Below are 70,703 nucleotides of genomic sequence, written 5' to 3' on the forward strand. Positions count from 1 at the left end.
CATGCGATGCAGCACTCAGTCTCATCAAGGTCGAGGGAAACCCTGATGTGTTCATTAACACCTGCTGTGAGTTGCTTACAACCTTTACGCCTGCACAGACCACATATTGCCTTTGCACCTTAGCAAAGTCAATTTATAGTCAGGTCAACATCCCGGGAGACATTAACCTGTTGCTCAAGACCTGCAGCCAGCAGATTCAAGTCCTTGGATGCTAAAGGAGCCGCCCATGATGTTCTCCACAGTGATTTCATGCCCGGATGTTCTGCAACTTTGTACCTGCCGTCGCCTGTCGCAGCCCACCTCCTCTTTCCTAGACATCAGCCATCTGTTGGTGTCGCTCTCCCTGGAACAGCCTCTGTCTCAAGCCCTTTCCACCCCGCCCGGGTACGACATCTTGTTTGAGGCCTGAGCCACTGTGATGCGTCCCCTAATAATAAAACGAGGGCTGTTTTCTTCTCTTCCCTCTGTTTTGTCCTCCGAGGGCCATGCAGGACGTCTTTGGTTGACACCCTTTCATCTTCGGGATAATCAACGTTTAAAAAACTTGCGGTGATACACCTTTCTCATTCTTTCATAGTAGGGCAGAGACTAATATCATCCGCTCCCCCTTTTCAATATCTTTTCTCAAGCCTCGAGAACTCTCAAGGGGAGCCCCAGGAGTATCATGAACGTCCAGAAGAACTAGTGCGAAATGAAACTACCGAATTATTCTAGGACGCTCTATGTGGGACACAGTATTTCATTTTTGTAAGCAAGACGAAGATGCGTCCGAATTGACCAATGTGTTCTAAACGCTAGCCTAAGAGAGGAAAGATGATCACCTGCCACGGAGCTTTCCCGACTTAAAGCACTGATCTCTTCGCATGACCCGGCTCTTCTTTGCTGACCTAGTAAATGGAAACCCATTAGCCAGCTCGATCTTAAATGTCGTAAAGTCATTTTAATAACAAAATCATACATCTCCAAGCACAGTTTTTTATCATGAAAGCTTGAAAAGATCATGTGTTTTCAAGCACAATATTTGGGCATGAAAGGTTGAAATAGATGATCCATTCTAAAGCCCAAATATTTGGGCATGAAAGGACTTCATTCGAACTCATTATTCCAATCTTATAAACTAAGGGACATCCGTCCATATAAATACTCATGTCTTCCTTTGATTCAACTATGGAAAATTTTCCTTTCCTAATACTTGCGCTCTTCGTTCTTCATCTTCTCTCTACGTTTCCATCTCTGTTTCTAACACACACACACACACACTCTCTCGCATTCTCTCGTTTTCTCTCTCTCGCTAGCTCACTCTCTCGGTTTTTTTTCCGCCTCTCAGTTTTCTTCGAGTTCATTTCACTTGCGTTCACCCTCCCGCACGCAATTTCACATTTCTCACTCTCTTTGTTTCGTTCTCTCTATATTTGTCCCTTAGTTTTTCTTATCCATTTTGGTCACACACACTCTCTCCTTTTCTCCTCTTTCTTTCGCTTTCTCGGCCGCGTAGTCTCTCTTCCGCTCTCTCTCAACTCTCTCTCTCTCTCTCACCGTGTCTCTTTCTATCTCACTCTTTCTCATGTAGGGAAGGACACGGTCTGACCGAACTTCGGTCAGACCGGACCGAACCGGACCGGCGGTCAGCCATTTTGGGGCTGACCGAACCGTTCGGTCCGGGTAAGGTTCGCAAGTAGAACCGGACCGAAGACCGTTCCTAAATAATAATAATATTATAATTACAAATAAGCAACGTGGAGGAAGAGGAACGGGTCAACCTCCACCCCCCGTTCCTCTCCCCTCCACTAATACATTCCTCCGTCAACACGTTCCTCCATGAGAGGGAGCGGATCCAGCCTCGCAGTCGTCACCGCCACCCTCTCACAGTCCCCTCTCGCTGTCGCCGTCGAGACTTTCTTGCCACCATCACCCTCTCACCGTTGCCACATTTGAGACTTGGTAAGCCTCATTTCCTTCTCCCTATCTCTCTCCCTCTCGCAGTCCCTCCCTCGCATGCTCTCCCTCTCTCAATCTCCCAGCCTCGCTCCACCCCTCTCCCTCTCTCTCTCAGCCTCTCCCGCGCTCATTCCTACCGACACATTCCCTCCCTCTCACACTCCTCTTCCCCACTCCCTCTTGCCCCTTCCTACACTCTTCTTCTCCCTCTCCCACGATCGTCCTCTCCCCCTCCCACACTCTTCCTCTCCCCATCTCATGCTCTTCCTCTCCCCCAACCCTCTTTCTCTCTCTCTCCCCCATGTACTTCCTCTCTGCCGCTCCGTCTCTCTCCCTCTATGCACTTCTCTCCGCCGCACTCTATCTCTCCCTCCATGCACTTCATATCCGCCGCACCCTTGCTCTCCCTCCATGCACGTCATCTACTCCGCGCCCTCTCTCTCCCTCCTTGCACTTCTTCTACCCCTCCATCCTCTTCCTCTCCCCGTACCCTCTCTCCCTCACCATCCTCTTCCTCTAACCCGCGCCCTCTCTCACCCTCCTTCATCTTCCTCTCTTCCCACCATCCTCTTCCTCTACCCGCACCCTTTCTCGCCCTCCATCCTCTTCCTCTAACCCGCACCCTCTCTCCCCCTCCATTCTCTTACTCTCCCCTGCACACTCTCCCCCTCCATGCTCTTCCTTCCCATTAGCTCCCTCTCTCGTTCTCTCCCTCTCCCCCTCTCTACGTCTCTCACCATCTCGCTCTTCCTCTCCCGATTCCCTTATTTCCTCTTCTTCTGCCCGGCAACCTCTCTCCCCCTTCATGCTTTTACTCTCCCCAGTACACTCTCTCCCTCCATGCTCTTCCTTCCCATTAGCTCCCTCTCTCGTTCTCCCCCTCTCTACGTCTCTCACCATCTCACTCTTCCTTTCCCTTTAGCGCCATCTCTCCCTCTCTCGCCCTCTCCCTATTCCTCTATTTCACTCTCTCTCTGTCTCTCTCTCTCTCTCTCTCACTAAGTCACTATCTCATGCCCCCCCCCCCACACTATTTCACTCTATCCCTCTCTCACTGTCTCCTTATTCCTCTCTCCCTCTCTCCCCCTCTCATTCTCTCCCTCTCTCCCTCTCTCGCTCTGTCCCTCTCCCCTGATTTCACTCTCTCCCTCTCTCCCTCCCTATCTTCCTCTTCCTTTCTCATAGCTCCCTTTATGACTCTCTTACTCTCTCCATCTTCCCCTATTTCACTCTATCCCTCTCTCATTGTCTCCTTATTCCTCTCTCCCTCTCTCCCCCTCTCATTATCTCCCTCTCTCGCTCTGTCCCTCTCCCCTGATTTCACTCTCTCCCGCTCTCCCTCCCTATCTTCCTCTTCCTTTCTCATTAGCTCCCTTTATGACTTTCTTACTCTCTCCCTTCTCCCCTATTTCACTCTCTCCCTCTCATTATCTACATTTCTCACACTCTTAATCTCATTCTCACTCTCATTCTAATTATCAGTTTGCGAAACAGAACCTGCTTAGAGTCAATGGAGTTAGGTAAAGATGAGGTATTCTTCTGTTTATTTATGATAATTTGAATTGTTGTTTACACTTTTGTCATGAATAAATTATTTACATAATATGGTGATTTGACTATGAAGGGAACAGAGGTTTGTCAAGGTAGAAAACCATCGCCTGTGATGGAGTACTTTACCAAAAGTGCTAATGGAGACTACAAATGCAGAATATCAAGCACTCAGATGCAGTCTAGTAAGATGCGACGAAACAACCAAGTGCAGGAAAGGCGAGCTAAGTAGGAGAAATGGGATTACTTTCAGTGAAACTCAAAAAAATATTAACTTAGTTTCTATATTTGATTAAAAAATACTTTTTAATTTTTGCTTAAATTATTTTCTTCATATTGGCATTCACTTTCACATAGACTACTCAATGTGACCGGACCGAAAACCGGATCGGACCGAGACCGAACCGAGACCGAGACCGAACCGGTCATTAGGTCTAGGTTTAGGTTTTTGCTAAAACCGGACCTTGACCGGACCGTGTCCGTCCCTATTCTCATGTTGAGAATTTTCATAAAATAAGGCATAGAGGGCAAATTTAAAATAGAATAAAGATAATGCATATACTTAACTCAAAAATGTGTAGATGTTTACTACTAAAAATCCCATTATCACTAGGGCACAATGATTTTGTGATGCAAGAAAGCTTATCTAATTCTCTTTTGTCCCTTCTCAAACACCAAAACACCACGAGTCACTAGATGGATCGTCAACCTCACTCTCTTTCAATTAGCTTGACAATTTAGGAAGTGACTTCAAAGACAGCTTGTACGGTGACCAGCACCTCATCTTATAGCTCTGACTGTACCGATGGAAAGAGAAGAAAAAAAATCTGCCCTCAAAATTTCATCTTTATTGATTTTCTGGATCTGTAAATATCAAGCCTTAAAGTTTTATAATATTAGCCATTGATTTACTTCAATCGACAGCTTCACATTCACTGCATGTCCCTAGGACAATAAGACAATAAAATATTGACATATTAAATAAAAAAATACACGTGCACTATGTCTTATGTTATGCCTTTTGATCAGAGAGCCACAAATACTAACAAATAACATGTTATTTTTACTAGGATTTACATGAATTTTATGTGATTATATTGGTTTAAATGAACATATATGAATGTTATTTTAGCATAAAATGACTCAATATAATTTTAGAATAAGGTTCTGATTTTTCTTGATTTTAGTTACATAATTTTCTAAAGGTAACTTCATGAATAAAATTCTTTACAGGTCAGACAAAATCCATTTCGATTTATTTAAATATTTTAAAGGGTTTAAGGGTTTCTTACATACTTATAATAAGATTCTGACTTTTGTAGTATTTGTATGGAAATAGTTTTATATTTTTAATATTTTATAACATTTAATTCATAAACAAAAAATTTTTATAAGTCAAATATTTATTCTTAATTCATTTAATTATTTTTTATAACTTTTTTAGTTTTTCACTCCTAGAATTTTGTGCCATGTTGGCAATCCGCCACACTAATTTGAGGGGTGAGAAAAATCAGATGGCTCAGATTTCTCCAAGTTCAAACAATGATATCTAATGATCTAGAAGGTTTTTTGGGCTGAAATTTTGAGAGTAGTTATTTCTTTACCCCCCCCCCCCCTATCCATTGATAATATCAATTTTAGGTTTTTAATTTTTCACTGGTATTTTGAGATTAATTAATAAAATTATAAATCTGTACTCACTTAGTAATCTTATCTGGTGATGATTATGGATAGACTCCATAGGGAACTATGATTAATGATTTGATATACTTAATATGGTGATTTTGAGATGTGAAGAGATACATACTAAATATGAATTCATGTGACGAGAAAATACGAGGCGAGATAGTGGTATTAAGTTGAGGAGAGAAGGTAGTAGATACAGATGATCTGGGTGTGAAGAGAGTGAGTGAATGCAAGAATGAAATAATGATGACTTGAGGCATGATGGGAATAGTGTAGGCATGTGTCAAATCCAATAACTGATGAATAAGTTAATGATAAGATGATGATGTGGAGGCGGTAAGATGTGCTTCGTAGAATGTAAGCCAAAGATGCTTACCATATGTCCTTATGTTCTGCCAGGATTACGGCAATTTGAGAATGTAAGAGCACACTTGAAGGATCTAAAAAACTCACTACCTTTCAGTCAGACCACATGAGTAGGAACCAAGTTTAAGGATGATTTGACAGTGATCCACACCTCTATTTATATATCAGAGGATAAATATAGGAGAATATAGGTGAACCAAGTTAAAGGATGGTAAGAGGGTAAGACAAAGCATCCATGAAAATTTCCGATCAATCTGACCTCTGGATCATGAGATATTGTGCTTTGAAGTTGGATCAGTCCTAGCCATCTATTTTTTCTCTCTCCTCATCATCAGCACTAATGCTTCCTCTTTTCCATTTTCAGTTAACTGTCTAATCACAAGAAATCAATCATAGGCATGTTCGTCTCTTCCTCCGCACTCACGTGTTCCGAGACTGCCACGTGTATGTGCTGCAGAAAAGACAAAAGATATAATTTTTTCTTTACTCTTATTTAACCGTGATGTGGCGACTCATTATCGTACACCATGTCACTTTATTTTTGTCTTTCTCCCTTCTTAATGAATGACACTAATGTGTGTCATTCACGTCCAAAAAAGGGAAATATTCCCCCATGATGGCCTCACCTGGCACGTGTTTCCATGCACCAATTCAGTATTTAAATATCTTTTTAATAACTCACGGCAGTACACATGCGCACCATCTTTAATTTTTATTGTAATATCTTCTTCACTTTGCTTGTACAATTTTTTTATTGTAAACATTCACTTTGCTTATACAATTTTTTATTGCAAATCGCATTTATTGCAATTTGAATTTTTTATTTTCCTTCGTAGTCCACGTCGCCTCCTGTAGAAAAAAATGCAACATGTCGGATAAGGATTGGTGCATAACTGCAACGTGATTCACAATGATATAAATGTGCCTTTTTGCAATGATTAGTTTCGCTAAAGATTGCAGATACCCATCATTGGTCGCCATTTGATTAATCGAATGGCAAGACATGGTGAGCGCTAAAATATCAAAACATTAGATTAATAAATCATTATAAAATAAATACTAAGTTATAAAAAAGTAATAAATATATATATATATATGTGTATATATATATCTAAACTTAGAAATTTCATATCTCAGTAAATATAAGTCCAAAAAATCATAAAAAATGTATTCTGAATCAGAAAATTCATTTCCTTAAAGATATGGTGTCATAAAAATCATTTAAAACTCGATTAAGTCGAAAAAAATCATAATATCAATCTAAAATTAGGTTTAATCATTTAAAGGTTGATAACACACATTTATATTCATGTTAATGCAGAAACAAGTATAATTTTCCGATTATTAACCCCATAATTTACATGTTATCATCCCTCCACCATTCAGAACTATAATAGAACCCCCATTCTTGTAAAAATGGTGCCCTTGGATTTTGTTTCCAATTATGATTACTAGAGTGATTTGTTCATTGATAATCTTGTTTGGGTTTGTTTCATTCCAAGAGTGAATAGTTAAAGGAGTCAGGTTTTGATTCGGACATGTGAATGAAAAACATCACTTGGCCTGTTGGGTACATGACTATGATGTTAGTGTAATCTTCATCATTTTCATGCTCACATCTTTGTATGTTTTCACCAATCATTCCACGCATTGGTTGTATCCATCTCATCTTTGTTGCCACTAGGGACGATAAATCCTCATCACTTGCCCCTGCTTTGTTCACCCGCATGCATCTCCCACCATCTCAATTGTAATCAGTAGTGGTATTTTGTTTCTTCACTTGACCCTTGATCAACAATCACCTGATCCGGTGATATGATATTATAATTACAATTAATTAGTATTTCAAATTATTTAAAAAAATCTCAAAATATTTTAAAAAGTCTAAATAAATTATATTAAATAAGATTAATATTCTATGACCTTCCTCATATCATTTTGAATTAATTTTCACAAGTTTTTGTAAAAATTAGATTAATTGCTAAAATAAATATAATTCACATATACAATACTAGCTCTATGCTCATAAACTAGAAGCCTTAAACGACATTATATAATATAATTTATTCATCAGCTCATAAACTAGAAACCCAATATATGATTCATCAGCTTCCGCACGTCCTTGAAAAATAAAACAGTGAAAGAAATGATTTACAATGATTTGGTGACGCATCATAGCATACCACATCAGTGCACTTTTTCATTTTATAAATCGGAGTGTTAGACTAGCGAGCCACATGTAACAGCTTCAGCTTTTAACTTTTCAAATGTCGAGTAAACCTTTAGAATAATAATCGATTACACATGGTGCTTTTTTATTGTTGCCCAGACTGGGATCAATTTTTATTTTAACATGTTTTTTCTATTTTTCCACCTCGCCCTTGGGAATAAAAAAATAAAGATCTGGTTGGTTAATGATGGGCCATTATGGCATCCCAAAAATTGGAGTATTTTGGATATTTAAGAAAATAAGATCTTAAACACAACCAATTCATAATAAAATATAAATAACTTGGAAAAAACAGTAAAATATATATTCCAACTTATAAAATAATTTATTATTAAATTTAATGTCAGAAATTTCCCAGAAAACTATATCCAAACTGAACATTATTTTCTTTAAAAATACTAAAGCAGAAACTTCAAAAAAATACCAAAATATGATGAAATTCCATAAATTCTACATATAAATTTGATTATTTTAGGCTTAATAGCACATGTATTTAATCATTTTAATGCAAGTAGATTAATCCAGTACTTAGTGTATTATATGTTAGTAACTGATTAATATTTTTTATCCCCCATCTCATAGTTTGAAACATGTTAAGAAGGGTGTGCTTCATTTTCTGCCAGTTATATATGTCATTCCGTTTTAAAAAAAATGTAAGAATGAAATACAAACAATTAACCTGAACCCACTCTTCCCTCTTGGCCCATTAGTATCTCACTGGATGTCAGTGTGTAAAGAAAGGGGCTGATCTAGGATACCATGTAGTCCCCAAGTCTCAATTTGTATACTCAGTGGTTCAGATTGCTAAGCCCCCTTGTCAACCTGGAAGTCCTGGAAGTCCTAACCAAACTTCCCCCCTTCAATGAGAAACCAAAAGGCCCCTTTGATCTTGTCTAAGTGTCAGAATATATTCCTTTTTATTTTCATTGATGACCAAAGTAAACCTTTAAACTCACAAAAATCCATTTAAATGATTTTTAATATTATACAAAATCTTGAAAATTGATTCAAATTCTTTCATCAATGCGTTTAATTTTCATTTCAAAAGTCTAAGGGCTGAGAGGAGAATTGAATGATATAGGCTAAATGCTCAAAAATATTTAGTGTAAATTCGGTTCGTATTGAAATTCCCATTTTTTCGAATGATACTAGATAGCATGTGAGTATCTATTTTTTAATAATTATTTAGACGGAAAATTCGTCATATTATGATGTATAAGTGAATGTCATAAGTAATATATATCTCTGTTATCCCCAATATGCATGATTTGTCAAGATTTTTGCAGTATGTAAACTCTTCTCACTTATCTCTCACTCTCTTATATGACCTGAATAAGGACACTCAATTTATGTAGGATAATAATAATTTTTCTTTCGAGATACAACCATTTTATGGGTAAAATTTGTTGCCGTAAAATAGCCTTAGTAACATGATTTTTTATTTGTTCCCTTAAACACTGTTATTATTTCTGTTGCATAACAATTTTGTGCTTCCTAGTTTTGTGGTTTTGTGAATCTTATTTCTGGTCTTAATTTTAATTTTAATTTATCCTACCAAGAGTTATCATGTTGATTTTCTTTATTTCTCACTTTCTTACTATGTAAATTATACTTCATACATACTTCATAGCAATATACCTTATGAGTAAAAGGTCTTCAAACAAACGACTTCGGCCCTTTGAATCAACTAGCATTAGATTGAAATCCACAATCTCTAGAGGACTCCCTTATAAAATAAAACTTTATTAAAATGCACTTTTGGGGTACATTACTTAATATATAGGCTACAAAACAGATACCAAATAAACAATCCGGAACAAAAAAGGATGAAGCAAGTCTATTGTACTCAACAAGTAAAAAGGATGAAATTTAATAGAGTTAATGAGCCTAACATAAAATAACTCTAAAAAATTACATTACACACTGATCTGACATGTCTGACAGATCTCAAGCGAAAACTGGTAGTTAATAAAACATGGGCCAAACCGGTTACTTCTTGATAACCCCAACAAGTACAAACATAACTTAACTACCCTCACATTACACCATGCAAAGCACATCAAAAAGATTAATGTAACAGAAATAGTAATATTAATAAAAGTCAAACATAACTAAATTATATTACCATACCACCCTTTGTAAATATATAGCCACAATAATTTATGTTTCTATTCAAACTGAGTTGATAAAATATTAAACAAACCAAATAAAGATTACCAAAGATGAACAATATACATTATTGGAAGAACTAAATTTACTGATGTTACTGCATACACTTTCTCAAACATGAACAAGGTCAGCATACAAAGCATGAACCAAACCTCATCATTACCATTATCATAACATCAATTCATCATAAATTATGATGGTTTCTTATTGAGTACAAGAATCTGAAGAGGCGTGATGAATGAACATGAATACACAGCAATCTTTGGAGGAGCATAACTCTGAATATTTCACTGTCCCCCTTAAAACAACAATCTGGGAGTCCTCAAACTAATCTTCTTCATCCAGAGTTGAGAATGAGAAAGGGGCAAACTTATAGCCATCACCTTCATAAAACTTGTTCTGGAACTCCACCCAGTGGAGCCTCAAAGCATGCAGGAAGGCACTTAGGGTTTCCATCACAAGAAGCACTCCAATTGTTGCACAGATGAAGACAATGCCACCAATAAAGAGTATAATGATATTGTTATATCTGGTTTTTTATGACAAAAAGTTAATGAGCTATGCCAAATAGATGTTGAAAAACAATAGAGAAAGTGATTAGTGGAGAACTCACCCCCAGGCTAGGAGAAGTACTTTTTCGTAGAAGACGCTTGACAGTTCTGAATGAGCCAGACTGGGAAATACCAAACAAAAATAGTGATTCAATTGTGATGCATAAAAATTTAAAAGTTACTGAAGTAGATACTGAGTTAGGATGCATACTAAGTAGATATCATTTCTTAAAAGGTCAAAAAATTCCTCACAATATTTACCAAAATTGAAGGCGGGAAAATTCTTTTTTTAATTTAAATATATTGAATTAGATAATGAGTCTTTATTGAAAGAAATTAGATAATTAGTTACGACGCATACAACAAAAAATAGGAGCAAAAGACATTTTGATAAAAAGGCAAAGGAAATATATTTACAGGTTTACCGATATAGAAAGTGAATTAAGATGCTTACAATCAAACAATAGCCGAAGCTAAAAACCTTCTTAGAGAAAGCAAAAAATCCTTTCTCAAAAATAACAACTGAAGTAGATAATCCGTGAAGATGCATACAGCCGAACAAAAATAGAAGCAAAAAACTTTCTACGTTTAAAAGGCAGAGAAATAGATACTCAATCTAGCCAATGAAGTAGTTATTGAGTTATGATGCATACAATCAAAAAAACTGAAGCAAAAATATCAAATCTCAATATAGTTATTGAAGCAGGAAATGAGACATTATTCTATTATAAGTTATCACTTTACACAAATAAAAGAGAACCTTAATGCCCACAACCGCAGATACGAGGCAGTGTTTGATACAGCTCCAAGGACAAACTCTATAGTGTGTATGAGCTGGTGGACGAAGACCTCACTGAACTCAAACTCTTCATGACCATGACCATGGCCTCCGTGATCGGCCTCTATTTCTGCAGAGTCTGTCTCGGAACTGTGAAGCAGTGCATAAGACTGTCCCTGATGCCTCTGAAAGTGGAAGTTGTATAAATGTTCATTAATGTGAAACTACAAGCAAAGCTAGAGTTTTGCAAAAAATGATGACGATGACGAATTATCAGTTTCATCTTCTTCGCCATCTATCGGTTGATCACAAATACGGATGACGAATTATCAGTTTCATAGGCGTTATCATCTCTTGTTCTGGCCCAAATATGGATGACGATGACAATGATGAGTTTTGGGGATGATGATGATGAACTTGCCATCATCTGTGAACCCTAGTTTGGGGCCAAGAAAAACGATGGCAAATGGAAGGTAATGATGACAGATCGTCATCTTCATCATCATCTAGTTCCCGTGAGCGGTGATCATCGTTTGAATTGTCATAATCATTCTTACATCAATGACTGAACCAAATGCTTGGACATACTTAGTTTGATATTGATAAAGATGACAAGTGGACAATGACGGATTTTCTTTATCAGTTGGTTTCCGAGATCTGTCATCATCATTGTCATCCCACCGTTGATGATAAATGGCCATCGTTATCATAGTGATGTCGAAGCCTAAGCATACATGACAATGACAATGAAAATTTTTTCATCATCTGTCAACCCAAGATCAAGCAATCAACAGAAAGGAAAAAAGAACGAGAAAATTTTGGGGCCAGAACTCACCGCCTCATGTTCCCTCTTCATGAGAAAGGGCTTTGGAAATAACATCCATGGTACGGAGACAAGAGCCAGTAGGAGCAAAACAAGCTGTTAACATGTAGACACGGGTGTCATGGTAAAATTTCACATATTTACGAGAATAAGGAAAATAAGCAGGACACGTAGTTAGGAAAATAACCTGAAGAGTTTTCTGTCCAGGGAAAAGTTGATTTTCCCCGAGATCGTCCGTAGGGCTCAGAAACATGTATATCATTACGTGATAGAGATCAGACTTCGAACCAGTGCACCACTTGACAATTATGAGGAGTGACAGATATCCAAACAGGCTGTTCAGAAATATCAACTGCGGAATGAACTGGTACCTGTAAAATGTAACCCATGGGAAATGTTACTCATAGACAAAACAGTATAATGATATATCAACGAAAATCCTTCAAATGAAAAATAGAAAAAACATAAGAATAAATTTAAAGATATTTATGTTATTTTTAAAGAATTTCTCATTGAAGTAGCTCAACAGGTTGGCGAGATATATCTGCATCTTCATCTTATGCGAGTTGATAAAAGATAATTCACTTCGAAAAAAATTAATATATGTTGATATGATTATTACGTTTCTTTATTTTTCTCTCTCCTGTTAGCCCATTAAGGGCCCTATCTCTAATCAGCCCATTTGGGCTCCCTATAAAACCCTGTAATCTCTTTCATTTCATTATGAAGAAGTATTGTTTTCTTGTTCACATGGTATCAGAGCCCTAACCCTAACCCTAATCTGGGTTTCCTGGGCTTGACCTTGCGCTCCGATCTCTGGCGGTTCTCACGACCGCCTGATCTCGCACTCCGGTCCATCGCCGTCCGCTGTATCCTGCACCGGGGGTCGCGTGCAGCAGTTCGCCACGCCCAGCAGCCAGCCGCCCGCCGCGAGCAACCGCCTGCCGTACGCAGCTGCCAGCCGCGCACGGTCGCCCGCCGCGCGCAGCCTCCCGGCGCGCGCAGCGCAGCCGCCGCGCGACGCTGCCGCGCACAGCTGCCCGGCGTGAGCAGCCGCCCGCCGTGCGCAGCTGCCAGCCGCGCACGGTCGCCCGCCGCGCGAAGCCTCCCGGCGCGCGCAGCAGCCAGCCGCGCACAGCCGCGTGCTTCGGTCCGCATCGACCTGCCTCGGTCCGTGCCGCGAGCCGCATCCGCCGCGCCGTGTATCTGCCTCAGTCGAGCCATCAGCTCTTGCAGATCCCACCGCTCGGTGCGGTTGTTTCTTGTGGCTGGTTCAGCACCTTCTGACTGTGATCTACTCTGATTGAGCCACCGGATTCTACAATGACGAATCCGGTTGCTGCTGATTCGCCAGAAGCCCAGACCTCTACTGTTACGCCAGACTCGACGCCGGTATCTACGCCACATGCAGCTGCAGTGCCTCTTGAGCCCGGGAATTGGTCGTCCTCTCCTGGGCCATTCTCTCTGCCTAGGATGCCTCCGGATGGTATGTTTACTGGATTTAATCTTCTGCAATGGCGCCAGTACGTCCAGATCACTTTAAAGGGGCGTCTCATGCTCTTGCGCCATCTTCTAGAAGACGGACCTCCCCGGACCGATCCCAAGTATTATGACTGGCTGGACGTTGAGGGGGTAGTTCATCGCTGGCTCTTGGACAGTATTTCACCCAGTGTTAAAGGTGAATTCCTGTCTCTAGAGTCGGCTCGGGCGGTCTGGGAAGCGGCACTCGAGAGCCACTCCAAGAAGCACAACATTGCGACTCTGTACGAATTGGTGCATCGGGCCGCCAACCTGCGTCAAGGAGACCGGTCTATCATGGAGTACAGTACGGAGCTCATTTCGTTGTGGAATGAGATTGACCACTACATGCCGCCCGACCCTCATTCGGTGGACCGCAAATATACTCTTCAACTTCGGGTTTTCCAGTTTCTTATGGGACTGAACCCGGAATATGAAGCGGTACGGGCTCAGCTTATACATCGGGAGACTGGTCCTACCTTCAAGGATGCGCTCCGCAGTGTGAGGGTTGAAGAATCTCGCTTTCAGCAGGCCCAGAACTCGGCTTCGGCACTTGTAGCTCAGTCCTCTTCGTCTGCGCGCCCATCGACGACTACACCACCCAGTTCTTTGCCGCGTGGTCAGACTGCTCGGACGGAGGATTCTCCGAAGGGTGATCCTTCGCTGTTTTGCAATTACTGCAAGAAGCGAGGTCACTCTAAGGAGACGTGCTACAAGCTTCAACGGAAACGCATGCAGCAGAGTAACCTTGCTACTGTCGCACCTGCTGCCGGTCCCGTGCCTACTCCGGGTCAAGTACCTATGCCATATGGTCTTCTCCCGCCCTCGCCCGCCAGCTTTACTCCGGAAGAAATGGAACGTCTACGCCAATTGCTGGATCCTCCAGTCGTGGGATCATGCTCCTTGGCCCACGCAGGTATGTCCACCGGTCTTCCTACACCTCCATCCCCTTCTGGCCATTCTCCTTTCTCTTCTACTTGGCTCCTTGATTCCGGTGCCACCGCCCACATGACTCCTAATCCAAGAGCCTTTGTGACTTATGAACCCGTCCCTGGATCCTCCAAAGTCAAAACAGCCTCCGGCGATCTTCTCACCGCAAGCGGTATTGGACGTGTGGCTATTTCCTCTTCTATGCATCTACCTAAAGTTCTTCATGTTCCACGCCTTACTCATCATCTTCTCCTTATCTAGCCTTGTTCGCGACTTGAACCAAGACCTTACATTCTCTCCTACTTCATGTTTTTATCGTGATAAGGTGTCGGGAGGACGATTTCCATTGCTGAGGAGCATGAGGGGCTCTATCTTGTTCGACCTCGTTACTTCTTTTGCTGTTGCTGCTGCGGCAGTTTCCCTTCGACTTCCCACGAGCTGCCAGGCTTCTTCATCGACGCCTCGGCCATCCTTCTTTTGCTACTCTTTATCGTCTTTTCCCAAACTTTTTCAAGGCCATTCTGTGGACCGTTTTGTTTGTAATGCTTGTCGAATTGCGAAACATCATCGCACTACGTATCCTATCTCTTCTTCTCATTCTTTGACCCCATTCTCCCTTATTCACACCGATGTGTGGGGACCATCCCCTATTCACAGCACTTCCGGCTCTCGATGGCTATGCATCTTCATTGACGATGCAACTCGTTTCACGTGGGCATATTTCTTAAAGAACAAATCGGAGATATCACGTGTCATTCCTCAATTCTACTCACTTGTCCAGACTCAATTTTCTACATCAATTCGTCGCTTCCGCTCCGACAATGCTAAAGACTACGTTAACACTTCGTTAAGCACTTTCTTTCGAGACAAAGGCATTATCCATGAAACCTCTTGCCCTTATACACCCCAGCAAAATGGCGTTGCCGAAAGAAAATTCCGCCACATCTTTGACATGACTCGGAGCCTTCTCTTCCATATGCATGTGCCCAAGTATTTTTGGGGGGAAGCCGTCTCCACCGCCATCCATCTCCTCAACCGCCTTCCGTCTCGAGTGCTTGACTATTCCACTCCTATTGACCGTCTTCAGCATGTCTTTCCCACTCTCTCTCTCCGAACTAATCTCACCCCTCGTGTATTTGGATGTGTCTGCTATGCGCCTAACCATCAACTTGGTCGTGATAAACTAGATCCTCGTGCTATCAAATGTGTGTTTGTTGGTTATTCTTCCACCCAAAAAGGGTATTTATGCTATCATCCACCCTCTTGTCGGTTTGTCGTCACCAAAGATGCCACATTTGATGAATTTCTTCCCTACTATTCCTCCTCTTCTCCAGAACCACCATCGTCCACATCTCCATCCGATCCACTTGAATTCTTAATTCTTCCTCCACCATCTCCTCCGTCATCCGTCTCTAGTCCCTCTTCGCCGGCCCCGACAGAAGTGTCTCCTCCTGTTGCTCCTCCAGAGATTGTGCCTCCCGACCCGTCTCCGGCCGCCGCCTCAGTCCCTCCTGTGGAGACTCCTCCTGTCCCTGCTGCTGAATTCCCTCTTCTGCCGAAACTTCTTGATTCCACCGCTACCTATACGTCGCTGCCCGCCTGAAAAACGCTACGGTATTACTCTTGCTCGTCGAAAACCTCGGGTTGCTTCTTCTTCTCCAGCTGTCCCGCCTCCCTCTTCCTCCACCCCTCCAGAAACCTCCTCATTAGCCGTGCTGCCCTCGTCTCGTTCTTCTCCTCTCTATCCATTAGAGGCATCCATCTCATCTCACCGTCTCTCACCATCCTATCATGCCCTTCTCACCTCACTTGATGCCACTTCCCTTCCAAAGACGGTGGACATTGCCCTTTCGTTTCCGCATTGGCGTCAGGCTATGGCGGAGGAGCTTCATGCTCTTGCTCAAAATGAGACGTGGGATCTGGTTCCTCTACCGGCCGGGAAGCATCTAGTGGGTAGCCGTTGGGTGTATGCTGTGAAGCATAATTCCGACGGTTCTATTGAGAGGCACAAAGCCCGGGTTGTGGCGCAAGGGTTTACTCAGAAGCATGGCATTGATTATCAAGAGACATTTGCCCCCGTCGCCAAGCTGAATACGGTGCGGATATTATTGGCCCTCGCTGCGGATAGTGGCTGGATTTTGCAGCAATATGATGTGAAGAACGCTTTTCTGCATGGTGATTTGACTGAGGAGATCTACATGGCATTACCTCCTGGCTACACTTCCTTAGTGCCGTTGTCTCCAAAGTCTGTTGTCTGTCGCCTGAAGAAAGCACTATATGGCTTGAAGCAATCTCCTCGAGCGTGGTTTGGTCGTTTCACGATGGCCATGAAGCGCCGTGGATACCGTCAGTGTAATGGAGATCACGCCCTCTTCTACCGCCATTCCACGTCAGGGGGAGTCGCTATTCTTCTTGTGTACGTGGATGACATCATTCTTACGGGTGATGATACGGCGACCATTACGGAGCTGGCTATGTATCTTTCGTCGGAATTTGCTATTCGCCATCTTGGCCCGTTAAGGTACTTTCTTGGTATAGAGGTGGCATATTCTTCGAGCGGGATCTTTATTTGTCAGAGAAAGTATACGGTGGACCTTCTCTGTGAGCTTGGAAAGGAGGACTCCAAGCCTTCTTCGACACCGATTGATGCAAACCATCGACTTGGTGCCGATGCGGATGAGGAGCTTGCTGAGCCTGGACCATATAGAAGACTTGTGGGCAAACTGATTTATCTCACCCACACTCGTCCGGACATTGCATATTCAGTGGGTGTTCTGAGTCAGTTTATGCAGACTCCTCGCAGGAGCCATTTTCATGCTGCTCATCGTCTCCTCCGTTTCCTGAAGGGCACCATTGGCCGTGGACTATTGTTTCGTCGCCATACCGGCCTGCGTCTCGAAGTCTACACCGACGCAGATTATGCTGGCTCTGTGGTTGATCGTCGGTCCACATCTGGATATTGCACCTTCTTGGGCGGCAATCTGATTACTTGGAGGAGCAAGAAGCAGAAAGTGGTCTCCCGATCAAGTGCTGAAGCGGAGTTCCGTGCCCTTGCGCATGGTCTGTGTGAAGCACTTTGGATTACCCAGCTTCTTCGTGAGCTACGGTGTCCAGTTATCTCCCCTGTCCAGCTGTTCTGCGACAACAAATCGGCGATTAGCATTGCTCATGACCCCGTTCAGCATGATCGTACAAAGCACATTGAGATCGATCGCCATTTCATCAAAGAGAAGCTTGAATCGGGAGATTTTTGCACGCCATATGTTCCGTCCACTGAACAACTTGCAGATATCTTCACCAAAGGGCTTCATGCCCCTAGGTTTGAGGAGCTTTGTTCCAAGCTGGGTGTGGAAAACATCCATGCTCCAGCTTGAGGGGGAGTGTTGATATGATTATTACGTTTCTTTATTTTTCTCTCTCCTGTTAGCCCATTAAGGGCCCTATCTCTAGTCAGCCCATTAGGGCTCCCTATAAAACCCTGTAATCTCTTTCATTTCATTATGAAGAAGTATTGTTTTCTTGTTCACAATATATATATATTGAAAATTTTAAATATATAACCAGATATTGGAAAAAATATCAATCCATCGGATATTAAGGTTGTTTTTAAAGAACTTCCAATAGGTCAGCAAGATACTGAGGTACAACTGCATCTTAATTTCAAGCGAACTAAGAAAAGGTAATTCACGTCGAAAAACAAATAAATATATATCATAAGACTTTGCCACATTCTTAGATAAAACTTAGAGAAAAATTCCACCCACCAGATATTAAGGCTACTTTTATTAATTTATCCAATTAAAATAGCTCACAAGAGGTCGAGGTCCACATCTTCATCTTAAGTGAGCCGAGTAAAGGTAATTCACTAGCAAAAATACATAAATATATAAAACGAATTTCCTACGTTTTAAGATCGAAGTTAAAGAAAAATTCCACTCACCAGATATTGAGGCTATTGCTAAAGAATTTCCCATTGAAATAGCTAAGCAAGATGCCGAGATTCATCTGCGCCACTCCAATGAGTATTGACATCTTCATCTTGAGCGAGTTGAGAAAAGGTAATTCACTTCGACTTCCATGCCATACAGGATCCACACCAAATGGATATGTACTCCGGACTTTAACCAAACCACTGGTAGATGCATCTCTAAGGAAAATAATTAAATTAAACAAGTTAAGCAGGATACTTTAATATTCCTTCAATGAGCAAAAAGAGACAAGCAATGTACCTGCAAGAAGAATCACGGCATGCGTACGCCGACTTTCCAAACAGCTCAAAAGGTACGGAAAAGAATTCGTTGTACACCAATCCAGTGTAAATTGAGAACAGCGCCATCATCATAATCACATAGCGCCCCCCAAATGTCATTTCCGTAATATCTCCCAGCTTCTGTTATAATTAAAGGGACGACTCAGATTTTTGAATTTACTCAGAAGTCATTCATTAAGATCGTGCACAGCTTTATACTAGTTCCCAAAGGAATAAAGTGCAATTGTCCAGATCCAACCCATCACCGTCTCTCATCATCAATAACAGGTTGAGTGAAGATGACGATTTCATCATCAGCAGCATCATGCCACTCGCAGAAGAATGATGATTATGATGACTATTTCATCACCATCGCTCGTCATTCAAGTGAGATTCATAGATGGTGAGTGATAAGAGGCGATGACAAGACAAAATCACCATTGTCAACATCATCCTACCGACTGACAATAGATGATGTCCACGACTTCATCATCGTAAGAGTGAGCACGAATGATGGGGCATTGACCACTCGTCATTGTTCTTTTGCCATAGTCATCAGAGATGCCACCAATAGATCCAACTAAAGTTTGAAATACACAACAAAAGTTTCAATAACCGTGTGCTGAGAAACAAGATTAGGAGAAGATATTCGCAGTTGCAAACCTGACTAGAGAGTTTTTTCTCTCTGATTATGAAGTACATGGTTGCAAGCAACAAACATAAGCCATGCCCCCAGTCACCAAACATGACAGCAAAGAGAAAAGGGAATGTGATGATTGTGAATACAGCTGGATTTGCTTCTTGATACTTCGCGACCCTGATAAAGAATCCAAAGGAGATGATTGTCAAATTTATCTTTATTACCAACACGTTTTTTTTCAGTACATAGACCGATGATCAAGAAGTCATAACTCACCCATATGCATCAACAATCTCTTGAAACGCAGAGGAAAACTTATTTATACGAAAATAAGTAGGGGGTTGTTCTCTAGTGTGCAAGACTTGGAAAATAGATTCAACTTGAGAGTTGCTATCCAATGTTGCTTGGTGCAGAACATCCTGGATCTGAAGAACAGAAAGAAAAATAAATGGGGTTATATAATGCATGACACTAAATAAATAAATAACCTCTAACCAATTTTACGTAGTTTCCCTGTTATATTAAGATTCAAAATATTGCTATATATCAAGTTAAATACTATCTATAGATTCTCATGTTTTTGTTAAAAATATATATGGTATGACAAATTTTATCATATATAAGGCAACTAAAATCGAATCTAGCAAAAGAAGACTGAAGTATAAAATAACATTATTTTACAAGCCATTATTATTGCACCTACTAAGGCTACTAAAGAACAATAGAAATTAGTTCAACTGAAAGAAAAAATTGTTGAAAAATGAAATCCAATCTGTTGAACAAAACTTCTAATACCCTGCTCTACAATGTGGTTTATTTTAGTCCACATAAGGTCTTTATCACAAGTTAAGATAAAATGCACGTGACAAACACCTGAGTGGATGCGAATTTTGGACTCCAGCCCTCCGCAACAAGGCATTTCTTGGAAACGTCAAGACTAAGCATGTTCAACGTGTGGTATACAGATTTCTCTTTCCTCACCTGGGCCATGACAGATACAAGTCAGAATAAAGCAACTCTTCTTCCCGGGAAATATGCTATTTCAATTTTCAAAATAATTTCTTATAATTTTATACGCCCAAGGCATTACAAAAATTGTATAAAAAATTATTACAGCAGATTCGAGGCTACTGACCAAAAGATTCCACGATTCATATTGGTGGCTGATACTCTTGAGTAAATTATCCCGATGCATAAGTCCAATATCTATTGTGGTCTTTAACTCTGATATTCTTCCGTGCACCTGGAAATCATAACGCAACACATTCAATAAAGTAGAGACGACCAATAGGAAACCAACATAAGATGTTTCAATGTATAAACGGTTCACATATTTTTTTTGAACAATACAAACGGTCCACGTATTAATAAACTTGCGTCCACAATTATCAATTTTTATACAAGGTAGGGACGCAAAGATATAATGCAAACAGTCACTTGACGACCAGAAATAAACAAGACTAATTGATAGCTTAACAAAACCAATAAAAATTTACATCTTTTCCAAACAGCGATAGCAACAAACATTCGTACCTAATTTAGACAAAATTGAATCAAAGGATCGAGTCTGACGTCACAACAAGCTAATCAATAGAATTCTAAAAATCACTTCCAAATTCCCCCAACATACATACATTAACTAGTTCTTTTGACTCAAAAAAACTAGCTACTTCTCGAAGAATGACGTCAAATTTTCATTTCTATGATGTGGCTGCGTTACTTTCTATGTTCCTGTTTCCTCATATATACCTACCCCATCACCATCACAGTCTTTTCTAACTTTTTTGACCTTTTTTTGGAAGCGTTTTAAGCAATATCTCTTTGACCTCGTCCTTGATTTTAATTGTGATATTAGGCGGCAATCAGTGAAGGAATAAGGAGGTGTTAGACACAGCACCCTTGCTGTGTCTTCCTTAATCTTTTATGTGTGTCGCTGACTCCTGGGCCAAAAGTTACTTGGCCCATTTCTGAGCTTTCCCATATGACTCATTCATAATGGGCCTGGTTTTATGTCACTAGTATTAAAACCAGTCACTCACGAAAAATAGACTTGAGATGTCTTTCCTAAACCCTAATCTGATTGGCGACTGCCGAGAGAAACGCTCATTCTGCAGTGTTACACAGGAAAATAAACAGATGATAAACACCGCAGACTTTCAAGAAAACCCTCAAAAGTGATCCTTCCATGAAGAAAATTCCAAATGGATGGAGAAAAAAACCAAGACTATCAACTCTATGACAAAAATTTGAAGCCGAAAATTATTTGGAATGAGTTAAGAACTTAGCAACCGAATCATATTATCAAAAAATATATTTTTGAACTTCTAAAGTAAAAAGCATTTACACTAAATGCAAGATACAACTAATCAAACCGAAAATAAGATAAACGTCAAACATTCTGTATACACCACCAGTAGTGGCAAGTGCAAAGGCAACCCCTAGAGAACTATCTGAGCCAATTAAAAATCAACAACTTGAAAAAAATTGTAAAAGAGGAATCCCACCTCCTCAATCATCTGTCTTTGCTTCCCGACATCCTCAGTGAATGGATACCGATTGGCTCCAAAAGCTTCACAGATCTTAAGGATCTTGGTTTTTGCTCTTTCTCCAGAATAGAACACGACAAATACATTTTTTAAGCACTGTTGCACGGCAGATGAGTCAATTATATTCCCATAGATACCATTACTAAACCAAGAAATGTGACACGGCTTATCAGAATAACATCCTCAAAAAGATACAGAAAAAATGCAAAACCTATATTAACGTGATTAACTATTTCAAGACCGCTGGAAATGCTGATAGATAACACCCTCCTCAATATATCGCTAAGAAAAGACAGCTAACATTTGATCAATCACAAATTAGAGTCGCAGAAAAAAGTAAACAGGAAACTAATCCATTTTCTTTAACAAACACGGGAGAGTAGAAATATATTAAAATTTTCACGGGACCAAAAGCTTTTCAAATAACTGCCCTCTTTGAAAAAAAATAAGATCACCCTGAACGGTGATCAACCTGTATAAATTTCCTTTAGCGGTCCAAATATAAAAAGAATCATATCAGGCCCAGTAAGTACCATTAAAGTGAGTGGACTACATTCTAGGCCCATAAATATTTCTTCTTCCACTACAAGTTTTAAGGCAGCGACAGTAGGAGCCGAGCTAGATGGCATCAACTGCTTACACTTTTCCTTCATTCTTACCCCAAAAATGGTTACCGGCTAACTATATCCTATCCTCCAGCGAAAACTAGCTCTCAGGGTTAGGAACAACAAACCTTCTCCCCAGAGACTGGATCAGTGACAGGATCATCAACCAATGCTTGTCTCAGAAACACATTTCCTCTGGTCGCACGAAAGAGAATCCTTTCAAATGGCAGCGATTTTTCTTTTGGTACAAGCCCGCTGATAAACCCAAGCTTAATTTGCTTGGACGGATCAGTTGAGATTTCCTAAAAAAAATGAAACCAGTTAATATCAGAAATTTTTAAAAGAATAGGGAAGATCATGCGAGAATTGCAATTAATATGATGCTATTCAAAATATATAACCGATAAAAATTTGAAATAAATTATGTTGAAGACATGGGCCAACTAATAAGCCCACATGAAGTTGGAAGAGTATCGGGCTTAAATGAGCCACCCTCGGGCTTCCTAACTCAGGCCCATCAACTTTTTAACGGCTAGTCAAACTAGCCGTTAGAAAAACTAGCCATTAGATGGCTAGTATAAAAACGATGTGTATTGCTGTAATGTGCATCTTTTGAAGCTGAATTAAAGTTTTATTTTCTTTGCTCTTCTTCTCCATTCTACTCTACAATCACTAGTGTGGATCGACAAATTAAAACAAAGCAATCATATCAATCCTTACTTGCTCCACAAGTAGTGGGCTATCAATTGAAGCATCGCCAATACTTTGTGCTTCAACCTCCCTTTGCTGGGCAGCTGCATCACTCTGAGCAGAGTAAAAGAACTCGCCAGTCTGAAAGTAACAAAGACAAAAAAATCACATGAAAACTGAACCTTGCAGAAGATTTCCAGAAAAAAGGCAATTGCACAAAGTTGGGTAATTCTCATAAAACAATACGGTTTTCTATAATCATGCTCAAATTTTCTAAACGTAACAAGTCTCAACTCTAAGAAGAAAGTCGACATTTTGCTTCTCCTCTAATGAATATCCCACCACCAGGTTATATCAGAAATAACACACGATAAATTGATGTCAAGTGCACAATCTTCTGCCCCAGGTAACTAACTATGATAGAAATGGAGTACCCCTTAAATTCCACGGGTGAGTGTTGCATATCTATGAACATGAACAGGGAAATGCCATCATTTAGGCATCTATCCCTTCATCACTAGAAAGAAGACAGATCTAGAAGGAAGGAAAGATTACTGTCGAGGAACTGGGGCAAGGGTGCACTCTCGATGGCATGAGAATCCAAAGAACTTCGGATAACAGGCAAATCCCTGTGGGGGTGATCCTGGCCTATATTTCCTTTGTCAAATTCTTGATTTTGTTTCTAGCCCTTCTCCCTCTGTGTTCTTCTCCATCTTCTTGACTATTCCCATCTTGATACTTTCTCTTGAACTCTATAACTCTCGATTTTTCTCTCAGATTGCCCGTCAGAAACAAGAATCCTATGGGATAGTTTCCTTTTTTAAAGGCAAGAACTCTAAACTCAAAGAATGAATCATTTTTCAAAAAAAAATAAACTCAAAGAATGAAGTTAAAGTTTAACAGCTCCTTCAACATATGTGTCAGCCTATCGCCATTAGTTTCTCTCTATTAACTTCCTCTTAGATAACTCTTACATGGGCTTCCCCTTGAATGACAAATAGGGCTTCCCTTTAGATGACTAAAAGGACTTCCTTTTAAATGAGTAATAAGATCCATGCTACGAGGCTCATTAATCTTGTGTATAATGGGGGTTTCCCACTTCATCAAGATTAATCAAATCTGTTTTTTTAATTAAACCCTTATCGCTGTGCAGGTTAAGATTTGTGACAGCAACCATCGACAAGATTAATCAAATTTGTGACGTCCATTCTTCATACTGCGGCAATCATTTCTCAGCCAACCCTGAATCCCGAGGAAAATTGCTCATGATTGCACAATGGATAAAGATAAATGCAGGCCAGATATGTTTACCCATTAATCACGAGAGTAGGTTTGACAAAATATATAAACAACAGATAACAATTTTAACTTAAGGTTCGCATACTTCAGAAGATGAGAAAATATAACCAAACCTTCTGAAGAACAAGCTTGTACTCCAGAAGCTCGTTGTAGGTTCGTAGCAGCTTTTCACTGTTGGCATTAACTTCAATCAGCTCAGCTTCAAGCTCATCCACCTTGACCTGCATCCATAAAGTTTCTCTCAACAAAAGCCAAAAAAGTGACAACATGATATCATCCCAGACTCTTCTCAAGGACATTTCCTTCATTTGCACATAAGATTCGGCCTTCTGGCTACGCCTTTTCTCCCCTCCTTAGGGTAGGCCAACATCTATTTCAAGGAAAATCTTATTTGCAAAGGACGGAAAGGCCCCTGAGAGGAATCAGGGATCGTTTTTTATTTTGAAAGAATCGGGGATCGCATTATCACAATGCACAGAAAAATGCATAAGTCTGAAAATGCCATACTTCCAAGTCATCGAAATTAATTCGATCCAGCACAGGGATTGCGGATGAAAGAATCCCAGCCTTTGACATTTGATCCCTGAAAAATCGGAGTTTGCGTGCCATTTCACCACATCTCTTGATCTGTAACAGAGTGGAAGTCAAAAAAAAAGAGATAGCCACAGAGTATAGATAATGCTATAAGATGCTACAGTGGAAATTGAGATAGAAAACCAAAAAAAATACTGCAGGTTTTGGTGACAGTAAATGGACGAAAGCACTAGAAATAAAAGATATGTAAAGATGAACCACACTGATTACAAAATTAAAGAGAAGACATAAATTTCCTTACTCTCACAGATACCACTTCATCAAGATCTTTTGGAAGAAATTTTAGCAAAATGTTTAAAATCAACATTTCAGCATATGAGATCAGCATTCAAAGATATCTACCTAAAGAAAAAATAGAGTAAAATTTGGACGAGAAAACAAACTTCTCCCAATAAGTTTTTATATTAACGCCTCGAAACACCTTTAGGAACTGACAAAGAGATGATGACATGATGCAAAAAAATACCTGGTTCGCATATGTTCTCTGGAACGGGCTCTTATCCGCATTAAGCTGAAGAAAATATAGTAAATTAGTATCACCATGAAATAAGACGTCATCAACAGCTCAATGAAAAGTTGAACATCAAGTAAACTTCCAATCATTTCTCTTGATACAAAGCAATAAGATTAGAATTGATTAAACTTCACTTATCTTCAAATATGTTATCCTGGACTTTCTTCCAAGCAGGACAGATTAGCATAATACATAGTATAAACAAGAAAAAAAAATTTGAATTAAACAAGAAAATGAATAAATAAATTTACAAACAATTGGTTTTAGTGAATACAGATAAATAAAAAGTGAAATCACAGAAGAGAAAGGCCAGTCAGGACAGTCTCTATGGAATCTAGTAGCTAGACTATGTCAGAAAACAAAATACCGATCGTGCCGAACCATAGTTCAGGTGATTTTCAGGTGGATGTGAGAAGTTGATGGAAAGCTCGAAATCAGTTTAACAAAATAATCAAATCATGCAATTATACAGAACTGAGAAGGTGAAGTCTCTGTGCATTTATCATCCGATTAAGGATCTGAGGAGTCTCTAGTCTCAAAAAGGGGGGAAAAAACTAAAAAATACATTGATATTCGGTCAGAAGCCGAAAACTACCAGAAGACTCATCAAACTACATCAGATAATCTTACAAAAGATAATCTTACATCAGATAATCTTACAACACGTTCAAAAGATAAACAATGCGAATATCAATTTTCTCCTGTTCTTATGCCACGCCGAATTGGAAAATTTTAACCTCTACTTAAAACCGCACGGCCAGCGCATCGTTCTGAGATCTCGGACAAGAGAATCCCCTAAAGAATCTATCCAAATTCCATCTTCTCGACTTCAGAACCTAATCTTAGAATAGAACAACCACTGACGGCAACACGTTCAAAAGATAAACAATGCGAAGATCAATTTTCTTCTGTTCTTACGCCACCCCAAATTAGACAATTTTCACTCCAATTTAACGCATAATCAAAACCACACGGCCAGCGCATCCTTCTACGATCGCGGACAAGAGAATCCCCAAGAGACCCTAATCTAACAATAGAATAACCACCGATGGCAACACGTTCAAGAGGTAAAAAATGCGAAGATCAATTTTCTTCTGTTCTTACGCCACGCCAAATTAGAAAATTTTCACTTCGATTTAACGCATAATCAAAACCACACGGCCAGCGCATCGTTCTACGATCACGGACAAGAGAATCCCCTTCAGAACCAATCAAAAATCCGTCTTCTCGACTAAATTATTTAAAAGGGATGAAAGATTTCCCCAAAAAAAAGGAAAAAAAAGTGAAATTTCTCACGTCTTTGAACTGGAGGAGGCCGAGATCGCCGACGTAGGAGAGGGTGCGATGGGCGGCTTCGACGGGGATGATGAGCTGAACGAGCTGCATGGCTTCGGAGCGCATGAGATCCATGGGGGGACAGCACCAGCCTCCTCCCGCCATCGCGGCAATCGCTACCGAGGAAGCGCACGCAGATGAGGAGATCTCCTCCTTGGGGCGAAGCCAAGATGCCAGACAAGAGGCCTCTCCCTCTCTCTCTCTCTCCCCTTCCACGTCTCCCTCTCTCTATTATCACTCTCCCTATCTCCATCTCTATCTCTCTCCATCCATCTCTCTCTCTCTCTAGCCACTTCTATTATGCCTCTCTCTTGCTGTCTTTTTTTAAATCTCTCTCTCTAGCCACTTCTATTATGCCTCTCTCTTGCGGTCTTTTTTTAAATCTCTCTCTCTAGCCACTTCTATTATGCCTCTCTCTTGCTGTCTCTTTTTATCTCTCTCTCTCTAGCTACTTCTATCTTTCTGCATATCCCTTGCTATCTCTTTTTAAATCTCTCTCTCTAGCCACTTCTATGTTTATGCATCTCCTGCAATCTCTTTTTAAATCTCTCTGTATCCATCTCTCTCTCTAGCCACTTCTAGCTTTACGCATCTCTCTTGCAATCTCTTTTACATCTCTCTCTCTCATGCCTGACAAGAAGCATCTCTCTCTTGCTCTCTCTCTCCTCTATCCGTCTATCTATTTAGCTATCTATCTCTCTCTTGCTTTCTCTCCTCTAGCTATCCATCTATCTCTCTTGCACTCTCTCCTCTATCCATCCATCTCTTTAGCTATCAATCTCTCTCTCTAGCTATTTATATCTTTTTGCATCTCTCTTTCTATCTCTTTTAAATTCTCTCTCTATGTAGGTCTGGCCAGACAAGAAGCCTCTCTCTCTCGCTTGCTCTCTCTCCTCTATCCTCTCTCTCTCTCTAGCTCTTTCTATCTTTTTACATCTCTCTTCCTATCTCTTTTTAAATCTCTCTCTATGTAGGTCTTGCCTGACATGACGGCACTCTCTCTCCTCCCACGTCTTCCCTCTCTCTATTATCATTTACTCTCTCTCTTGTTCTCTTCATCTCTCTCTCTAGCTCTTTCAATTTTTATCTATCTCTCTTTCTATCTCTTTTTAATTCTCTCTCTAGGTTATGCCAGACAATAGGCCTCCATCTCCCTCCTCGTTGCCCTCTCTCTGTTACTTTCTCTCTCTCTCTCCTCTTTCTATTTCTCTCTTACTGTCTCTTTCTATCTCTTTTTGAATCCCTCTCTAGGTTTTGCCTGACAAGAAGCCTCTCCCACTCTCTGCCACGTCTTTGTCCTCTATTGTCACCTACTTTGTCTCTCTCTATACATCTCTCTCTAACTCTTTCTTTCTTTATCCATCTCTCCTATCCCTTTTTTGAATCTCTCTCTCTAGGCCTTGCCTGACAAGAAGCCTTTCTCTCTCCTCCATCTTCCCTCTCTCTCTAGCTCTTTCAATCTTTAACCATCTATCTCTCTCTCTTTCTTTCTCTCTCTTTATATATATATCTAGATCTAGATCTTGCCCAACAAGAAGCCTCAGCTCTCATATCTCTCTCTAGATCTCGCCCAACATGAAGCCTCAGCTCTCCATATCTCTCTCTAGATCTCGCCCAACATGAAGCCTCAGCTCTCATATCTCTCTCTAGATCTCGCCCAACATGAAGCCTCAGCTCTCATATCTCTCTCTAGATCTCGCCCAACATGAAGCCTCAGCTCTCATATCTCTCTCTAGATCTCGCCCAACATGAAGCCTCAGCTCTCCATATCTCTCTCTAGATCTCGCCCAACATGAAGCCTCAGCTCTCATATCTCTCTAGATCTTGCCCAACATAAACCCTCAGCTCTCATATCTCTCTCTAGATCTCGCCCAACATGAAGCCTCAGCTCTCATATCTCTCTCTAGATCTCGCCCAACATGAAGCCTCAGCTCTCATATCTCTCTCTAGATCTCGCCCAACATGAAGCCTCAGCTCTCATATCTCTCTCTAGATCTCGCCCAACATGAAGCCTCAGCTCTCATATCTCTCTCTAGATCTCGCCCAACATGAAGCCTCAGCTCTCATATCTCTCTCTAGATCTCGCCCAACATGAAGCCTCAGCTCTCATATCTCTCTCTAGATCGTGCCCAACATGAAGCCTCAGCTCTCATATCTCTCCCTAGATCTTGCCCAACATGAAGCCTCAGCTCTCATATCTCTTTCTAGATATTGCCCAACATGAAACCAGAGCTCTCCATCGCTCTCTATCTTTATTCATCTCTCTTTCTATCTCATCATAGATCTCTCTCTAAATCTTGCCCAATATGAAGTCTCAGCTCCGTTTCCTTGTCTTCCCTCTCTACTCTATCTTATCTCTCTTTCTATCTTTTATACATCTCTTTTCCGACCTGTTTTTCTATCTCTCTCTAGATCTTTTTAGCGGAAATCCCGTGCCCGACAAAAAGCCTCTGCTGTCCTTCCACGTCTTCTTTCTCTCTCTTTCCATCTCTCTCTCCATCGCTTTCTATCTTTATATCTCTCTCTCTAGATCTTGGCCGCCCACGCTTAATACTTGTTTCTATTCAGAGATTAATGAATAAAAAGTACATTATTTTATAATAAATAATTGTCTATTCTTTCACGTGACACGTGTAGAGATTGGGCCTGGCCCAATATCTTAGTCGTTTTAAGATATTTTGATAGTTTTTAATTTAATTGTTCAGATTCCACTTATAAAAAAAAATACAGACGTCACTAGCCACCGTCCCGCTCATGCGACCTTCATTCATCATTTATTATGATGTTTTCTATATATAAATATATATCTAGAATCTGGATCTTTCTAGCAGAAAACCCTTGCTACTATGTAGATTAATTAAAAAATTTATTCTATAGTTAAGATCACTGGTGCTTGATTAATTGTACAGAAATGGTTGATACGTTTATGATTCCTCTAGATGAGTAAATTGAAGTTCTTCCCAAGATGAATGAAACTAAAAATCCATTTATGAGGAGGATTATACTTTATAGAAAGAATGAATGCTTAATAATCATCTAGCATTTTCAGACTGTTGATTTCTGATGAAATATCTGAGGTAAGTTAATAATTTTATTTACTAAGTTCAACACTTGCAAGATTAGTCAATATTTTATATTTTTGGATCCTACAAGAAGTAAAATTGCAGATTATGAATAGGGAATGACACTATCAATCAATATTTGACAAAATAAACTGGCTGATTCTGAGGCAACAATATTAGGAAAAAGGACAGGCAAACATTTTTGGTACTTAATGTAAACAGGATGACGACGACAGAGATGACGACATAGATAAAGAGGTACAAAGAGATTGATAGAAAGAGAGTGAGAGAGAGCGAGAGAGGAAGGGGGAAACTAAATAAAGATAAAATGAGACACATTGGGTGAGATAGTGATATAGAGAGCAAGATACAGATATATACATAGAGAGAGATAATTAAAAAGAAACATATAGAATAACATTTAGAGAGAGTGTGTGAAATTTTTTTTTATAATGAGGTAAAAGTACTTCTATAATGTTCAAAATCGTTGGTAGATGTCATTTAAGCATTGTTAGAAACAAATTTGAAACGTTTCGATTATTCATTAATATTTCTTCCGTGTCATCCAAACTCACAATCTCTCTCTCTCACCATCCCTTTGTTATCCAAACTTAACATCTCTCTCTCACCATCCCTGTATCAAACAAACTCAACATCTCTCTCTCATCCCTTGTCATCCAAACTCACCATCACTCTTTCTCTCACCATCTCTTTGTCATCCAAAAACTCACCATCTCTATCTCTCCAACCATCCCTTTGTCCTCAAAACTCACTATAATTGTAATATGATGGGCATCTTCGTCATCATCATCGACATGCACCACTCGGCGAGGAATTTGTCACCATCATCATCCATGGAGATAATGCTTTTTTCTTCGTCCACCAAACCCAAGTGTCATTTCCAAGAGGGGCAAATATGTTGTCTTCAGACATGTCAATCAATATTCAATATTTTCCCAGATAAGTTGGCGGATAGGCAACATTAAAAAGAGAAAAAAGGACAAAATGCACATTTCTTGCAAGTGGATTATCTGCAACTGGTCATATTCAACAGAGGCACATAATCCAATTAAGCCAAACTCATTTTAAAGAAGAAAAAAAAGAAAAAAAAACAGGGGATCAGGATGACTAATCGTAATGTTGTTGTTTACCATTTTCTAAAGGACGAAGATCAAAGAGTTTTCTTTAGGGCATCTCCATCAAGCTGCCTCGGCGTTGTGCCATCCCTTGGCGCAAGGCGGTATTGCCATGAACTCTTCGAACTCATTTACCAACACATCGCAACATTTCCACTGCAAGATTGTTTGCCTCAAAAAAATTAATCACGAGAGATATATATATCGATATTGATTAATCAATGGACTTGAACGTTTACTAATGAGGAGAAAAATATTTTGAAAAATCAACTAATGAACTAGAGTGAACTGTTTCAATGTTACTAAATAATTTGTATTTGCAACTATTTTGAGGGCCATCATAGCAGAATTGACTTAATTTTTATTAATACAAATCCCCCATTGCTTCATGGAAAATGTTATCCATCCTCTAAAAGATAATCATTCTTGGTCAACATAACTGCAAGAAACATCCCTCTTTATAGAACGGGTAACACTAAATTAAGGTCTAATGCTACATGCACAAAGTAAATAAAATAAATAGCAGCTTTCAACTCGTTGTCTTTTCTGATTAATAAGACGACCGGGGGAGAACGCCTGTACAGTATTTTAAAAGGGTATTCTAGGTAAATTTGTGACCTCTTATCTGTCAATTTAGCGCAGATATTTTGGACAGACAGGAGGTTGTCAGCTAGCCAACTCCGAATTCTTTATTTCCATATACTGACATTTCCTTTTCCGAATTCTTTTATTTCCTTTTCTGTTATTTCCTTTTCCGTTACATGTAACTCCCTTGTAACCCATTATATAAGGGGTACAAGGGAACTGATTGAATCAATGAAGAAGTTAAGTTTCTTTCTGTCTCTCCTTGAATCTGTTGATCTTTGTCCTTGTCAACAAGGAATTGTAGTTGGAAGGATTATTTGTTTACCCTTCCAACAGAGGTCCTAGAATTGAGTTCTAAGCCCTACCTTCTCTCAAATCTCCTCTCCAATTTCTAAAAACCTGACAATAATATAAGGTGTCTTCAATGAAGATCAAGAAATATATAGGTATAAAATAACTTCCTAAGAATATAACAAAATGGAAGACGACGATCATTAAAAACAAAAATATAAATCATAGGAATGAGATTACCCCTCTCTTTCTGTCATGGAAGACGGGCGGACCAGGGTGATACTCACAAGCTGCCTCGTGATTATCTTTCTCTTTGAAGGGCTTGCCACAACCTTTGTTCCTGCATGTCTTCGACTCATTTAGATCAATCCTCCTTGGAGGGTTGACTTTTTCAGGCTTTGGTGGCTGGGCCTGGGAGCCTGAAAAGAATTGACTCCGATTACCAATTTCACACGTTCAGAGAGGAAGTCGGTTTCAAATTTGTTTCCCCAAAAAATTTAAAAAGACGGAAACATTACCGTGATCTGAACAGAAGAAACCTTGGCGGCATCGTGAACAGCTGGTGACTTCTTGCTTACTATCTGTGGGCTTTGTCCCAGGGGTTGAGTAACTGACAGGGACGGCCCGTGGCTGTGTTGGCTTAGTTTTGGCGAAGAGTTTTTCAATGGTGTGTGTTCCGGTCTTACATCTAAAAGGAAGCCAGAAAGAGAGAGATTAAGTATCATCTAGGGTACGATGCTTCCAACGAAAGAAATTCAGCTACCAATATTAGTTGACCCTATGTCTTCTGCATAAGAGATGCCACAGTTAGGGTTCTTCGATTGGATAGGATTGACTCTGATCAAAAGTCTCAATTGAAGGAATGGCCCTGATCCTGATAGTATCGGCCAATCAAGATCAGACCAAGATGAACGACCTAAACAAGAGGTAGTTCAACCGCGTATCAGTCGATCAGGCAGATCTTTCTAATAGGCCCATTTAGGTGGAATGGGCCAATTGGGTACAATCAGGTGCTGTCACATGGCTTGCCAATAAATTCCCACATCAGTCATTTCTGAAATACATAGTATAAATATCTCAGGCTAATGATCTTTTGAAAAAATATTTTCCATGGATCACAACTGAAAGAGAGATAGAGCAGAAAGGGCCTTAATTATTGATTAATTTATAGATAATTAAAAATTTCAGGATGAGATCTAGTCACAGTTTGAACCAGAGCCCTAGAGACAAGAAGAAAAGTCCCCCATCACAGAGTCGGGTTCTCAAAGTGTCAAAAGAGTAAAATCAGTTTACAGGAACTGTCCATATTCATAAACAGAGTTTTGATTGACACAATTAATGACCAACTATATCCAGTTCCCTAAGAACAACAGAGTTGTAATTTACCTTCAGAACAGTTCCTGTTAAATACAGTTGGCATTCCCCTAAGAACAAATAATAACTGTAGCATGATCTGGGCCTAGAGCCATTGCCATCTCTTCCTTGGGACAACGTGTCTCTAATTTCATCTGATTTTTTTGAACAACCGGTAAAGTTGTCTGCACATCCAACTATGTGTTTTTGATAGTGTGACAATTCCTGACAGGAAAAAAATGTTGATGCTCACTTTAAAAACTTAAAAGCACCTTCTCAAGAAAACCACGATGTTGAGAAATTAAAGATACAAGCAACCAAAAGAGCCCCCAGAAAGGCAGAGTCAAGCAACTAGCCCAGGACAAAAGATTCTGGAAGGCAGGTTCCAGCAGGTAGACGCGGTACATTAGGAGAGCTGGGTCACTGAGGAGTCACGCCAAATAAGGTCTAAGCAGCTTGCCGTGAAGGATAGAGAGGCCATTCAGGCACTCTGTGGTCTTCCCTCAACAGGGCTAATGTCCAGAGATCAAAACCCAAACATATTGGTGCTGGAGATGGAGATTCTTGGGGGCCTTCATCTGCCGCCGGTGGTTGATCTCTGAAGCACAAGACACACGTAGCGGACGGGAAAGAATGTAATGTGCACTGCGATCAGGGAGGAGGCCAGCAAGATGGCAGAGGCCGACATAGTGGGGGGGAAGCTGAGTGACGGAGGGAATGAGCCTCACAAGATTTAGTAAAGTGGTGGTAGAAGGAATATGGTACCTAAGATAGCAGGAGATGAGGGGAAGAACCAATCCTCTCATGAAGTGCTCCTAGAATGTTTGTGGGCTCCACGACAAGCGGGGGAATGGAATAATGGGGAGATCTCTGCGGGAAATGGGGTGCCATGGTGGTGTGTTGATACACTCCTATCTCTCTCTCTAGAGAGAGAGAGAGAGAAAGATTGAGAGAGCATATCTGGTCGAGATCTTCAAGAATTTCCAATCAGGACAGGAATTAGATAGGTAAAACCAGAATAACCAGATCAGTTTATCCTGCCACTGGATCAGGGGGATCTCATGGTCTCCAGCCCACCATCGCCTCCCTGACATAGAGTCTCTCCCCGGCGTCTTTTGCTCTCATGTGTGATTTGAATCTGCATGTGAAGGTTGGCACACTGTTGTTATTCATCCTTACAGTGGATGCACTCCCTATATAAGAACAACCCATGCTTGCTCCCACAATCTGTTCTAAAAGTTTCTGACCCCTCACTTCCCAGCAGGTATCCCTCTATTGCAATACGCTGATGACATAAGCTTCTTTACGGAGGGATCTGTGCAGGAGGCGAAGAGTCTCTTCACGGTGTTGGACCTCTTTGTAGACTGCTTGGGACTTTTTATCAACTGTGCCAAATAATTTTTATTGGCTTCGGGTTACCATTAGATGAGTCTCTATGCTCTATGGCATTGGGGACACCAACTAGAACATAAGGTACCTGGGCTTGTCTTTAAAGAGGGCTCACCTCAAGGCCACAGACAAGCAGCTTGTCACAGATAAGATGGAGCTGTGGTTTGGGGGATGTAGACCACAGTGTTGTTGAATGGGGGGAGTTCGTCTCGTGCTGTTGTGGTTGGTGCTCTCAATGCTCCCCATCCTCCATATCTTGGCCTCCAAGATATGCATTGGTGTCAGCAAGCACTTGGGAGGTTTGATGCGAAGGGTTCTATGAAAATGTGCAGGATCAGAGGAGGGTAAGGGGGATGGCCCTCATATCTTAGGACGTGGTCTACAGGCCAGTCAACTGGGGGGCTATGGGTGTGATATGATCTACCAATGCATATATGTTAGGAAGAAGTCACGGCAGCGGCCCTGCCCAGAAACCTCGGCCCAGTCCGTTGACGATCCAATTTAAGGCCTCTCTCTTGAGAGTAGAGGGCAGGAATTATCAATGTGAGTCTCCCTCTCCCACCTCCTCCTCTCTCCCTCGGGCTGTGACCCTCATCCTCTTCGTGCCTGCAGGTGGACGTCGCCAGTCTCAATCGCGATGCCCTCCTTCATCTGGCAATCCTTCGTCATCCCTCCACCATTCCCGTTCTTTCTTTCTTTCCCGGGAATCTCTCTCTCTCCCTCTCTCTCTTTCTCTCTTATTCCGAACCATCTCTCCCGAATTGAAAACATTGTGTTCTATTGAATCTCCGTGGTTTACAATCTAGACCCATTACAGCAGAGTTAGATCTGGTCCCCACACGGGATCATATCAGGGTGTCACAGCTATACGACACGAACCTTCCTTTTTTTAGCCAAATAAATGGGCTGACCAATGGTAACAGAGGAAGATATGCAAATCAAGGCCTTGAAAGACACCTGAGGACCATGAATGGGCCGGGAGTGCGCACAACTCTGGGTTAGAGGGTCATTCACATCCTTGCAAGGCTTAAGGCAAGTGTTTCCTCAAAAACAAGAATTTTTTGCTGCCAAGCTGGGCGACAGATCTAGTTTCTGCTGTTGGCTGAACAACTGTTTAGCTTGGGGCCCCCCATGTGCAAAGGTTCCCATGGCTATGTGCAAAGGTTCCCTATTTTCCCTGACGAGGATGCATAGGGCCATGGTTTTGGACTTTTGGGACAGCATGATACGAACCTCGGTCTAGGTTTGTATCGGAAAGAGGGTAGAGGGCGAGGCAAGGTAGACATTCCCGGGCTAGGAGAGTCGAAACTAGAAAGATAGGAGGAGTCGAAGAGAGGAGGCAGGGATCGACCAGAGACGAGCCGCCTGATGACGCGGTGAAGGGTTGACGATCGCGGGGACAGGGATCGTCGGAGACTAGGAGAGAACCGAACAGCAAGGGTAGGGATCGGATTGGAGGGGAGCCGGCTGAAGATCCGGTGAGAAGATCACGGGGATAGGGGATCGCTGGACGGTCAAGGGGACGGGACCGAGACAGGGAGGATCGAGATAGTGAGCCAAGAGGCCGATCTTACCTTAAGTCTTGACTGCCCTCCTCAAGGGAGGGCTACACATATCTATAAGAAAAGAAAGCAATCTACCCTAAGCATGATATGACTAAAATGCCCTTAGTGGGCTAAAATGCCTAAGATACCCTTGGGGGTACAGGATCGTATCACAGCACATGCAATCCATTGTTTCTCAACAACTTATCATCACAACGGGTGGAGGATTATCAGATGATGCAACGATATCTACTACATCTGCGACTGGGGCACAAGATGCAATGGTCTCTTTTTCGTCAAGGTCGCATGCATACAAATCAGAAAAAGGCAATCAGAAGAGGAACCATCAATGCATATTGTGACATATGGAAGCTAAAGATCCCCCTTAAACTGCAGTTGTTTGGGTGCTTATTCCTTAGATGAGGATTGGTGATGTGGGCCTTTAGGAATATAAAGCTACCGGAAGTCCCAATAGAGCATGCTATGTATACGAGGGTGAAGAAGATTGTTCCCATCTTTTCTGCAAATACATGTAAACTTGGCAGCGTGGGCCAACCAGTTTATGACAGGGGTGGATGTCTCCTCAGAGGAACCCATTTGGTACTCTCCATAGGAAAGGGTAACTAGGGGGCAGGAGCAGGAATGGTTGTTTGTTGTACTCTTGGAAAATTGGCTGCATTGCAACGAGGTCGTTTTCAAAGGATGAGAGGCATCACCAGTTGGTGTAGTACACAATGTGGAGAGATTGATCTCTGTTTGGAGGTGAACGGAGGGTATGGGGACCCCTTGGGTCAAGGATGAATTTATAATTTTCGTGTAATTAATCAAATAGGGAGGATCATTGATCTCTGAAGACTTCCCCCCTATATTTTTTAAAATAAGTTAAAGATGTAAAATAGATAATTTAAATAACTCCAGGTCAAGACAGAGGACAATTTTTTTTGAATAAAAGGCCGAGGCCAATATCAGAAAGAACTATTGCAAGGTTGATGTCACACCCGGGGATTGCTAAAAATAAACTGAAATCATGACTTCTTTGTTTGCAGCATCCCCACTCCTTCATGCCATCGTGAAAAATTGGCTGAAAAGGTCATTTCTGAACCATATAAGAACGAAAATGGATTTCAGAAAAAAATATTATGTAAATGATAGATCAACATACCGGCTAGAATTCATGTAGGCGACGTAGGAATTGCATGCAAAAAAAAATAATAATCAGTTAGGAATGATAAAATAAAACGATAAAATATTTAGGATTATTTGGCGTTTTCCATACCAAGGGAAAGTCAAATAGATATGACTATCAAATAAGGCTGCACATCTGAGTATCAGACGACACTGAAATTGTATTCTCTATAAACATTGTACTGCCCATGATGCGAATCATAAATCTCAATGTTACAGGGAGAAAAAAAAACAAAAGTCGATGGGAATATCAAATCTACAAGGGATTCCAAGGAATTCACCAGAGAACGAGATATAGAGAGTACAGGAAGTAGAGAGAGAGCCGCAAAGAAAGATAGTGATAGAGAAAGAAAGGCAGGAAGGCAACGGCATAGAGAGACAGAGACAGAGGCAGAGAGAGGCAAAGAGAGAGTGAGTGAGAAAAAGAGAGGAAAAAATATAGAGATAGAAACAAGATCAGGAAGAAGAAAGGATCCTCATGAGGCAGCGGAGAGAAGATTACGTTTAAAGACTATGCACCTTGATTACTGCAGAAGAAAGCTGGAATGTACTAAGACGCAACGAGCACTCTTATATCCAAAAAAAAAAAGAAACAGAGTCAACAGAAAACTAATGCAGCTCAGTAGATGACACAAAAATCATGGAAAGGAATCGAGTGGAACGCACTAGATTCCAAAGTACGGCTCATGTCCAAGTGAAGAAAAAGACGAAAAATTAAAAGAAAACTCATGCAAATCAGTAGATGAGAGAACAGAAAGAATAAATAAAGGAAGAGAAAGGTCAATTACAGATGGGTGATATTGACATGATCCCTCCGGATTATCATCATCAGTAAACATGGCATCGCATCCAATTCGCTGGCACCTTGCAGGAACTCTCCTCACGCCGATTTCCCCACCTTCCATTCAAACCCGCCCAAGAAATCTCCTCTGAAATAAATTCCTTTAGTGGAACCGTCTTTGAACTCTGTCTTGTACCAATGAATCGAATAACAAAGCGGATGATCTAAAAAAAAGTACTAAAATTTCTGAAAAGGCACCGTTAATAGATGAAAACTAATCAAAATCCACTGAGTAAAACCTCTCTTAAACAAATAGCCAGCTTAACGTTGAAGCAACAGTCAAGGAAATCGGGAACAGCAAGTTCGACTGAAAAGAACAAGTATATACCAAGGAATATGAAGAAATGAGAGAAAAATAAGGCATAAAGAAATCAAATTTTCAGATTTCCGCAATTGGTCGCGAACTTGCGATCACCTGCAAAGGTTCGACAAGCGACGGCGGACGGCAGGACTTCGCCTTCAATCAATGCTTCAAATGTCGCAAATTTCCTCCAAACTTGTAATTTGTAAACGAGCTCGAGAGGGAGATTGTTTTACTAATGGGCCGGCCCAATTAGGCCCAGATATGGTGACTTATATAACGCGGCCTCTTTTACAAAATAATATGGAATTTGAGATTGGGAAAATAAGAGAACTTGAAATAGATAGAGATATAAAGGGAAAATTAAATTAAGACGGCCCAGAGCATTTTTATTGCCCCCTTCTTCATGTTTTCAACTCAATAAGTTCAAGAAAAAAAGCAGAGAAATCAGGAAAATTCGGGAGAATATACTAAAAGATATTTTTCACTGATAACATGCAATTATAATTATTTTAGTGCAAGTAAAAATAGAATATGTATGAAATTAGTACTGTAAATGGAATGTTATCAGCCCTGGTGTCCTGTTCTCATCCCAGTCCCATGAGATGTGAGGTCATATGAGGAAACTATTGTTTTTATAGGCAAATATCTAACTCTCCCTAGATCTCTCTTGGTTTCTCTCTGTTGGCATCTCTCTCTCTCTCTCTCTCTCTCTCTCTCTCTCTCTCTCTCTCTCTCTCTCTCTCTCTCTCTCTCTCTCTCTCTCTCTCTCTCTCTCTCTCTCTCTCTCTCTCTCTCTCTCTCTCTCTCTCTCTCTCTCTCTCTCTCTCTCTCTCTCTCTCTCTCTCTCTCTCTCTCTCTCTCTCTCTCCTCTCTCTCTCTCTCTCTCTCTCTCTCTCTCTCTCTCGCTCTCTCCCCCTCTCTCTCTCTCTCTCTCTCTCTCTCTCTCTTTTCTATATCTCTCTCTCTCTCTCTCTCTCTCTCTCATTCTCTCTCGCTCTCTCCTCTCTCTCTCTCTCTCTCTCTCTCTCTCTCTCTCTCTCTCTCTCTCTCTCTCTCTCTCTCTCTCTCTCTCTCTCTCTCTCTCTCTCTCTCTCTCTCTCTCTCTCGCTCTCTCTCTCTCTCTCTCAGTTTCTCTCATTCTTGGTTTCTTTATTTTTCTTGATCTCCCTCTTTTTTTGGTCTCTCTCACTCTCATTTTTCTATCACTCTGACTCTATTTCTCTCTCTCACTCTTCTCTCCTTTTCATTATTTAAAAATACATCACCATTATCATCCATGATAACCATCCCATCACGTCATAGATCTGAGATTCTTTGTCATTGTCACATCATCCATCACCAATATTCTGTCACACTATCCATCACCATCACACACTTCTAAAACATTATTCATCACCAATACATGACTGTGACAAATGATGTGATGGATGATATTTGTGGTTCCTTATTACATATGAATAAAAATGAATATTCAATACCAATGAATATGAAACAAGAAGTGGAATGTACATTTGGCTTGCTAACATAGCAGCCATATTTATCCATATATTTCCTACACCTTGGCCTTACACCATATTTGGAAACAATGAACCGCACATCATCCAGCAAGGTTGCTACCCTCAACCTTATGGCTCTAGTAGTAGCTCTATCGTTTTTTGCATTATAATGAACAACATAACAGCTATGCACTATGACTCATTCTACTATGGTGCACCAGGCACCATAAATCTTTAGCACATAACACGCTCCCTACAGATCTATCACTCTATTTATATCATTCGGTGGCTATGGTACCAAGTACAAGGTCTCCTTAATGTATGTACTTGATCATAGAAAAAGAGAAGTGGCGATGTTCCAAAAAATAACAGTCATACAATTCATTGTCGCCGAGTCGGAGCATAATAAAATGGAAGCATGGGGTAGACTCATTCTTGATGTGGGGTATGCACGACTCAAGATGCAAGCCACACTCATGTTCATGAATACATAATCTAATATTATTTAAGTAGTGAGAAGTGATACCTACAAGGTAACAACTAAAGAGACAAGGGTAATAGCAAGGTGAGACGGTGATAATATTCATAGACTTTTAACTATGAAAATGAAAGATGAGATATGGAAGATATAAGACAATCAGGTTGAGAGAGAATGAGAAAGAAAGATAAGATACATAAAGTTAAGGAATGATGGACGGGATATGAAGTGGTACAGAGAGATTTAAATAGATATATGGATAAATATGGGTACAAATTATGCAAGTCTTCAAATAGTGGACGGATGTGGAAATATGATAGAGTAGGGCGTACCACATATTTTTGGATTTTTCAGTACCATTGCTCACCATTCAAGGATATAATAAGAAGTTTATGATTTATTTTTATTTGCTCTATTTTCATATATTTATTGATTTTTGAGACTAACCCCACTTGACCCCTTAGAGTCAAGTGGATTTCTCACAATTTCTTGGAGTTTATTTGAAAAACATGACTTAGGTAAATACAATGGTGAAATTGAGATAAAAATGGGAGGACACTAGAAACCTAAGACATCTCATAGATAATAAGGAGAGGCCCAACATACAAGAAGCCCACTCTAGAAGCCCATTCTAACCTCCTTAAGGATAGGGTCAACTAAAGGCAAGAATAGGGGAACTAACCCACAATTTGAATTCGAAAGGCCTGTTTTCAAATATGAAAAGGAGGGAATAAGGATCCAGGATAGGAATTAAGTAATCCTAGCCCTCCAAACCCTTGGAATTAAATACAGTGGCCGGGAGAGTTAGCGTAGTTCTATTTAATATTTTCTCCCCTCCCTTTATATCTCATCTTGTATTTCTACTCCCAACTAGTTCTTGGAGTCCTATTGCATCAGATTTCTTTGATCCATTCTTGATCTAGAAGAGTGCGGGAGAGAGAGTTCAAGGGTGATCAAGATTCTCAGAGAAAGAGCGCCACTTGGCCCTTAAGTGGCAACAAGGTTTATGTGATCTCATGAATGTTTAATTCAAGTGGATATCCTAGACTTCAGCTTTACATCACATCAAAAGACATTGGAAAAATCCCCCAGTAGCAAAAAGTTATAGTATTTTCAGTCTAGTACCCATTTTTTTGTGGAAAGCGCAACCAAAGGTTTTATTTGTCCTTAAATTTATTTCTTTCCCTAAAAAATCCACAATTTTTTCTAAAAATCATATTAAATTATTATAATTTATCTAAAATAAATAAATATGTATTTTATTTATTTAAAATAGTTATGACTAATTTTAATTTATTTCATTGATTTTCCTATTTAAAAAATACTTTAAAATCTAGAAAATATTAAATCACCAAAAAAATATTTTAAATATATTTGAATTGCATTGAGGATTTGACCCTTACTTACCCTATTCTAAGTAAGGAAAATTTTATAGATATTGTTGCATAAATCAAAGCTTTATACGACTTATTTAACTCAAATTCTGGTTTATCACTCTCCAACTCACTCTCTTTCACAAAGTCTAAAATATATGAAGCAAGTTCAAAGATGAATTTTACAATAACAGGCGTGATGGGGGACCATCCAGGCGGGTGCGTTCCGACTTGTCATCAGCCACTTCGTAGAGCCCGAACTCATGTGAAGAACTCACATTTCCACTACCAGGTTTGAGAAGCTGCATTCGCGTTGTCTTGTGACGTGTCGAGTTCATTTGTGTTTTTTTTTATGACGGCCCATTCCTCGTGTACAGGCCCCATCATAGCACCGTTTTACTCTTTTCTCATCGTTATGTGTTTGACTGCAAGGAGGCCCCTCCTGCGTGTGTACAGGCCTCCCTCGTCGTCATGTGTTTGTTTTGTATGGTGTTCTAGTTGCACCTTTTGGGGGGGAGTCCATGTTTGACTTCTTTCCCCCCCAAAGGACCCTTTTAAGGGGAAGCACACTAAGCTTCCCCCTAAAAAGGAGCCCAATAGGGCACCCATAACCGCCTCTTTTACTATAAGAAAAGAGGGGGGTGGGCGAGCGTGGGAACCAGTTGTTGTTTTGAAAGAAAAAAAAGTGTTCTTCGTTGTTCTTTTAGGATTCCTTCAAGAAAAGAGAAAACAGAGAGTATCCACCCGTAGATCTACCTTCGTGATTGCATCACCATAAAATTGCTGATCCCGCACAACCATTCACCATCGAAGCAACTCTCACCGCGATCGTGAGAAAGCCAATGGTGTACTCCTCATCTTCTCGCGGACGGAACCTGCAACTTGCTAAGAGAAAACTCATCATCGTCATGGTTATTCTTTCGCGTCTCTAGTGAAACCTACTGTGATCCCATCTCCCTCCTCACGGACAGAATTTGAACCTCGACGAGAAGGTCAATATGTGCCCTACGATGATCTACTAACGTCCATCTTTCCCAGACTCAGTCATCTAGATCTGCACCCTACGACATCACCCTACCATCAGAACCGGTTGCGAGACAGCATTTTATTGAGAGAAAGGCGAATTGCATCTCCAGTCGCAACCATCTGACGTGTTGTCGTCCGGTTATTTCAACCGCCTTGGTTCTTAGTCTGTCATTGGGAGACCACAGAAAATGATCGCAGCTATCTCCACTGGACCAGCCTGTGGTAGTCCTGGGTTCACTAGCTGCCCCGGAATTTCCCATTATCCGTCATCTCCATTGTCAACTACTTCGTTGTGGCACGATATTCATCTCACTACTAATCCATTCGCGGCTGCTCCGAGTGTCCAAACGGACCACAGGTCACCCGTCCTCTCTCCATCTCTCTTTATGTTGCAGTTTAATTATGTCTTTGAGTGCTGATTTTCTTCGATTGCTCCTCTGCAACGATAGAATTTAAAACGTGATTATAGGTTTACCCACCGTACTCGTAGTAGAGATTTTCTTTCGTCGGTGTCAGATTAGCTTCGTTCGCGGAGACGGATGTAGAAGCTTGTGGACGGTAAATGTCCCCCATTCCGTCAGCCGTTCGAACCGAACATTTGGGTCATTGGGAGCTCTTCTGTGCCAAACCCTTCGTGTCGTTATCTATGCCTATGCTCCGGACCAATTGGATTCCAATATATTTCTCATTGATTTTTAACCATACACATCATTAAAGCATTTGCTCCCGTATCCTTGCCCGTCTCCTATGGTGTAGCATGAGTCGCTCGATCCCGGCACATCGTGTTACATCAAGGTGCCTACACATATAGATCAAAAGGCATAGATAGATAGAAGGTGTAAGTACAATGTTCTCTAAAAAGGGTGATGCAACTTGCGAACACTTTTATTAAAGAAGTACATAAACTTGTCCCTGTGCTTTTCCATATATTGTAGATAATTTATAGAAAATTAATTTGAAAAATGATGTCACGCCGTCGCGTGTCCTTCCTTTCAGATTACAGTTATCGTCATTTTAATCCTACATTTTTTAATGGACATGTCTCTGTGAGCATTAAAAAGTTAAACAACTTTGGCTCATGATTGACCCTTATGGTGGAGCAGATGTTATAATGACATAGAAATCAATAATTGGTCACCATCCAATAAATTGAATGGTGACATGTGGAGACTCAAAAAATAAAGATGGAAATAAATTTAAATGTTGCCTTTAAAAACACTCTAAATCCTAAAATTCTAAAAATATATATAGTCTGACTTAAAAAAATTATAATCTCTACAATTATCTTGTAAGAAATTTTTAAAAATATTTTGACTTAGAAATTTTTTTTCTTTATAGATATGATGTAGAAAAATTCCTTAAAAGAAATATAAATCAGAATATCATTGTAAAATATAATTAATCACGTGTTATTAAAGCACCCATTTTGGCTACCAAACCTAACAGGGCATTCAACTTTTCCATGCGAGGCTTTAAGATAGGGTATGGCTTTTTGTGAATTGAGGGAAACAAACTCATCATATTCAACTTCTACTCAATATGAATCTTCTAAATTTCATATGTGAGGAAGATCAGCCTCTGTTCTTATATGATATTGTGAGCTGGTACAAACAAGAGATAGCATCAGGGAAGGATCTTCCAATAGACAGTAGTAATCATCAAGTTATCAAATTACATGATTTATTTGGAGGAACTTTGTTTTGTTTGTGCAATCTACTACATCAATCAAGGAGACGAGGGAGATAACCGTAAGTGACACACTTCTCAGATAGCTTTTCCGTGGAAGTGGCCCTAGTCACTATGGGCGATGGATACTATGCGGTCGTGAAGCTACTCACCATATTTTGTTTGAGTTCATTAAAATAAAATTTCATTCATTATTATTATTATGTTGATATTTATAATGAAGTCTATGAGTACATCCAATGACTTAAATAAATTATGAAGAGATCATAGTACATCGATCATTAATATTTAGATAAATTACTCTTAGTATTCCTATTTGAGACATAGATGATATGGAAATGGAATTATTTCAATAGAATAACACTATATGATCTTAATTATACGATAAGTAAGGCCGATCATGTGGCCATTAATGTGGATACACTAAGAACAAATGGTGGTTATTCTATAGAGAAAGAGTTGATTTAATTGATCTATATGAATCCTTGAATGGTATTACACCTAAAAAATAATCAGGTTGATTCATGCCATAGTTGTATGAGTGGTAGTATGACGGTGTTTAAAACATGGTTTATGAGTCTCTAATCATGGGATTCAAAGTAGTCTTATCTCAGATATAGTACGAATTAAACAAGGTAATTGAGCGATCAAGTCAAGATCACCCCTTCTCTTTATAAGAGGAGATTGACTCGAGGAAGATGATGCAGTTGAGTGATCAAGATCACCAACTCTCATTAAGGTATGGGATCTAAATCAGTCTTATCTGAGATATAGTTAGAATTAAACAAAATGTGATTGAGTTATCCAGACAAAATCTCTAGCCATGGTGAGGATATTGGAGAAGGCATTCACTAGTGATCCCCATTATGCATTAGTACTAACTGAAGGACAGATTAGGGTTTGATGATTAATTATAACCTAAGTTATTCGTTAGTCTCATGTGAATGATGGATTATACACATATGGCAATTGATGCCGCTAAAGGTTCCAAGAGAGAGTTCATTTGATACTTTATATATTCTAGAGCATGAGGCATAGCTTGGCATCCCTTGGGCTAGAAACTAACTTATTGATCATTAATTAATTAATTAATCTAAATCTTGATATAGTTAATTAATAAGTTTGGCTAATAATTTTTATTGAGAAATTAAAGCTATTAAATAGAATGAAAACAAGGCCCTCGAGGGTCACACACATAAAATTAAAAGTGAATTTGTTGATATACTTTATTTAAGGAAATTTTAAGAAATCTTTAAAGTAGAGTATAAATAGGGGAAAGGACACCCATTTTAGGCATCCAGGCTATCCAGAACTATGCCCCATTTTTCTTCAGTCTTCTTTAGAACCTCAACCGAAAAGAAAGTATTGATGGTTAGAAGATCAACAAGGTCTTCTAGAAGAGTTGGAGAAGAAAAGTGTAGATTGATGACACGATAAATTAACATATATTTTCATATATTTTAGATGTTTTTAGAATTATTAATTTATAATTTATCATGTTATTATTTGAATTAACCAAATATTTATGCATTAGCTAGAAATTCTAACTTTTGCACATTATGATTATTTTTCACTAACTTCATTGACTTCTATGAAGTCAATCAGTTTGATTACTGATAAGTCTTTTATAGTTCCAAATGTGCAGAAATTTACAGGAATTAGAAGATACAATTCTTAGGAAATTGGAGGATTTTTGGGAGCTTAGTGATTATCAAAGTGGGCTGCAAATGATGAAACGGTGTTGTAGGCTTTTAAAGGAGAGATCAGAGGGTCTTGGGCCACGACCTGACCTACCCATTGGGCCTTCAAACACCTTAAAAAAGAAACAAACTGGAAATTACAAGGCAAAGCTCTCAATCCATGGAGAAAAAGAGGCAAAATGGCAAGAAAAGATAATAGATAATGCCCAAAGGGGTATTTAGTAATTCTCCCAATGTATAAATAGACTTTTTCTCCCTCATTTTCCCTCATTCCGGACGTGCTCTAGCAAGAGCTGGCCAGCAGGACAAGGCATTTTTCAGAATCCAGGTTGTTCAACCTGCTTAATGTGAGTTTATTGAAGTTTTCTCTTAGTCTCGTCTCTTGTTTGCATTGAAAAATGCCTGATCCTGGTGAAATATAAAGATCCATACTTGAGAGGAAGCATTGAGGGCTCAGTAAACTTGTATTGAGGCTTTAGAATCTTAAATTTCTACTTTCTCCATCACTTCCCATCCATTTACCCTTAAAATCCATCACTTTCCCACCCTAAACACTCATTTTCTCTAATTTCTCTCTCTAAAATAGGTTTTTTCTCTCACTAGACCTTCATCTATCTCCATAGTTACTTCCCTAAAAATTTCATAAAAAATCTTCTTCATTTGCACATCCAAATTCTATCTCAAACTCCTACACTCTCTCTTCATTTTTTCTCTCTATCGCCTCATTTTGGCCCTTTCTCTCTCTAGAATCTTTTCTTTCTCTCTCTAGACCTTAATCCATATCCATAGTTCACCCCCTAAAAATTCCATAAAAAATCTCCTTCATCTACACCTTCAAATTCCCTCTCAAACTCTCTCTCTCTACACCATCTCTACATTTTCTCTCTCTCTATCTCTTCATTTTCTCTCTCTATCCTCTCATTTCAACATTTTATCGCTCTAAAAATGTTTTTTTCTCTGTCTAAAATATCTCCCTATATCTCTCTAGATCCTCGAGCATGCCCTAATTCAAACCCCAAAAAAATCGCATTACAATATCATTTTTTATCATTTCAAAACTCAAATTTTCTGTCTTCTAGCCACCACCGTGCGGTGCAGTGCAGTGCCTGTGCAGCAGGGACAGCCTTCTGCCCACCGGTCCGCGCGCAGCCAGTGCACACGACCGCAGGGCACAGGGTAGCCCTGTGCAGGACTTAGCCAAATCGGCTAAGTCCTGACCATTGGGATAAGCCCAATAAGGCTTAAGCCCAATTTGGCTAAGTCTTCACTTAGCCAAATTGGGCTAACCTTAGTGGGCTGACCCACTAAGGCCAGCCATATACGGGCCACACCAGACCTGCTGGTCCATCTGGCCTGCCGCCGGCGCCGCCACTCCCCTGCCGCCGCCGCCGCCGGAGTAGGTAAATACCATATTTTTAATATTTAAAAATTATTAAAAAAATAGAAAAAAAATCGGACAAAAATCAGAAAAATTATTTTCTGCATTGAAAAAATCCGAAAAAAATTAAGAAAAAATCTAGAAAATTCATATAATCTATTTTAAGTCATTTTAACACCTAAAAGATTCTTTAAAAATCTCTATCTCTCGTCTTTAATATTTATAGTTGTTTTTTTATGTAAATTAATTCCAGAAAATTCTAAAAATATTTATTTTTGATTATTTTGCTAAGAGAAAATAGAAAAATTAGTTTAAAAATATGATTTTGTGTTTCTCCTTGTATTTTGGCTTAACTTAAATCATCGGGAATTATAAAAATTACCTAAAAATCTAGAAAAATCTCAAAATTTTGTATTTTTCACGTTTAAAATCATTTTCTTCATCCCAACCTTGAGGAAAAAATTCTGAAATTAAATTTCTGCCTCTCTGTGGATCGACCCCTTACTTGCCCTATATTAATAATAAAGTATTTAAGTGAAAAATTTTCATAAATATTGTTGGCTAAGTCTGAATCAAAACAACGACATAAAACCCCTAAATTTGGACTTATCATAGATCCAAGTGCCCCTTGATTGTGTGGATACTTCTAGAAGTCAGACTCATGAACATCTTCAAAACACTCTCCTATGAAGCAAGTCAAGGATGGAACGAGTTCTCCACAAGGGACCAAAATTTTGTTTTGATTTAATCTTTGATTTCAAATCAATTTAGAATCGATTTTAGCTTCTGCTGCCATGAAGAGGGTTTTAAGGTTTTCATTTCCCTTCATTGGTCAATTAACTTATGGAGATTTTTCCAATAAAATTTGGCCACTCCTCATAATTTAAGGTTAAGAAGCTGCAACTTATGAACCTATGCCATATGTATCATTTCAAGAATAGAATTTTTTATATCCTCTGTTGGTCAAGTAGATCCCAATAACGTGTCATTTCCCCTCATTGGTCAAGTAATTCTTGGAGATTTTTCTAACAAATTTTGGCCACCCCTCGTAATCTGAGGTTAAGAAGCAGCAACTAATGAGCTTAGGTCATATGTATCCTTTCAAGTAAAGAAATTGTTGCATCATTTGAGTCGTAGTATTCTTTAGGGCCCTTTGTCTGGACAAAGTTGGTACCTAAACTTCACTTTGATAGTCACAGTTGCCTTGCGCCTCTCGATTGCCTCTTCCTAACGAAGGAAACCTGATTCCATATCCCAAGAGGAAAAAAGTCATCTATTCTTGCATGCCAATCATCTCCATCATCATAATCTGATATATCATCCAATTCTTGATGAGCTTCTTTGAGAAGTCGTAAAATATCACAAAAATTTTGCAATCCTTTCCTCAATGTTTGTCAAAGATCTCTTGCCTAAGTGGGCATGGTTTCTTCTACGAGGGTGAAGCTTTGGATGAGATGCTAAAATTTGTTTCCTGACTGAGTAGTAAGCAAAGGAAACGTACCTGATAAATGGTGAGAAAATGATGAACTTATGTAGATAGATGTATTTGACTCTATCTTATGACAATGTTATGAGGAAGAAAGAAAACAAGAGAGGACATTATACATTTTATCCATATGCCTCATTGAAACAGAAAGTAAAAGGAAATCGACTCATCAGGCAGATAGGTCAAATCAGCCAATGGATCATCAAGCAGTCCTCTGGATTTATATGATTAAATCTGCAGATTCAATCATTGATCAACTAGTTCAGTCAATCGACCCTTGCATATTTTGATCTGGCCGATATGAGCACGATTTGCAATGTCAAATTTGACTGACCTGAGCTGCCCATTTTCTGACTTTCAAAATGCCATTGCGAAATCCGACGGTGCCAATCACATCAATCATTCGCACACGAAATCGGAGTAGAATCCGATGGTTCTCCTTTGACAGTCCTTCACCCCAAGAAGCTCCACGTCGAAGACTTCAAACTGCTTGGCACTGAAAAATGTGGAGGGCCCCACCTGATCCAAAGTTAAATAAACCACCACCATCATCAGCCAAGTAGTAATAATCATTTTAAAAAGAGCCAATTTGGCTATGTAAATTAAAGCGTGGGAACGGACGGCAGAAGTAGGACGGACAAGACGAGATGGACTGCACTGCATTTATAGTTCCGGATCGTCCCGGACGTGGACGAAGGACGGGACGGGACGAATTTCGTCCCGTCCTACGTCCAATGTTAGCTCAGGGATGAAGGACGGGACGGTTTTTTGTCCACCGACAAAAAAACTATCCCATCCAATAATCTCGAGGATGGTTTTTCGTTCCGTCCAGTCCTCCCGGAATGAATTTTCATTCCCAAATTTGTCCCGGACGAAAAGAACCCATTTTATATTTTTAATATATTAATATAAAATTTTCTAAGTATTTTAAGGGAAATATGGAGAGAATGCAAATGGTCATTTGTACAATTAATTCTGAGCGGCGTCAGTTTGCACGAGCGAAAAAACACAAGGACCTTGATGCAAATTGTCATAGCAAGGCCACGTGGCGAGATCTCAACCGTCGGATGTGAATCCTGCGGTTTTCATCCACATCTGTCCGTCCATCGTCTGAGACCTCCAGACAGACGGTTTTTTCATCCCACGGGACAAAAACCATCCCGTCCGGTGGTCCCCGGGACGAATTTTCGTCCCAAAATTTGTCCGCATCCTCGGATGGGACGATTTTTTTGTCCCGGGACGAAAAAATAGTCCCGTCCGCGTCCCTGAACTATAACTGCATTCAGTCACCCGTGGCAGAGCCTAAACATTTGTTTCGTCACTATTGGGTGAGCTGGACAGAACAGATGACTGAACAGACGGAAGGCACGAAGGCTTTCCTTCCGTTCCCGTTCCAAGGTCAGGTATGATGATTGATGAGAACTGATTGAAAAAACTTAATATAAATTCAATAATTGATCAAAAAGATAAATAAAAGATTTACCGGAGGGCCGAGCTCTGGGGGGATGATGATCCTGCGTCTTCCGCCAGGTCTCATATCACGAATGCCTTCTTCAAAACCTGAATAAAAAAACATTTATTCAATGTGTGATTATTCTTTAGGAGGAATAATGTGCCCTAGCGAAAGGAAGTTACCAGGGACGAGAACCTTTGTGCCCATCCGGATCTTCGCAGGGGAGCCCTGAATGTAGGTGCTGTCAATCCGACGGCCAGATTCATTGTATCCAATGTAGTGGAATGTCACCTGCGATTAATTGACCTCAATTTTAGAATGAGATAGAAAATATTGGAGTAACTTTAATATTATGAAAGGCAATAGGTTATCTACTTATTACTGTATACTGGTAAAAAAGGAGAAAAGTATATAATGGAAATAACAAATGTATTGTGTTCATGATGAATTTATATTTTTCACGAAGTAGAAAGGATAAAAAATATCAGTAGACACTAAATTATCTTTCATCAAATTTTATAACCGGGGCTTTATTTCCAGAGAATATGATTAGAAAATTTGGTTCAAAAATTTGACACGGGTCTAGGAAATAACATTTATTGGGAAGAAAAATGAAAGAAGAAACCTGTTGACCATCCGTTGGGCAATCACCTTGGCCAGCAGCGATATCCAAGTAAAGCAGGCCTGAATCGCACTTCACATATTTTTCAGAAGTCACCACCTTTACCTCAAATCCTGGAAATCAGATTAAAATTTGTTCTCACTATCCAAAAAGCATAATAAAAATCAAAAAATAAAAATTAACAGTCGTGCAAAGGTAAAGACAGTATTCTGGAAAAGGAGTAACATTCACCTAAGAATGAATGCCGATACAAAATACAATCTTTACGTTGGAGAAACAATGCTCAGGATGATCACGAAAAGAATATATTTTTAATGTTTTAAAACTAGGCTCAATGATAATTTATTAAAAAAATTCCAGGGCAGAGAGAGCTGTGATGAGACATGTAAACATGGAAATTGATGAAAAATGTTTCTTTCTTATTTACCATGTCATAAACATAATCATTTACCTTCCCTAATGAAGTTTGGGAAGTCTTCCGGCACATTATTTGCAGCTTGAATCTTTCTGTTTTGTTCAAGCAACCTATTCTCGTCGAACTTGCTCTTGTTCTTCCCTTTCGCGAGAGCTGGTGAAGACATAGCTATGCCAGCGGAAATCAAAGGTAAAATAACAAATCCCCGACGGCAGTGAGCCCCATCCAAATGCATAATCTTAATGTGTTCTTCATTCTTCGTCAGGTCGCTGACCAAGGCAATAAATAATTTTAATCAGGAAAATTTCATCAACATTCAAAAGACTTCTCAAATACAAGCCAGAGCGCCAATTACCTTGACACTTGCTGCTGTGTAGAACTACACGTAACAACAGTAAGTCTATAACGCGCACCTCTACCTACAGAAGATAATCAAAAAATTAAAAAGTTGATTAAGTTTGCCGCACGTTAAAACTCAACAAGTTATGTCCTTAAATCTCACTTTTCCTCTACAAATTCGCATCAACAGAAGTAAAATGAGGGATGAAATCCATTTAAAATAATCAAAGAGTCACACATCGCGGTCCACGTCAACTAATTGCTCATTAGCACACGAAAATGAACAAAATCTTTAGCAAAGAAATGGAAAATATGCCTCAAGAGCAATCACTCATTTCCAGCGCCAGCAAACCAGAGGAATCAGAAAAAGCGTGCCGTCAGTTGCAAAGCCTTGAATCCAAATTCCCCTCCAAAATCTCACGTTAACAGAAACGGCATCCAGGATAAAGTCAATGGCGAGCATCGTGCTCACATATCCCGGTCGCCATTGAAAAAAGGCTCAACAAAAACAAGAAAAAAACGAATCTATACCTAATCAACCTCTCTAAACCAATTTCTGAGCGGAAGAGAAACTTACAAGGAATTCGATTCATGGAAAACTTCTCATTTGAATTCAACAACGGCGCTGAGGTCGATCCAGAGGCAGCAACACGAGATGCCATCATCTGGACCGTCTTCGCCAATCGCCCGCGGAAGGTTCTCCTCGAGCAATGGCGCGAAAGCTATCCTCTCCTCTCAACTGCAGTAACTACGCCTAGGGAACGGCCCGTCCAGGACGTGACGCCCCGGACGTGACGGGACGGATGACGGGTTGTGACATGACGAAATATTCATCGCGTCACCGTCACGTCACGCGTCTGACGATTTTCAAAAAATCTGTCACATGCCCGTCCCTCGTCCTTGCATCCCAGTTCCATCATGTCACCGTCACGGTGATGGCGTCACCGTCACTAGTGACGGGAATTACAAAATTATGTGAAATAATAATTAATATACTTTTGTTCTGACTCGCTCCCTCTCCTTCTCCCCTTATCTCTCTGTCTCTCTCTGGATTACTCCCTCTCCTCATTCCCTCCCTCTCTCTGTCTCTATCTGGATCGCTCCATCTCCTCCTCCGTATATATCTCTCTCTCTTTATGTCTCTCTCTCCTTCTCCCTCTGCTTCTCCCTCTCCCTTGCTGGATCACTCCCTCTTCGTCTCTCTATTTCGATCGTCCCCACTCCTTCTCCCTCTCTATCTAGGAAAGTAGTTTATTTTTCTTCTCTCGAGCAGACGGGGATTTCCACCTATTGCTAGATACTGATCTTGATCTTAGATTGGGGCTCGAGATCAGCCTGCTGATCTCTCGGGGTATCAATATGGTATGTGATCAATCTATTCTTCCTCAGTCTTGTCTGAAATCTTTAATTCATTCTTCAGCAACTTTGTCTATGAGATATGTCAAAACCGCTCAAAGTTGAATTTCATCAATTATTTCAGCGGACTCTGAGAAAAACATTCAATCTTTGATTTCTTGTTCATTTTATCCATGTTAGATTTCTAGTTCATTAGATCCTTCTCATGCTTGAGCCAGGAAAAGTCGAGACCGAGATGAAATATTTTTAGAAATAATATCAGCAAGCTTTGTGAGTTGATTTTTGAATTATTAAATGAAGCAGAGCTTGAAGGAAATAAACCAATAACAAATTAAGAAATTTTTAAGAAAAAGGAGAAAATCCTTACCCAAATTGAACATTGGCAAATTCCCTGTTTTGAAGGACTAAAAAAATCAAAGATGAATGGATTATGCACATTTAGAAAATGCTGAGAAATGAACTGAGGAAATAATGAAGATTCAAAGTTGAGGATACTTCACGCGTAAAGAAAATCTAGTCAACATCAATAATAATTAAAATTATCAGTAAATATTTCCTGCTTATTTTAGGGATTTTTTTTAATACAATTATATTTTTTAAAAAAATTGTATTAAAATTCCGTCACGGACGTCATCATGACAAACTTTTTGTCACCGTCACCGTCACCGTCACAGGCAATACGTCACCGTCACCGTCACGGCTCATCTGGTTCCTCACCGTCACTGTCACGTCATCCGTCATGAGTCTGTCGCGGTGACGCGTGATGTGACGGATGACGTTTGGTGATCTCTACCTATGCCTTGACTGTGGGATTCAAGGAACAGGCTAAAAGTCAGGTATTTATACCTACTAAGAGTGGACGGGACGTCCCAGACCAACAATGTCATTCGTCCCCACTTCGTCATTGTCTCTCGTTTGCTTGAATGATGACAATATTTCTCCTCACTGACTCTCCGAGATCAACGTCTTCCGTCACGTCTCACTTCACGGTGAGGGCACCTGACAAATGATGTGACGGTGACAAAATTAAGGGCCTATGACGGTGATGGCGACAATGACGGATGATGAACTGGGCATGACGGTGATACGACGTTAATGGAGGGCCTCGGACGAGTGACGGGACGACCGTCACGGGTGACGGCCGTGACAGATTTTTAAAAATGACCAAAAAGCTTAAAAATTGCCTAGATTTCACCACGCGGTGTCGCTAACTCGATTTCTTGGCATTTTGCAGAAAAGTCCCTGCATTGATTCGCGCGCGCAAAAGGATGCCGTCCAAAGAAAAATGGAGACATGCCCCTCCAATTTTCTCTCCTCCTCATGGTTGTTTTTCCCGTCACACGTGACGATGACGCTATCCCCTGACAAGGACGCCACAAAACATGATGGTGACGCGAATGTGACGGATTTTTCTGAAATCCTTGGACGTGTGATGAGACAGTGAGTTTCTTCACGTCACCGTCCGTCACGGATCGTCATCCGTCCCGTCACGTCTGGGGCATCACGTCCCAGACGTGCCGTTCCCTAATGTCTATTGTTGCAATTATGTAAGGAACTTTAATTTAATCAAATATTGGGGTGATAATAAGGAAATCAGGCCCAATTGAAGGATATTTATTATTGGGCTGATTGGTCGGTTTCGGCCCGTCCCATGTTCGACCTATTTCAGAGACTCTAAACTTAGAAAAACCTGTAAATCTGGGCGATCGGAACGGTCGGAAGTTCGAGGAGAGGAAATGCGACGGTGGGGGACGGCGGGGCCGCGCCTCTGCATTCTCGGGATGAGGAAGATCGCTGAGAATCCTTCTTTTAGAAATCTCGGGCATCTCCTTCTTCGCCGGAATCCGTCGAGGGTTTTCACCTCTGGATCGCCGGACTGGCCTTCAAATGCGCCGTCCGTGCCAAAACCCGAAGCCCGTGAGGTGAATTCTGAAGATATTTCCTTGGTTCTGTTCAATTTTTAATTTTTTTTGGGAATTTAGTTGTATGGTTTCGTGGGGAGTTTTGGGTTGATGTTTGTATTTTTATGCCTTCTGCTTGTTTTTCTCTGGTTCTAATTGTCTCTGTGATTTGATATTGATACGTGGGATTGATGTTATTATCTATAGTGAGCCTTAATTGTTTTTTTTTCCGCGAAACAGCTTGCCATTTGAACTTTTACAATGTTTTTCCGGATGAATCTGGTTATTTTTGAGATGATCAGCGTTTAGTCAACTAATTTGACCGACATACTTTGAAGGAAATTTCATACCAAATGTATCAATCAGTCATCGTCTTTGTGCGGATCTCCAGGGTAAAGCAGACATTACTTTGCTCTTAACAATCTATTTCTTGGAATCTATAGACTAAGCTGAAGAGAAAGCGGTGATTGTTACTCTCACAGATGTAAAATTTGAAGCAGGCTTAATAATTCAATCTCCTGTGGAAAATTTTCTTTTTCGGGTTTCATTATTAACCACTTAAGTTCTGTTTGTGAGCATTCTAAAATGCCACGTGTATCTGCTGAAGATGATGGACTTGTTGACTTCTGAAGCCCAGGTTGAGTACCCTGTTTTGATCAAGAACTTACTCATTAGCACTGGCTTAATAATCCAGTTTCCTGTGGACATGTTTCTCTTTTGGATCACATTTTTAGTTGATAAAGTATGAATTTATCATAGACTTTGGTGGTGTGAAATTGGAATCTAAGTTCTGCTTGTGGGCGTTGTAAAATGCCTCTTGTATTTGTTTGAGATGATGGAATTCTTGCCTTCTACAGGTCAGGCTGAATACCTTGTTTTGGTCAAGACCCTGCTCATTAGCTCTAGCTGCAGACTCCCCATTGAGGATAGAAGAGCCTCAGTACGAGGGTATCAAGCGTATGGTATTAAAGCTAATGCTGTTTTACAGCAAACAGAGTAAAAGCATTAGAGGAGCAAACGTGATTTTTAAGCGTGTCGTATTACAAGTTGACAAGCCCGCTATTTATGACGGTGTGTGATTTGTCATGCTGGCTTTGTTCAGCCTTTTTAGTTCCGATCTGATTTCCTTATTTTTGTATTTCTTTTTCAAACTCTAATTTTCCAAAATTGAAATTTCCTGATCCTCTTGTTTAATGATATGGAAACTTGGGTCGGTCTATCCAATGGAAATTGGATTGATTAGATCGATATTTTGATCCTACTGAAGATATACCTCTTTTTTTTGATACATAGAATCAATCGAATCGTGATCAATCAAAATACTTTTGGTTCTCTTTTCCTCTTTTTACCACATCATTTGGTCTTATTCTTTTTTTTTGGATCTAGATTTGATCAATCTTTCGATCAAATCAGGATCGCTCCAAACCCAAACTTGAACCAACATGTTGCTTTTAGTTGCCGATCATTTAGTAAATCTATCAGTCTAACTTGAGCGAGAGAATACCCCAAGAATTTCCAGAATTGTCGTGTAGAGAAATATTTCAAGATTACCAGTCCAACAGCATGATGGTTTAGAAAATAGAAGAAAATTTTGGATGAGAAAACCAAACGCAGTCTCATCAATAGCATCTGAGGAGTTGGAGAATCTATTCCCCACACAGGAACCGCAGCACCCGCACAAAATCAGGAAAATAATGCCCACTCACTCTCGCCAACTTCCTTCACTCCCGCTCCCTTCTTCAGTGATTTGAATTCGCACATTTGTGTCTCCTCTCCTCTCTATGGCATGTGCGATCTCCTCTCTTCTCTTCTTGCGAAATTGATAGGTCCTCTGAAGGACCGTATCAGTACCCAGATATACTATTCAATTTCGTCTGGCCATTACAACTCTGAATCTTTCAGAGATTTTTGAAATAGAGATTGAGAGATGGAGACAGGATGTCAGGAAAATCTTGGCCCCTTGGAAGCCTTGGAAATAACACAATAAAACACTAGAAGGGTTCACTTTTCATGACATTCTATCTGCAGATAGGAGATTACACTTTTTTTCTAAAACACCTTTTACTGATGTCGAGATAAACCGCTTACCCGGTGTTGTTTTGTAGAAGATTATTTTAGACTAGAGAGTCGGATAAATACAGCGCTGTTTCTTTCTGATGCCTGCATGTCTTTGCCTGTTTCTTGAATCTGAAAAGTCGGGTGGAGGTTATTTTATTAGTTTTTTTCTTAAAAAGGTATTCAATGCCGGATTTACGTTGTTGTGGGGGGTGAGCATCTGTTACATCTATGCAGTGTTCCATTTGGAGAAAACCTTCAAAACCACATTCTCTCTCCTGGTGCTTCACATGTGGCTTGTCTTGCGTCGCCTCAGGGAGGAGGGAAAAGAGGGTGTGGAGCTGGGCCAATATTTATACGAGATTTACAACCATGACTTAGAACTGAGAGTCTCCAAAGCGGGCGTGAGCTGCTCATCATTTTCATCATCATCATCATCATCATCATCATAAACGACATCTCCATTATCGTTTCCCTTATGGTCATTTGTCCATCCACCATCCTATCACAGGTTAATCTCTTGCTGACAAAATGGATGAAGGATTTGGAGAAGATATTCTACGGCAACATTGTTGCGTATGATGCTGCCATCAGCACTGAAGCCAAGAATGGGGACCTGATAAATGTGATATGGAGGTAAACCCACTGCCACTATTTTTCATTAATTAGGGTCCACTAAGAGTCACTTAGGATAAGGCCCACGAAGATCAGTTTAGAATGGGACAACTAACACGACTTGACCAAGAGGGCAGATGGGGTCGGTTTGGCTGGGACAATGGGCCAGGTCAGGTTGCTGGATCTTATCAACCCAGTAAACCCAGTTATTCATCTTTTGTCAGTCGGTCAGGTCAGGTTACCTGATCAGGTCTGTCCTCTAAGAATTGATGCAACTAGAAATATACAGATTATATATTATGAGACCACTCAACCAGGTCACTTGACCATTCGACCCAAACAGACCAAGATGGGGGTCTGCGCTCGGGTCGAACCAGGGTCAGTCAGCATTACCTGACTCTTGGGTTAACTAACCTGACCAAACCAAAAGGCTAGGTCTTGTTGACCAGGGGTCTGGTAGATTTTGTGTTGGTTAATGGCCGATCTGGCCACCCGACCTCATGATTGGTCGAGCAGAACCTTGGTTGAAACTTTTCGCTGGCCATAAATATCTTGCTCTCAGCCTATCTAATTATATTATTTTGCAAACTTTTCAGGAATATATATGCGGATGATGGATCGCCGATGCCAACTGATGCAGCAGCAGATGCTGTGAAGGTCAGTTTATTTTTCAACTCTTGCTCTTCAGTTTTGTAATTGATTCTTTATGCTTTCCCAGGCCTTTTCAAGGTATGCCCGCAGAGAGTCCACATGCTTATCATTGACAGGTCAGTGCTACCCTGCTTCTGTCTTATTTGTAGATCTCTCTTTCCTAACTTGTTTCCTCTTCCTGCAGATAAGGAATCGATATTCTCCGGCAATTTTATTTTCACTCCACTGGATAAACATCTTCCATAGCTGTGAAGAACCCAGCGGTGGATCTCACCCAAAAAGTGCATTATTTCTCTCATTAAAGATAATGTGGAATTGAAAAGGAACAAAATTACCACAATCATCTTTCAGCACAATAGAAGAAAAATATGGTGAGGAAGCCTTGCACATTGCCTCCAGTGTTTTCAAAGGGGAATTGGGAGAAAAATTATGAGAGAATGAGAGAGACAGAGATGGAGAGTCTGAGAGTGTGGGAGGGAAATGCCGAGTTCTGTCCTCATATGCATCAGTAGAATCGTCACTGTTGAGGATTTCTACAAGTCTCCCACTATCACTCTCCTATCGTCTTCATCCCCCGCTAAATCATGCCAGGGTGACTCTGTGGAGAATCAAAGCTTAGAGATACACAATCCTAGAGAATAGACAGAATAGAGGAAGAAACAGCCACACTTTGAATTGATTCACAGAAGATCATCTTACAGAGGCAGTATATATAAAGAAAATTTCCAATTTTTGCATGTAAAAATAGGTGCAAAGCAGATGACATATTTTGGATCTGCAGCGAGCCCGTAGGGATGCTTTGATTCAGGCTCCATATCTAACACTCTCCAGGGGAAAAGCAATAATTTCATGAAAAACCTAGGGGTAAATTGATTAAACAAAAAACTAGTCCTTTAAATGCATAACTGTTTTGATATTTTGGCTCTATGAGGGTAGGCTCCACTGAAAGCTATAGTTAGAGATTGAGAGGAGAGAGACAGAGAGTGCTAATTGAATGAAGGATATAAAGAGTATAAAACAAATGAACTCAGGTGAGAAGAAAGAGAATATAACGAAGCAAGAAAGAGGTTAAAGAGAGATTGATAAATAGAGGAAACATAGACAGATTGAATACATTCAAAGGATTTCTTGAGATGCCATATGATTTGATTCAACAAAACAAAATCATTTTCTCCATTAACTTGCAATATTAGTACTTACATGGGTCAAATGTTTATCATTCCATAAGTATACAACTAAAAAGTACACTTCTCCAGCAATGGAAAGGGGACATGCATATAGTGATACACCCCTCCCTCAGATCGATTGACGAGAAATGGAGTGAACAGAAATTCAAGGGAAAGACTCATGAGAAGTCACTGACCAATAGCAGAATTCAAGAAGTGGACGGGATATAGTAATATCCAAGAACAAGAAGAAATGGAAGAAGAAATGGAAAGAACTAGGGGAGTCAGATGCAACACCCCCTCCCTTTGGATCGGGTAGCTCTTGCTCTCCAGGTCTGTGCAACTCAACTGAAAATTCCAGAATGCTCTCACTTACCCCTTGTGCTTTTATTTGTTGCCAACACCGTTGACCGCTAACTGTTGGTTGACTGACAACGTTTTGAGGAAGTCCAAGTCCAAATTGTTCCGAATTTGGAACCCAAGAAATTGGTGAGTGATGACTTCAGCATCTTCCCAGGTTGCCTCAAAGTTGGGTAAATCCGTCCATTTGATAAGTAGTTGCATCCCTGTCCTGTTGAAACATCTTTTAAGCACAGCTTCAGGAGAGACCTGCCATTCCCAATCATCAGAGATATTTGTAGGGATACGTAAAAATTAGTATCATCACCCACAACTTTGCGTAGAGTCGATATATGGAAGACAAGATGAATAGTTTCTGTTTCCAGGAAGTCCAGTTTATACGCTACAGGCCCAATATTTTTGACAATGGTGTAGGGACCAAAGTACTTTGGAGCTAATTTTTCAGAGAAGCATTTTGCCAAAGTTTTCATCCTATACGGTCGTAATTTCACAAACACATTATCGGATTCCTGGTATTCGATATCATGGCGTTGTTGATCTGCCTTCTTTTTCATAATGGCTTGAGCCTTGACTAGGTGATTTTGTAACTTGGATAGGATAAGATCTCTCTTTGTAAGGAATCTAGCGAGTCCAATGGGCAAGGTGGAGAAGCATAACGGATGATAGGAGGAGGGTCTTGACCATAAACAGCTTTGAACGGTGTCATTTTTGTAGATGTGTGGAAAAAAGTGTCATAACTATATTCTGTCCAAGCTAACCATTGTGCCCACTTTTTAGGATTTTTATAAGCAAAAAATAGTGTAAGTAGCATTCCAAACTTCTATTCATGACTTCTGTCTGCCTGTCCATTTTGGGGTGGTAAGAGGAACTGAACTTTAGCGATGTCCCCTATATTTTGTGTAACTCTTTCCAAAATTGGCTGATGAAGGTACTACCTCTATCTGAAACAATTGAATGAGGAATGTCCTGTAATCTGACTATCTCTTTAATAAAGATGTTAGCAATTTTAGGAGTGGTGAATGGGTGCTTAACTCCTATGTAATGGGCGTATTTACTTAATCTGCAAACCAATACTAATATAGAGTTGTAGTTGTTGGGTTCAAGATGCCTTGATATGGATGAACAAATCAAAATGACACGCAGCGGAAAACTTTTGTGAAATCGTACGACATCGTTAAAACTATGAAACGAAGTACCTTTTCACGGATCACATCAGTGATTTCTTGGATCCCCGAGCGAGCTCCTCAAATGTGCAACATCTAGATGTATCCACGTGATCCTCGATATGTCAGATCTCCTCCTTCTTATTGATGAGCCCCGTTCTACCCCCATCATCATCGTTACGCCATTGCGATCGCATTGGGCATGGAGAGGGTGTATAAGGAGGGAGAAGAAGGGAAGGCCCCCTAAACATTTCTGGCATGGGTGAATTTTGTTCATGGCCTTCCCCTTTTTATACTGTGGGTACTTTTCATAAAACCCCCAAAACTTAAGTATATCTTTCGACGTCCAAAAGACCATTTGTGTGTGACCCTCTAGGCCCATGTATCAGTAGAGTTAATGACTCCAGTGGCCCAATAACCTTTGTTGGCCTTTCAAATTAATTAACTATATCATCATATAGATTAATTAATATCGGATCGATTTAACCCAATCAATAGGTCGAGTCTCCAACACATGGGGTGCCAAGCTACACCTCGTGTTCTAGAAGATACAAAGGAGTGTGTATTGACTCACTTCATGGAACTTGTTTGTCATCGATTACCGTGTATGTATAGTCCTTCATCCACTTGACGCTCCTAGGATGACTTAGGGTATGGTCAATTTTCAAATCCTTATCGATCATTTGAGTTATTACTGTTGCATTGAGCAATCATCGGAGAACTCTTCCCTGATATTTCACTACCTTAACCAAAGACTTCATCGCATCATCTTCCTTGAGCTGTCACCTCTTATATTGAGGGTGGATAATTCCATCTTGACCACTCAATCGTCTTTGTGAACTTCTTGATGCACCCGAGCTTAGACTGTTTTGAATCCCATGATTAGAGATTCGTTGGTCATAGTCAAAGTACAACCGTCCGTCCACAAGACGTCTTCGGTGTCTCAAGTCTAAGGACCACTTACACAACCGTGACGTGAATCAACCCGATTGACAGTTTGGTATAATATCATTCAGGGATTCAGTGAACTCTTTCTACTAAAGAGCACTCACTATCTATCCTTAGTGTCTCCACACTAATGGCTACGGGACTGGCCATACTCACCATATGAGTGAGGCTAGATAGTGCTATTTTGTCCGGATACTTTGATGTCCTTCTCGCGTATCCTTCGAATAGGAATGTTTAGAACACATCCTTAAAGCCTAGCGATCTCGGTATTTTGATCTCATCATAATTCACAAAGTCCGATCATGTATTCATGGACTTCGTTATAAGCATCACACGTGCACTATAATGAATATGTTGTACTAATGAGCATGGAACAAGATGTGGAATGTTTGATTGGCTTGTCGGTCACATATTTCCATCAATCTCACACTTGGACAAAAGCCAATCACTCTTAGTGAACAAACCCTTTGTATACGAGTGATACTCAAAATACATTGAGCCAATGGCTCTGTTTATGGATCTACTATAATTTCGGTCAATGGAACACTTTCATTATGTAATCTCCTACTAAAGTTGATCTTCCTAATCAAGGGAAGTGTCTTAAGAAGTTCTCTAACTTCATGTGAGACCTAGACTATTTCACTTGTGCATAGCACCATTGGTGTCAAACAGCCATGGAATAGGGTTTATGATCAAATATAAATCCAAGGTTAGTGATGATAATTTCAACCAATCTTTCTTCTTTGGAGACATCAACTATGGATGCGTACTTCTTTTCTCATCGTCAAGTATCAAGTTGACCTATTTGGAAACTTTCCAATAGGTCATACTTCCATATTGTATAAGAAAACTTCAAATGTAGACTTTATATCATTTGAAATTTATTGAAAACTCAATTCTATGTAGCCTTTGATTTTCAACCCATCTTCTCCATGAACTCAAACATTTCCTTTGTCTTCTCAAGACATCCAGAACACAAATCATATTGTTTTGGTGCTAATAACTATTAGAGCTTATGCCACTTTAGGCGTTGCACATAGAATGATGTGCATGATTAATCTTATTATCATGGAACAATGAACCCCTCTCAGACTTCCCCATCCCAAAACTCCTTTGGAGATGACATCTATGTTTGTAGATTTGGAGAGTAGTGATAACCTTATTGACCTATCTCTATAGATCGGTATTCTCAATGCGTAGGTTACTTGTCCAAAATCCTTCATGGAGAACATATTTGACAATCATTCTTTTATCAAGTATAACATTACTACATCATTCTCAATGAATAAAATGTACTCTACATAAAGAATATGATAATTATGATTGTATTTGTGCTCCCACTGACCGTCATGTATACTTCCATGGCTCGTTCTTCATTCTTAATGAAGACATGAAAATTGATCACTCTATCAAAACCCATATTCTAACTTCTGAATGTCTGCTTCAATCCATAATTGGATTCTGGCAGCTTGCACACTTGAATGTATAATTTTAGGTTGTATGAAATGCACCTTCATCCATTTCTTCATTCCATAATGATAGTGTGCTTCTCGGTGAGAACGATTATGGTGGAATGTATCATGGCAGCTAGTGCAAACCCTTACTCCACGAACTTTTTTTTATAAAAAAATTTAATTTGTCCATCAGCACCTAATCTTTATCAAAATATTACTTACTCATAATGGGTACCATACCCTTCAAAGTTTCGACCAAGTTCAAAACTTGGTTGAGATGCATGGACCAAATTTCAGAATCCGTATTCATATGTTAGAATAGCCTCTTCATATGTTAGAGATCACAATCTCTTAGATAGAGTGTTTTGTCATTAACTTGAAATCACGATGTCCAACATTATGATCATCTAGTCTCTTCTACCAAACATATGAACTTCTTTGGTATATTTCTGACCAATTTTAGGACTAACTCCTCATCTGATGAGGTTATGATATTTATAGATCTGGAATTCCTTCCGAGACTACTTTTGCTCCCACTATCTTCTCATAGAAGATATGTGTCTTCCAACAAGACAATCCTTAGCCAACAAAATACTTTTTTTCCTTAGGATGGTAAAAGTAGCATCCAAAATTTCCAACTTGGATATCCATAAAATCCATATATCATAGTCATCAACTCCATCTTATTTGAGTCATGCCTCATCTTATGGGCTATAATTCCCATTTGTAGACTTGGGCTTCATTCTCTTTCCACAACTCTTATGAAATATAATTCAAAGATTAAATGGGTAACAAGTTCAGTATTCATACAATTGCAATGAATGCATCTACACATGGGTTCACTAGAAGTCTTAAGTTTCTCATCACGGATTCCACTATGTCCAACAAAGTGTGAATCCACCTATTTGATGAATTTGCTTGTTGAGTTTTAAGTACTCCATGTCCACCAATATTAGCTTCATGAAAGTCTATTAGAACCAAGGGGATAAGCGATGAGTTTGTAGGTAATACCAGTTTTCTTTTGTATATTAAGGCATTATTTTGAAGAGTGTAGTGTGGTGTAGTTGATGACTGGGAGAGTAGTGCATGTTTGATGCTGGAGAGTTTTGGGTTCTGGTCAAGCTCTTTGTCTAGCAACTGTCCATCTAACCAATGTATCACTGAGATATTATGGCAATGAGGTTGACTATCTCTCATTGAGCGTGATAAGGAATATGGCATCGTCGTGTGTCGTCCTGCCTTGAAACTGATTTCAAAATTGAAACCCAATAGTTTGGATACCCACTTGTGATAATGTTTTGGTACCTCCTCTTGTCAGTTAGAAACTTTAAGCTGAATTTATCCGTATGTATGAAGAATTTCTTAAATAAAAGGTAGTGCTTCCACTTAGGACGGATAATACCACTGCCATCAATTCTTGTTCATATGTAGATTTGAGTAGAATTGATGTTGAGAGACTTACTCTAATATGCAATCAGGTGTGAATCCTGGATGAGTACAACTCCAAACCCAAACCCAGACGCATCAGTTTCGACAATGAAAGGTCTTGCAAAATCAGGCATTTTTAGTATTGGGGTGGTGGAAAGTGCATTCTTCATGTCAGTGAATGCTTTGTCAGCAACCTCTGTCCAGGTAAAAGATTTTTTCTTAAGTAGAGATGTCAGGGGTTGAGCCTTGGAATCATAGTGTGCAACAAAATGCTTGTACGAATTCGTTAATCCAAGAAAGACCTGAGTTGCTTTAAAGATTTAGGAGTTGGCCATGACGTAATGGTGTCAATTTTTCTTGGGTCGGTTTCCAAACCTTGGACATGTATTTGGTGACCAAGAAATTTGATACAATTTTGAGCAAACATGCATTTCTTTGGGTTCACTCGTAAGTTGTTGTCTTGAAAAATTTGGAAGACCTGATGAAGGTATTTCTCATGATCGATAGCAGTTCTGCTGTATATCAAAATATCATCAAAAAATACCAACATAAACTTGCGGAGATGTTGTCCAAAAATAGAATTCATAATGGCATCACCAGAAATTCAAAGTGTGTAGGGTGCGTTTTGAATGCCATCTTAAGTATGTCTTCTTCATGCATGCATATCTGATAATATCTCGACTTGAGGTCTAATTTAGTAAACAGTGTAGCTCCTTGCAATTCCTCAAATAACTCATCTACTATTGGCATAGAATATCTGTTTGGAATAGTGACTTTGTTGGGAGCCCTGTCATCAATGCAAGTTCACCATCCACCATCTTTCTTTCTAACTAAGAGAGCAGGACTAGAGTAAGAACTGGTAGAAGATCGGAGGGTAGAAATCATATCCTGAATAAGCCTTTCCAACTCATTTTTGTGAAGTTATGAATAACGATATGGTCTCAAATTAATCGGTGATGTACCTAGCTTCAAGTGCACCCTATGATCTATATCTCTCTTCGGGGGTAAATGTAAAACAGACTCAAAAATATATGGATCAAGAATATTGAAAGTATAAATATACGAAGACTTTAGAATTGTAAATACTATGGGTTGTCTCGGATCACATGCCGCATAGAGTGCTCCAAACTGCCTTTTGTTGTTGATGATGTCTTGTGCACTTGGAATTAGTGTTGTGGAAGCAGATAAGAAATATGGGTTCGTCTTGAGTTGTTCAACTCAAGTTATAATTACTTAAGAACCACTCAAGTGTTCTCAACCACTGAGCCCCAATGATGTCAGACGTCGTCGGGGACGTTGTGCGGTCGGCACCGAGTATGATGGTTTGGTGCCGATAAATAATGATGGTATCGAACGCTGACAGTGTCGTCGTCCGACGGATAAACCCTAACGGGTCAATGTAACTACGATGCGAAGATGAGTGCCCTACGTGTCGTACGTGCAGGCTCCGACTCGAAGGGCGCCGAGCTCCAAGCTTGGACATGGTCGCCGGGTGACAGCGACGGTGGCCTCTCGAACCTTGTCGGAGCGACGAAGGCGTCTACGGCCGGACGGAGTCTATCCGTACGGCTCGCACGTAACAGACATATTCGTCCATACCAGTAAGACACTTGTGACATCGTAGTGTTCTCGAAACCTCTCTCACCTACCTAGCCCGAAAGTGGTAGAGTCAAGATGAAAATGTACTACAATGAATAATTAAACGAGCGATGGGTGAGGACGGTGTACCTTGTGGTGGGCTCGTTGGTGCAGACTTCCTCGACAATCATTGGCGGATGGAGGGGGTGTGGTGGAGATGCGCCGGAGAGTGGACGGCGGCTCGATGAGCAAATGATGTTGTCAGAGCTACTAATAAAAGGTCAGAGGAAGAGGATGCGGGAACCCGTGGTTAAGCCGGCTCAAGCGTCAACCGTCTCGTGGCTCGCCATTGGAGGGGCGACGCAAACAGGATCGGGCCATGGGAACGCGAGCAGTGGCACTATGTTGACCCGACACTGTGCATAGAATCCCATGATCGTTCGGTCGAGGCGATGGCGGGTCCAGTTGTTTCCAAAAAGAAACGTGGCGCCGCTATCCACCAGATCAAACGTGTGTTGGCGTGACGATTGGGGTCCTTTGATGTCTTCAAGATGGAGCAACAATCAACAAGTTGAGATTGTGGAGAAATCATCGGCCATGGTTTTCCTGACTTGGTCCTTTCCCCGCCGCATCAGGCATACAGTCTACGGGGCAGGGGAGGGGAGGAGTCGTTCCTCCGTGTGACACGGAGACTGCAAAGTTTCTCAAAGGATCAGAAGGGGAGAGGCACGTCTCACCCTCCGCGGGTGAAATCTGTCGCCGGCAGGGAGATCGTTCTGCCGGTATCGTCAAGAAAGCGACTCACATAGGAGTTTCCCTACGTTGAGTGAATTCGGCCATTGACGCTAAGATCATTTGGCCGTTGTCGTCAAGGGAGCGGCTCACGCGGGAGTTTCCCTCTGTCGGGGAAATCTACCGCCAACGGGATGATCGTCCTTTCGTCGTCTTCAAGAGATCGGTCCACAAGATATTCTGGGGACGCCTGGAAAGGCACTTCCATCGCGCAGGATGGCGGAGAGAGGTTTCCTTGCCGGATGAGCGGGACACCAATCTCTCCATAGTAAATTGGTTGCTACGGGGAAGAATCCGCAGGATCTGCCAGGTGGGACGGGGTCAACGTCGATCGTAAGGGCTGACCACCCTAATAAGAGGGGGCCAACAAACTACGATTTCTGCCAAGGGGAAAAGGAGGTGCAAGGATTCCCTTGTCAGATAAATTACCCACCCGTTCTTCTCCCAGCTCCCTCTTCCTCCTCCCTCTGTGATCTTCTCTGGACGAGGGAGGGAGACCAGAAAATTCAACAACGGGATTCCTCTTTGTTCTTCCTGGTCTAAGGGATAAGGGCGCCCACCCTTTCCCTTATAAAGGGGGAAGGGATAGGGTCCTAATGGGCCATGAAGGGAGTCCATCAGGGGAGCCCCTATAAATGGGCTCCCCCCATTACAAACAAAGAAAGAACATAAGAAAACAAAGGGGAAATGAAGGAAATGGGGAAAGAAAGGGAGAGAGACAGGGGAAAAGGGTCAAAGTAATGCCCCTCCCCCTTGGCGGCAAAATGGTGGGCGGACGAAACACGTCGCGAACGCGACAAAACACGATGATGCAAAAGGGGAAAATGCAAAAACACAAGAGAGAGAGAGAGACGAAAAACAGAAATGATAACTCGAGCTACTTCACCCGGTCTTCAACGTCGAGGGCGTGCGGCTCGAGTGGCGTCACTGACGATCCTTGATGGCGTGCGCCATCACCCAAGTACCACGTCGATGGCTCCCATTGATAAAGGATACAGATCTTGGATAATGTCTATACCGTGCATATAAATTGGCACATCCAGACATATGCCTATTGATGATTGCATAGTTCCATTGGCTAGTAATACATCAAAATGTGCTCCTGCAACAACTTGGAGTGAAGCTACTGCTATAATTTCTGGGTCAATAAAGTTGCGGGAGGCTCCACTATCGAAAAGTATTCTCACTAGATATCCAGCAACGTGTCTCCAAAACTTGATAGTGTGGTTGGGAGATGGCCCTTAGGAGATAAACACAGTTAAATGGGCAGCGAAAACTGATTTCCAGTAACTGGGGAGTCATCAGTTTGCATAGGTGCGGCTTCATCTTGTGATTCCTCGGCTGGTTCAATTCTATCTACTACAATGATATGATTTAAATCCTTCTTGCATTGGTGTCTTGGCAGGAATTTTTCATTGCAATGGAAAAAAGCCTTCTTTCCTTCCTCTATTGGAATTCAGCTTTTGTGAGAAGTAGGTTTCTTTTTATTGGGCCATAAATGATTAAGAGGAGTTGGTATAGTTTGAGTGTTTTGAGTTTGAGTCATGGTATGATTATGCTTGGGAGGTATATAGGTTCTTTGATGGTTGGGTTGATAATTGGGTAGGACCTGCATATTAGTTGAACTCGAGTATGGTAGAGTTTGGTGATAAACAGGAGAGTTTTGTCAGGAAGTATATAACACTCCCAAGTCGATTTCAGCCTGGAATGATAGGTCAATCATCTCTTCTAACCCAAAGGCCTGAATTTCTGCACCTCAATACGGATTTTGGGCTTCAATCCATGCAGGTAAGTGTGCTCTTTGGTTTTCGTTGCTATCTTGGGAAGCTGAGCCAAGATCTGTTCAAGTTCATCCCTGTACTCAAGAACTAACCTAGTATGCCGGACAATAAATAGTTCTTGATAAAGCTTGTTAAAAGAAATGCCATAACGATTTGCAAATAATAGCTTGAAATTTTCCCGTTCACGAAACCCTATTTCTTTCTCCGTGTAAATGAACCAATTATGAGCTGAATTATCTAGATGCAATGATACCAAATCATTTATCCGTGTCATCCATTGGATGAAGGTTGAAGAAGCGATCAGCCCGTAATCCATCCATTGACATTTTCACCTTGGAAGAGAGGTAGATCCCCACGTTTAAACTGGAAATTCAGGTCTGACCTTTGATTTATGATTTGTGGTTCTGGTTGAGCATGGTGGTGCCGATTCCCCCCCTCGCTGGTAGATGCTGTCTGTTTGAACTCTTCCAGGTGCAGGTTGATAGAAGCAGTTTGCTCCATCATGTGTTCTAAAACATTGGCAGCGCGTCGTTGGAAATCCAACGTACCTTGCTCAATTCTTGGATCTTGCTCCATCAAGTAGGTACTTCAAGATCATCGCACAGATACCAATGATATGCCCCTCCCTCAGATCGATTGCCAAGAAATGGAGTGAACAGAAATTCAAGGGAAAGACTCAAGGGAAGTCACTGTCCAATAACAGAATTCAAGAAGTGGATGGGATATAGTAATATCCAAGAACAAGAAGAAATGGAAGAAGAAATGGAAGAAGAAATGGAAAGAACTAGGGGAGTTGGATGCGACTGCCCCTCCCTTTGGATTGGGTAGCTCCCGCTCTCTAGGCCTCAGTAACTCAACTGAAAATTCCAGAATGCCCTCGCTTCCCCCTTGTGCGTTTATTTATAGCCAACACCGTTGACCACTAATTGTTGGTTGACAGACGGCGTTTGCTCCTTTGATAGATCCGAGGTAGGACTATAACATATAGTCACACAAAAATTGGTCAAAAAGGGATCCCAAGGACATTCATGTTGCTCATGACATTAGAAATTATTTTTACTCTATGTCCTGTCAAACTGGTACAAATTTATTAAATAATAAGAGGGATGGTTGATGGGCAACGTAAAATTCTGAATTTGACTTGCAGAATTTTAAAAAATAAACTCCCCACCAAATCACAAAATTTAAGCAATCCCAAAATTATTACCAAATCTAATATCCAGATTCTATATTATTCTCGAGTCACATTTTGTGAGTAAGGTTCATGGACAGATCGATGAATGGTCATCTGTTCTGTCACTATG

At 40.5% G+C, this 70,703-nt stretch overlaps 4 protein-coding genes and 2 long non-coding RNA genes across 8 annotated transcripts in view; 3 read left to right on the forward strand and 3 right to left on the reverse strand.

Annotated features, from left to right (window-relative positions):
- Positions 1–456, forward strand: part of LOC144715001 (uncharacterized) — an 845-nt gene extending 389 nt beyond the window's left edge. Inside the window, exons 1-2 of the long non-coding RNA XR_013584505.1 lie at positions 1–66; positions 188–456. The exon at positions 1–66 is cut by the window's left edge and continues 389 nt beyond it. This is a non-coding gene — a long non-coding RNA (uncharacterized LOC144715001). The remainder of the gene's footprint in view (positions 67–187) is intronic.
- Positions 457–3,419: 2,963 nt separating this feature from the next.
- LOC144716440 (uncharacterized) lies at positions 3,420–3,808 on the forward strand. The gene is made up of 2 exons (XR_013584893.1): positions 3,420–3,469; positions 3,563–3,808. It is a non-coding gene; the product is annotated as an uncharacterized LOC144716440 (long non-coding RNA).
- Positions 3,809–10,070: 6,262 nt separating this feature from the next.
- On the reverse strand, positions 10,071–27,230 carry LOC144716605 (V-type proton ATPase subunit a3-like). The gene is made up of 18 exons (XM_078591789.1): positions 26,971–27,230; positions 25,627–25,671; positions 25,074–25,193; positions 24,680–24,787; positions 23,298–23,408; positions 22,706–22,879; positions 21,931–22,068; positions 20,562–20,669; positions 20,300–20,407; positions 19,703–19,851; positions 19,450–19,603; positions 18,767–18,927; positions 18,478–18,684; positions 12,277–12,460; positions 12,102–12,185; positions 11,249–11,451; positions 10,551–10,610; positions 10,071–10,466 (listed from the first exon to the last, which is right to left on the reverse strand). Exons 1-18 carry the CDS (start codon positions 27,112–27,114, stop codon positions 10,265–10,267), a joined length of 2,460 nt encoding a protein of 819 aa, XP_078447915.1. The 5' UTR covers positions 27,115–27,230; the 3' UTR covers positions 10,071–10,264.
- Positions 27,231–31,070: 3,840 nt separating this feature from the next.
- PBS2 (cysteine and histidine-rich domain-containing protein RAR1) lies at positions 31,071–38,181 on the reverse strand. 2 transcript variants are annotated; one of them, XM_078591791.1, is made up of 5 exons: positions 37,532–38,181; positions 37,368–37,450; positions 32,602–32,771; positions 32,324–32,502; positions 31,071–31,363 (listed from the first exon to the last, which is right to left on the reverse strand). In XM_078591791.1, exons 2-5 carry the CDS (start codon positions 37,430–37,432, stop codon positions 31,271–31,273), a joined length of 507 nt encoding a protein of 168 aa, XP_078447917.1. In that variant the 5' UTR covers positions 37,433–37,450; positions 37,532–38,181; the 3' UTR covers positions 31,071–31,270. The 2 variants fall into 2 exon arrangements, with proteins under 2 accessions (XP_078447917.1, XP_078447916.1); XM_078591790.1 differs by lacking the exon at positions 37,532–38,181 and having other exon boundaries at positions 37,368–37,510.
- Positions 38,182–49,345: 11,164 nt separating this feature from the next.
- LOC144716608 (FKBP-like peptidyl-prolyl cis-trans isomerase family protein) lies at positions 49,346–52,886 on the reverse strand. Of its 2 annotated transcripts, XR_013584945.1 has the most exons (8): positions 52,729–52,886; positions 52,168–52,231; positions 51,849–52,081; positions 51,401–51,510; positions 50,958–51,066; positions 50,806–50,882; positions 49,657–49,841; positions 49,346–49,556 (listed from the first exon to the last, which is right to left on the reverse strand). XR_013584945.1 is itself a non-coding variant. In XM_078591792.1 (7 exons), the coding sequence occupies exons 1-7, from the start codon at positions 52,814–52,816 to the stop codon at positions 49,722–49,724; spliced, it is 801 nt and encodes a 266-aa protein (XP_078447918.1). In that variant the 5' UTR covers positions 52,817–52,886; the 3' UTR covers positions 49,346–49,721. The 2 variants fall into 2 exon arrangements, 1 of the variants encoding a protein (XP_078447918.1); XM_078591792.1 differs by having other exon boundaries at positions 49,346–49,841.
- Positions 52,887–55,192: 2,306 nt separating this feature from the next.
- Positions 55,193–59,120, forward strand: LOC144716609 (ubiquinol-cytochrome C chaperone family protein). The gene is made up of 7 exons (XM_078591793.1): positions 55,193–55,429; positions 56,266–56,479; positions 57,701–57,867; positions 57,975–58,099; positions 58,675–58,735; positions 58,797–58,845; positions 58,914–59,120. The coding sequence occupies exons 1-7, from the start codon at positions 55,244–55,246 to the stop codon at positions 58,973–58,975; spliced, it is 864 nt and encodes a 287-aa protein (XP_078447919.1). The 5' UTR covers positions 55,193–55,243; the 3' UTR covers positions 58,976–59,120.
- The last annotated feature ends 11,583 nt before the right edge of the window (positions 59,121–70,703 follow it).

Source organism: Wolffia australiana, chromosome 2 (genome assembly GCF_029677425.1).
Source record: "Wolffia australiana isolate 7733 chromosome 2, ASM2967742v1".
In the NCBI taxonomy this organism is placed as follows: domain Eukaryota; kingdom Viridiplantae; phylum Streptophyta; class Magnoliopsida; order Alismatales; family Araceae; genus Wolffia; species Wolffia australiana.

What these genes read in the sequence shown, in the direction of transcription:
- PBS2 (XM_078591791.1), bottom strand. Translation starts at nt 37,432, where the DNA reads ATGAAGGAGTGGGGATGCTGCAAACAAAGAAGTCATGATTTCAGTTTA. An exon ending in TTATTTTTAGCAATCCCCGG is followed by an intron (nt 32,772 to 37,367) that starts GTGTGACATCAA and finishes GCTTCCTTTTAG; the next exon opens with ATGTAAGACCGGAACACACA. An exon ending in TCCATGACAGAAAGAGAGGG is followed by an intron (nt 31,364 to 32,323) that starts GTAATCTCATTC and finishes ACAATCTTGCAG; the next exon opens with TGGAAATGTTGCGATGTGTT.
- LOC144716608 (XM_078591792.1), bottom strand. Translation starts at nt 52,816, where the DNA reads ATGATGGCATCTCGTGTTGCTGCCTCTGGATCGACCTCAGCGCCGTTG. An exon ending in CCCAAACTTCATTAGGGAAG is followed by an intron (nt 51,511 to 51,848) that starts GTAAATGATTAT and finishes TCTGATTTCCAG; the next exon opens with GATTTGAGGTAAAGGTGGTG. An exon ending in CCCCAGAGCTCGGCCCTCCG is followed by an intron (nt 49,842 to 50,805) that starts GTAAATCTTTTA and finishes ACTTTGGATCAG; the next exon opens with GTGGGGCCCTCCACATTTTT.
- LOC144716609 (XM_078591793.1), top strand. Translation starts at nt 55,244, where the DNA reads ATGCGACGGTGGGGGACGGCGGGGCCGCGCCTCTGCATTCTCGGGATG. An exon ending in CAAAACCCGAAGCCCGTGAG is followed by an intron (nt 55,430 to 56,265) that starts GTGAATTCTGAA and finishes TGCCTTCTACAG; the next exon opens with GTCAGGCTGAATACCTTGTT. An exon ending in TGAGAGTCTCCAAAGCGGGC is followed by an intron (nt 57,868 to 57,974) that starts GTGAGCTGCTCA and finishes ATCCTATCACAG; the next exon opens with GTTAATCTCTTGCTGACAAA.
- LOC144716605 (XM_078591789.1), bottom strand. Translation starts at nt 27,114, where the DNA reads ATGGCGGGAGGAGGCTGGTGCTGTCCCCCCATGGATCTCATGCGCTCC. An exon ending in ATCCAGTCTCTGGGGAGAAG is followed by an intron (nt 22,069 to 22,705) that starts GTTTGTTGTTCC and finishes GCCGTGCAACAG; the next exon opens with TGCTTAAAAAATGTATTTGT. An exon ending in CTGGACAGAAAACTCTTCAG is followed by an intron (nt 12,186 to 12,276) that starts GTTATTTTCCTA and finishes ACATGTTAACAG; the next exon opens with CTTGTTTTGCTCCTACTGGC.